Below are 72,089 nucleotides of genomic sequence, written 5' to 3' on the forward strand. Positions count from 1 at the left end.
TCACCCGAGCTGTCTTCAGATTCGTCTGGGGATCCAAGATGGAGCGGGTGAGACGGACCGCCATGCACAAGTCCCTGGACAACGGGGGCAAGAACGTCCCCAATGTCGCCCTCACCCTGATGGCCAGCTTCGTATGTGGCTGCATCAGGTTGTGTGTAGAGCCCAGGTATGTGGGCACCAAGTACCACTATGTGCCCAGGTTCTACTTGTCGCCCTGGCTACGAAGGATGGGTCTGGCCCCACTCCCGCGCAACGCCCCAGTCAGCTGGTCGTTGCCGGCATACCTAACCCACGTAGCAAAGTTCTTCCAGGAGAACGCCTTTGACCACAAGGCCATCAGGCAGTGGTCGGCACGAAGTGTCCTGCAGGCACTGCAGGAGAAGGACGTGATGGACACAGTGGGGTGGTTCCCTGAGCAGACTGTCCAGTTCATCTGGCAAAATGCCTCATCGCCAGATCTCACCAACAGGCACCAAGACCTCGCCTGGCTGGCGGTGAGAGGGGCCCTCCCAGTCAGAGCCCTCCTGTACGCCCGGAACGTCGTCTCCGCACCCCACTGCCCACGGGAGGACTGCAGTGAGGAGGAGTCTGTGACCCACCTCTTTGCACACTGCCAGTTCGCAAAGAGGGTGTGGAGGAGGATGGACGGGCTAGTGTCACGTTTCATCCCCAGCAGCTGCGTAACAGAGGACTCTCTGATCTACGGGCTGTTCCCGGGGACGCACACGGAGACCAGCATACGGTCCTGCTGGCAGATCATCAACTCGGTGAAAGACGCTCTTTGGTCGGCCCGAAACTTGATGATCTACCAGCACATGGAGATGTCCGTGGGAGAATGCTGCCGACTGGCACACTCTCGGCTGCAGGAGTACGTGCTGAGGGACGCACTGAAACTCGGTGCAGCCACCGCAAGGGCCCGGTGGGGAAGGACCACAGTATAGGTTTCTCCACCCGTGGGAGTGGGAGGGGTTGGTGGGCGAGGAGTATACCCCTCAACAATGAGATGGTAAGCTGAACTACTGGAGTGCCACGTGGGTGGCTATAAACACGGGTATTTTACTGAGTATAATGGAAACGTATGTAAAAGATGAAAAGTTATTGAATAGTTTATTGTATATATTTATTTTTGAATAAAGTATATTTTGAAATAAAAAAAATATATGCAGATAGTTTGAGAAGAGAAGGGAGTACACTTGAGCATCTCACAATAAGTGTGGCTGGGAAAGTGGTTAGCATGTCAGTGGGAAAGTACTTTGTTCCAGTTGGCATCTTTCAATCAATTTTAAAATAATTATGGAAAAAATGGACCAGTGCTGAATCTGCATTTACCTGGAAAGCCGAGAAGTCTCAGAATTCCTCTCTGTATCACACACACACACACACACACACACACACACACACACACACACACACACACACACACACACACACACACACACCATGCGAGCTCAGGCACTTATCTTTATCCAAGCCTTGTCTTCACTTACACCTAGACTCACCTGATCCTCCTTCAACCTTGGTCCGGGGAGCAACGGTAGCGTAGTGGTTAACACAACACTTTACACTCCCGGCGACCCAGGTTCAAATCCTGCTGCTGCCTGCAAGGAATTTGTATGTTCTCCCTGTTACTGTGTCGGTTTCCACCGAGCGACCACAACACCCGAAGATATAGGAGCAGAATTAGGCCATTTGGCCCATCATGTCTGCTCTACAATTTAATCATGGCTGATCCATTTTTCTTCTCAGCTCCAAACTTCTGCCTTCTCCCCGATAAGACCTCAGGTTTCCTCCTACTGACCAAAGACGTACCAGTTGGCAAGTTAATAGGACATTGCAAATTGTCCCATGGTTAGATGAGGATTAAATTGGGGGATTGCAGGGCAGCATGGTGCAAAGGGTCAGAAGGTCCGATTCTGTGTTATCTTAATAAATAAAATTTAAAACTCTCCGGTCATCTGCTTCTGGAATTCCCCTGCCCCTTACCTTCTGTGCGCCCTTTCCCAGATCTCATGCCTCCAATACTGGCCCTTTGCTGCACTTGTTCGCTACATGGTACCTTCCTGTGACCCCTGCATTGGCCTCTCCTTCCCACTCAAATGTGTCACATAATTTTTGCTCAGGTGACACGACTCCCCTGAGTGACGGATGGACTGAACGAGGATCTGGAACACTGCATGAAGGAGGGGCAGAAAGAAATCCACACTGTGAATACCTTTGACGCCTCACTTCCCGGTGGGGGAGGCACATTTGGGCTCACAGGGCTCGAGAGTGAGTGAGTGATTGGAAAGCAATGAGGCTGAGGATCACATGGAGAAGGGGTGAGAGAGGAAAGGGGTACACTTCCACGTGACCCTCAACTTCGGTCATCTGATGTTAATGCTCTGAATTCAGGACTCCTCCAGTCCACCTGAGTTTGGAAGTTCAGTTCATGGCAGTACCGCTTTCAACCAGACGATGGAGATAGCGAACGGCCCAAAGATCAGCTTCACGGCGAGGTTCGCCACCTGCTGTTGGTAACCGGTACAGCAGGAAAAGCCGGAACAGAAAGTACAGTACTGTGCTGTAACTCAGCTGGCACAGAATCAGGTTTAACATCACCCTTCACCAACAGAGGCGGCATTTCCCGCTGGCCACCCGTTTCAATTCCACTTCCCATTCCCATATGGCTTCCTCTACTGCTACGATACGAACACACTCGGGTCAGAGGAGAAACACCTAATATTCCGTCTGGGTTGCTACATCCTGATGACATGAACATATATTTTTCCAATTTACAGTAATTTATCACACTTCCCCCTCTCTTCTTGCATTCCCCATTCTGGTTCCACTGCCACCCCTTCTCCTCTCCGCACCGGTCTATCACCTCCCTCTGGAACCCTCATCCTTCCCTTTATCCTGGTGTCCATCTCCTCAAGCAACACACATCAAAGTTGCTGGTGAACGCAGCAGGCCAGGCAGCATCTGTAGGAAGAGGTGCAGTCGACGTTTCAGGCCGACACCCTTCGTCCGGACTAACTGAAGGAAGAGTGAGTAAGGGATTTGAAAGTTGGAGGGGGAGGGGGAGATCCAGAATGATAGGAGAAGACAGGAGGGGGAGGGATGGAGCCAAGAGCTGAACAGGTGATAGGCAAAAGGGGATACGAGAGGATCATGGGACAGGAGGTCCGGGAAGAAAGACAAGGGGGGGGGGGGACCCGGAGGATAGGCAAGAGGTATATTCAGAGGGACAGAGGGAGAAAAAGGAGAGTGAGAGAAAGAATGTGTGCATAAAAATAAGTAACAGATGGGGTACGAGGGGGCCTTAGCGGAAGTTAGAGAAGTCGATGTTCATGCCATCAGGTTGGAGGCTACCCAGACGGAATATAAGGTGTTGTTCCTCCAACCTGAGTGTGGCTTCATCTTTACAGTAGTGGAGGCCGTGGATAGACATGTCAGAATGGGAATGGGATGTGGAATTAAGATGTGTGGCCACTGGGAGATCCTGCTTTCTCTGGCGGACAGAGCGTAGATGTTCAGCAAAGCCGTCTCCCAGTCTGCGTCGGGTCTCGCCAATATATAAAAGGCCACATCGGGAGCACCGGACGCAGTATATCACCCCAGTTGACTCACGGGTGCCTTTCATATATTGGCGAGACCCGACGCAGACTGGGAGACCGCATTGCAATCCTTCCAGGTGAGGCAACACTTCACCTGTGAGTCGACTGGGGTGATATACTGCGTCCGGTGCTCCCGATGTGGCCTTTTATATATTGGCGAGACCCGACGCAGACTGGGAGACCGCTTTGCTGAACATCTACGCTCTGTCCGCCAGAGAAATCAGGATCTCCCAGTGGCCACACCTTTTAATTCCACATCCCATTCCCATTCTGACATGTCTATCCACGGCCTCCTCTACTGTAAAGATGAAGCCACACTCAGGTTGGAGGAACAACACCTTATATTCCGTCTGGGTAGCCTCCAACCTGATGGCATGAACATCGACTTCTCTAACTTCCGCTAAGGCCCCCTCGTACCCCATCTGTTACTTATTTTTATGCACACATTCTTTCTCTCACTCTCCTTTTTCTCCCTCTGTCCCTCTGAATATACCTCTTGCCTATCCTCTGGGTCCCCCCCCCCCCGTCTTGTCTTTCTTCCCGGACCTCCTGTCCCATGATCCTCTCGTATCCCCTTTTGCCTATCACCTGTTCAGCTCTTGGCTCCATCCCTCCCCCTCCTGTCTTCTCCTATCATTTTGGATCTCCCCCTCCCCCTCCAACTTTCAAATCCCTTACTCACTCTTCCTTCAGTTAGTCCTGACGAAGGGTGTCGGCCTGAAACGTCGACTGCACCTCTTCCTACAGATGCTGCCTGGCCTGCTGCGTTCACCAGCAACTTTGATGTGTGTTGCTTGAATTTCCAGCATCTGCAGAATTCCTGTTGTTTGTGTCCATCTCCTCAACATCAGATTGTCTTCAGCCCCTTCACCTTTACCACCTGTCACCTCTTAGCTTCTTCCCTCATGCTCCCTCACCGATCACATGCTATTTGTGCTCTCTCCCCTCCCCCATCTAATTTTGGCTCCTGCTGCTTTCCTTTGAGTCCCGTTGAAGCTTCTTGATACAAAATATCAACTGTTTATTCCTTTCATTTAATACTGCCTGATCTGCTGAGTTCCTCCAGTAGTTTGTTTGTGATTCCTGGGAATTGCAGCATTTGCAGAATGTCTTGTGACAGATAGACCACAAGACCGTAAGACAGAGGACCAGAATTAGGCGATTCAAACCATCAAGTCTGCTCCACCATTCCTTCATGGCTGATTCCGGATCCCACTCAACCCCAAACACCTGCCTTCTCACCATATCCCTTGGTGCCCTGACCCATCAAGAATCAATCAATTCTCACCTAAAATATACCCATGGACTGAGCCTCCACGCAGCCTGTACAGAGCAATCCACAGATTCACTGCTCTCTGGCTAAAGAAAGTCCTCCTTACCTCTGTTCTAAAAGGTCACCCCTCAATTTTAAGGCCGTGCCCTCTAGTTCTGGATACCCCCACTACAGGAAACATCCTCTCCACATCTATCCTATCTAGTCCTTTCAATATTCGGTAGCTTTCAATGAGATCCCCCTGCATTCTTCTAAGTTCCAGTGAGTACAGGCACAAAGCTGCTGAACGCTCCTCATATGTTAACCCCTTCATTCCTGGAATCATCCTTGTGAACCACCGCTGGACTCTCTCCAATGACAACACATCCTGAGATATGGGGCCCAAAGCTATTGGCAAAACTCCAAGTGTGGCCTGACTAGTGTCTGCCAAAGCCTCAGCATTATCTCCTTGTTTTTATATTCTGTTCCCCTTGAAATGAATGCCAACTTTATGTTCGCCTTCTTTACCAAAGACTCAACCTGTAAGTTAACCTTCTGGCAGTCTTGCATGAGGACCCCCAAGTCCCTCTGCACCTCTGATGTTTGAATGATCTCCACATTTTGGCCCACACTATTGTTCTTTTAACAAAAATGCATTTACATACATTTCCCAACACTTTATTTCACCTGCTGCTTTTTTGTCCATTACTCAAATTTGTCTAAGTCCTTCTACAATCACATTGCTTTCTCAGCACTACATACCCGTCAAACTATCTCCGTATCATCCACAAACTTTGCCACAAGGCCATCAATTCCATTATTTAAATCAACGAAAAACAATGTGACAAGTAGCAGTCCCAGTCCTGATCTCTGAGGACACCACTAGTCATGGGCAGCCAACCAGAAAATGCCCCCTTTATTCCCACGCTGCCTCGAGCCTATCAGCCATTCCTCTATCCGAGCCAGTATCTCTCCTGTAAGGAAAGATCCTTTTGTTGTTATTGTTGTTTCTTTGTTTGTTTGTTTGGATCAGAGGGTTAATAAACTAAAAATGTACAAAAATACTTGAAAACCACAGAGTGTCCGGCAGCATTTGAATGAATTCGAGAACATGTCATCCACGTGGATCTGTTTCTCTGTCTGTGGATCCTGACCAACCGGCTGCCCTTTTCCCTGCATTTCCCGGGGATAAAATGATTCCAAACAGAATAACTGATTCCATGTGGAAGCCGCTTGGGATCCCGGCTCGATTTGTCTCGTAAATTAGAGGAACAGCTCCTCACGCTCTGCCAGGGCAGCCTGCAAACTGGTTCAATGTCCAAAATTCAAAGTAAAATTTATTATCAGAGTACATACATGTCACTACATATACCCTGCGATTCCTTTTCTGCGAGTATACTTTGCAAATTACAGAACAGTAACTGTAAACTGTAAACATCAGGAACTGTAAACAGTAAACAAACTCGGGAAATATAAATAAATAGCAGTAAATAACGAGCATGAAATAACAATATAACAGAGTCTTTAAATGAGTGTAATTTTCTTCCTTTGTTCAAGAGTCTGGTGGTTGAGGGGTAGTAACTGTTCTTGAACAAGTCCTGAGGCGTGTGTACCTTCTACCTGATGGCAACAGTGAGAAAGGAGCATGGCCTGGGTGGGGAGGATCTTTGATGATGGATGCTGCTTTTCTATGGCAACGTTTCATGTAGATGTGCTCAGTGGTTGGGAGGGTTTTACCCGTGATGTACTGAGCTGAAGCCACTACCTTTTGTAGGATTTTCCACCCAGAGGCAGTGGTGTTCCCAAACCAGTCTGTAATGTGGCCAGTCAGCACTTCCCACCTCACATCTATAGAAGTTTGCCAAGGTTTTTGATGTCATGCCAAACCTCCACAGACTCTCGAGGATGTTAAGGCACTGTCCTGCTTTCTTCACAATAAAATTTATGTGATGGGTCCAGGACAAGTCCTCTGAGATAGTGACACCAGGGAATTTAAAGTTATCGACCCTCTCCACTCCTGATCCTCTGATGAGTACTGGCTCATGGACCTCCGGTGATGTGAACATGGAATTCTCAGACTTTCAGTAGCCGTTCCACCCGTCTTTTTTCCTTTTTAGTTTTCTTTCCCCTGATCCACCTGTCCCCATCACCCTATATCTTTACCCTCCTCCCTCACCCTCTCCATCTGCCCATCACCCACACACTCCTAATCACCTTCCTCCCTTTATTCCAGGGTCCACTTCCCTCTCCTACCAGATTTCATCATCTTTGTCTCTCCCACTTCTCACCTCTCAGTTTCTGACACATTTCCACACTCCACCCCTCCCTCTCTGGATCAGCTGCCAGCTCTCACTCCACCCTTCCTCCCTCCTTTCCATGCTGACTGTCTCCGCTCTTCCTTTCAGTCGAGATCAACGGCTTTGAGACAAAACGTCAACTATCTAGTTCCCTCCATCGACAGAGTCACAGAGAAGTACAGCACAGTAACAGGCACTTCAGCCCATCTAGTTCCTGCCAAAACCATTTAAACCACCTATTCCCATCAACCTGCACTGGGACCATAGCCCGCCATACTCCTCCATCCATGTAACAATCCAAACTTCTTTTAAACATTGAAATCAGGCTCGCATAGACCATGTGCTGGCAGCTCCTCCACACTCTCATGACCCTTTGAGTGAAGAAGTTTCCCTCGTGTTCCCCTTAAACTTTCCACCTTTCACCCTAACCCAGGATCTCTGATTGTAGGCCTACTCACCTCAGTGGAAAAAGCCTGCTTGCATTCACCCCATCGATTGGTGTTGGCATCCAACTGTCTCGAAGGACAATGGGCGATGATGATCATCATAACAAGCCTGGGCAGAAGGAATAGAGATCCTGAGATGCCCAGTCATCAAGATCCCCCTCTCACCCTCACTAGTGTGGTCCAAAGGAAAGCTTATGAAGCTTGTTTGGCACCAGCTTGGTTGTCGGATCCGCCGGAAGGATGTTCAATGATGTCCAGCTGCCTTAGGGGTTCCACTCTGGATTTGCTGTCTGGGTTTATTCCCGTAGCTTCCGTCTCTCCCGAGGCTGCCCACAAGGCAGTGGGGATATTTACCCATATCTGGGGCTCAGGTTCACGAGCACCAGGGCGTGTCGGGAGACTTACACACTCATCTCTCCTTTTCACAAAACTGCTAGCCAGTGGTGGATGCTGAAAGTGAGAGTGACAAGCACTCACAATGTTGTATACCCCTATCAGATCTCCTCTCAATTGTTCACATTCTACCGAGTACAGTCCTAACCTAATCTATCTTTCCTTATAACTCAGGTCCTCCAGACCCGGCAACATCCTTGTCATTTTTCCCTGTACCCTTTCAACCTTGTCTACATCTCTCCTGTAAGCAGGTAACCAAAACTGTACACAATACTCCAAATTAGGCCTCTCCATCGTCTTACACAGCTTCAACATGAGATTCCATCTCCTGTACTCAATACAGGATTTCGATAGGTCAGTGTGCCAAAAGCTTTCTTTATGACCCTACCTACCTGTGACATTACTTCTTACAAATTATGAGCCTATATTCCTTGATCACTTTGTTCCAGCACACTGCTCAATGTCCGACCATTCACTGGGTAAGACCGACCCCGGTTGTCCTACCCAACTGCAAATTGTCACAATTGTCGACATTAAATTCCATCTGCCATTGTTCAGCCCATTTCTCCAGCTGATGCAGAGCCCTCACTGTCCACTATAACCCCAGTCTTGGTGTCATTCACAAATTTACTGATCCAGTGACCATATTATCATCCAGATCAGTGATATTGATGACAAACATCAAGGGACCCAACACCAATCCCTGTGGCACACCACAAGTCACAGGTCTCCAGTTAGAGAGGCAACCATCTACTACCACTCTCTGGTTGCTCCCACAAAGCCAATGTCTAATCCAATTTACTAGCTCATCTTGAACGCTGAGCGACTGAACCTTCCTGACCAACCCCTCATGCAGGACCTTGTGAAGTGCCTTGCTAAAGTCTACGTAGTCAACATCCACTGCCTTGCCTTCATCCACTTTCCTGGTAACTTCATGAAAAAACTATAAGATTGGTTAGACATCATCGACCACACACAAAGTTATGCTCACTATCCTTAATCAGTCCATGTCTGTCCAAATTTATATATCCAGTCCCTTAGAATACCTTCCAATAACGTTCCCACAACTGACGTGAATAATACCGTGGTTTTTGTTTGCAGCCATTTTTAAACAGTGGAACAACATTGGCTCTCCTCCAATCCTCCGGCAACCAGTCAATATGTGGGATTCCCAGTCAATATGTAGAAAGTTAAAATCACTTACTTTAACAAACTTATGTTTGTTGCTACCGTCTGTGATCTCTTTATGAATTTGTTCCTCTAAATCCCCAGGATGGTTGGCTGGTCTGTAATGTAATCCCATTAACGTGGTCAGACCTTTCTTATTTCACAGCAGCAGTCGACCACGCCCCTCCCAGAGCACCACAATATCATAACTCCAGGTGTTGATCCATGTCCTGAGCTCATCCCCCTTTCCTACGGTACTTCTTTTATTGATATTTACACAGCTCAGATACTAGTTACACCATGCTCAACCTTTTGATTCCTGACTTGGTCGGAGGTCTTACCAATATCTGTCTCAACAACTTCTCCACTAACTGTTCCTGCACTCTGGTTCCCATCCCCCTGAAACTCCAGTTTAAACCTCACCATGCAGCATTAACAAACTTTCCCACAAGCATATGAATCCCCTTCCAGTTCAGGTGCAGACAGTCTCTGTGGTACAGGTCCCACCTCCCCTGGAAGAGAGAACAATGATCCAAAAATTTATACCCTCCTCCCTACACCAAATCCTCAGCCACGTGTTAAACTGTATAATCTTCCCAGTTCTCACTAGCACATGGCACAGGGAGCAATTCTGAGATCACAACCCTGAAGGTCCAGCCCTTTAACTCGGTACAGAACTCCCTGAGCAGAAGCTGTCACTCGCTCGACCCAGGTCACTGGTACCGACATGGACCACGGCTTCTGGCTGCTCACCCTCTCACTTGAGAATGCTGACGACTCGATCCGAGATGTCCTGGACCCTGACAGTCCGGCGTTTTGTACCACCGCTACATGTCCCGTCTTTCCAAGATTCATGCTGACCTCCCTCTTCCAGTCAGCACTACCACCGCTTGTCCCAGTTACCCGGTCAGTCCCGGTGGAGCCGGGGAGCTCAGGACTCGCCGCCCGCGGCTGCTGCTGAATCCGCAGTGTTTCTGTTTCGTTGACGGATGCGGTGAACGAGTTAAAATTAATGGATCGATAACTCTCTCATTGTGTTTATTTCACTCTCCGCACATTTATTATTTACACTGACTTACTCCTGACGCCGGTCCCGGACCTGACCCGTTTACAGACCCGGAGCGGAACCGGAGCAGATTCTCAGCCACTCGTTTTCACTCCCAATCCCAAAGATAGGATAAAGTTTCTCCGTGAATTTATTCCCAGTGAAGGTGTGGAGATGGGACTTTGTCTCCGCGTTGTAAAATGAAACTGTCCCGGACTCGTAACTGAGATAAACTCCCACCCTCCCGGGGATGGGACCGGCAGGGAGACGGGACACAGGGGAGGTGTAAACCCACATCTCGTCATTAAACCGCCCGACGATCCAGAATCCGGTCTCCGGACTCGCTGTGACCCATCCCTTCCTCTCCACAGACTCTGCGACGACTCCCAGACCCCACTCCCGATTCCCCGTCACCTCCACCTCCCAGTAATGTCTCCCCGATGTGAATCCCTCCGATCCCAGCACACAAAGCCGGTTTGTGAACCTCTTCCCGGTGTCAGGGAGATTCATCCAGGTCTCGGTCCGTCTCACACTCTTCCGATCCTCAGACACCTCGAGCTCCGGATTCGCCGTTTCCACATCCAGGGTGACAGAGACTGGGGGGAGAAGCAGAGAATTAGAGAGTCCCCGGGGATCGGGGGCAGACTCGGGCAGCGCGGCCCCGGGACCGGACCGGGGGAGAGTCTCAGGCGCAGGCGAGTGGCCGACAGAAATCTTTCCCGGGAGTTTGAGCGGATGGACAACTAATACGTTCCCGAGGTTTTTAGTCTGAGATGGCGAGCAGAGTTTACCGGCTCAAAACGCACAGAATCTGAAGAAACTCAATGGTTTAAGCAGCATATGTGGAGTGAGATGGACTGTGGATGTTTCCCATAAGAAGTGGGAGCAGGAGTAGACCACTCGGCCCATCGAGCCTGCCCCGCCCTTCAATAAGATCATGGCTGATCTGTCCGTAAACTACTTGCCTTTTCCTCATAACCCTTAATTTCCCTACTATGTAAAAATCTATCTAACTGTATCTTAAATGCCTTTAGTGAAGAAGCCTTAACTGTTTCCCTGGGTAGAGAATTCCACAGATTTACCATTCTCTGGGAAAAACAGTTTTCCTCATCTCCATCCTAAATCTTCTCCCCTGAATCCTGAGGCAATGTTCCGGAGTTCTAGTCTCACCTACCAATGGAAACCACTTTCCTACTTCGATCTTATCCATCCCTTTCAAAATTTTGTATGTTTCTATAAGATCCCCTCTCATTCTTCTGAATTCCAGAGAGTATGGTCCCAGGCGACACAATCTCTCCTCGTAGGTTAACCCCTTCATCTCTGGAATCAACCCGGTGAACCTCCTCTGCACTGCCTCCAAAGCCAGTATATCCTTCCTCAAGTATCGAGACCAGAACTGCACACAGTACTCCAGGTGCGGCCTCACCAGTACCCTGTATAGTTGCAGCATGACCCCCCTGCTCTTGAATTCAATCCCTCCAGCAAAGAAGGCCAACATTCTGTTTCCCTTCTTAATAACCTGTTGTACCTGCAAGTCAACTGAACAAGAGAAAGGAAAAAGGAAGATAACCAGTGGAAATGTTTATGAGGAAGGGGGGGGGGAGCAACACTGGAGTTAGATGAGGATGGGGTGAGTGAATACTGGAGGCATTTAACAATGAGGTAAGGCAGGCTGTTTGGCCGAATTCACTCATGCTGACCAACTTGTTTCAGTGAGCTAGTCCCATTTGCCCATCATTGCTTTAACCCTATCCTATCCACGAACCAGTTCAATTCTCTTTAAAAATATTTAACAGCACCCACTTCTGCACTTCCTCTGGCTGCCTCCTAAGCTCCAGGGAAAATTCCCAGCCTCTCCTTATAACCCAAACCCTCCAGTTCTCAATGTCCAACAATTTTAGAGTCCTCCACAAATCTATGAAATATGTCACCTACTCCCACTTCTAAATTATTCATATGAATGATGAAAAGCAGTGGACCTAGCACCAATCCCTGCAGCATACCACTGGACACAGGCCACAACCCAGGCAGTTCTGTATACAATTAGCCAGATTGTAGATAGCCCACGTGATCTAACTCTCTGGAATATTCTATCATAAACTACCTTGACAAATATCTCAATAAAGTCCATGTAGACAGTGTCTACTGCATTTCCATCATCCATTTTCTTCATCCATACAGAAAGCCAGGCTGGGTAACCCTGATTAGTCCTTGCCTGTCCAAATGATTGTAGATCCTGTCTCTCAGAATCCCCTCCATTAATGTATTCTCCACTGATATTACGCTCACCGGTCTGTACTTCCCAGGCTTTTCCCGACAGTCGATCTTAAATAAATGTTTACCAATAGCCACCTACAGTCTTCTGGCCCCTCACCCGTACCTACTGATGATACACATATTGTGACGAGAGTCCGAGGCGAGGACGGTAAGGACCCAGGTGCTGGAGTATCTGAGACGAGAATCGATACACGATACGAGACTGAGACGAGAATCCAGAGTCCAGCTGACAACTGAGCACCGAACCTTCTTCTTCCACTGACTTTTGTGCTAATGGCAGCTCGCACTGATCAGGAAGGTGCATTACTGCCACCTACTGGACTGGAGTATGATAGGAGCTGTCATGGGGATCAGGTGCTGCCCCCCAAACCTGTTTTAAATAAAAACTTTACCGGGGTCCTACATGACTTATACATCCCTGCTTCACGTGTCAGAATATCCTGCAGCCTTGGCACCACAGATCTGCCCAATAATTGATTAAACAGCTTCCTATGTTTACCAAATATCTGTGGCACATCATGATCTCATTTTCCACTGTCTCTGATCCCTTAAAAAAAATCACACGACTCAGTCCCATACTTACCAACAAGTGCCAAAGTGGAGTGCAGATCTGTGTATCCTAACCTCAATCTCGCCAATCACGCATCTTTCCTCTTATTCCATCCCAAATGGCCCCTCCCCTGAATTTATAGACAGCCATCAGTCCCAAGGGATTATGGGTTTGCGCCTTTGGTGGACCGTGTCCTCTCCAGGGTGCAAGTGTGGGTGGGAAGATTTGAAGAACCAGATGTTGTACATGCTGTGGGTTCCCCTTCTCCTCATCACTGATGTAGTCCAAGGGAAGGACAAGCACCGATAGAGCTTGGCACCAGTGTCGTCGCAGAGGTTACCAGGGTGAACTTGTAAACAACATCAATCTAATCATAATAGCCATAACTTCTGCTGTATAGACAGATAATCCACCTGTCAGTCTTTTCCCCAGCTCGGCATTAAACCAGGGGATAAATATCACAGAGCTACCCATTGCTGACTGGGTCTTTAGAACCATCTGTGAAAATAGGCAAAAAGGGCAAAATACTGCTGCCATAAATGACCAGACACCATCTCATCACCCACAAGACCCTGTCTATCCCCAGTAATGACAAATCTATTTCCACATCTGGAAATATCCAAATTTGAACTCCTGGCCAGGCCACTGTGGGGTTAATCTGCAAATCGACAAGACCATACTCCCACACCAATTCCCTAATTCTCCACCCAAAACATTAACAACTCTGTTAGTATATTCCCAGAAATCCATTGAAACCGGGGCACAGAGGGAGCAGATGGTTGAAATCTCCTTCCCACAGGAGGGGGATCAAATACAAGAGGTCACATGTCTGAGGTGGGAGGAAGGAGTTTAAGGTGAGTCTATTTGAACAGTGAGTGGTTGATGTTGAAACTTGCTGCCAGAGGAGATGATGGAATCAGGTACAATCACTGTGTTTAAGAGACTCAAACAGACACTGCAGTTCACAAGACACAGAATGACACTGACCAGCTAATGAGATGAGTATAGATGGGTAAATAGGTTAGCATGGAGTTGATGGGTGGAAGGGGCTGTTTCTGTGTGGTAAGAAAATGACTCTGTGACTTTAAATGAACTGAATGACTGAAACCCCACAGCCTCTGGTGCAGAGAATTCCAAAGCTACACCATCCTCTGAGGGTTCACCCCATCCTGAGACAGTGACCCCTGACCCTCAACTCCTCAGACAAGGGAAGCATCCTCCCTGCATCCTGTCTGCTGAACCCGGGAAGAATTTTGTGTTTCCCTGATATCTCCTCTCATTCATCTGAACAGAGAACATAGAACAGTACAGCACAGGAACAGGCCCTTCATTCAATGTGACAGTGACTGATGGATACCGGAACTAATTCCTCTTCTGTACCAGATCCTCAAAACCTCAATCACTCAATCTTTCAAAAGTTTTTCCAAATCCACCTTAAATATATCGAATTATCGAGCCTCACAGTATCTGCTGGAGGAATTCAGTGGGTCGAGCAGTATCTGTGGAAAAAGGGACTGTTGACGTTTCGGGTCAAACCCCTACGTCAGGTCTGAGGGTGGAGAGGGGAGACACAGAGGATAAAATGAGAGGGAGACGGAGCAGGGAGAGAATGTGAAGGTATCTTATCAGTGAAGGAGGTGATAATGGGAACCATTAGGAGAGAGATGAATGGCAGATGGAACCAGAACCGGATGGGCCAGTGGTGAGAAGCGTGTGGATGAACCATTAATGCAGATGGCAACAGAAGATCTTTGTCCCCTTTGCCACAAACCTACCTCCACCACCCATCACCCACATTCCACTCTCAGACCTGATCCAGGGTTTCAGCCCATTCAGGATCAATGTGGTCGTTGATATCTGGAGTCACAGGACGAGGGAGAGGCATTTCATGTACTTCCCATGGAGACAGGTATGGGAGACGGGGAATTAAGACAAATGAGTCGCTATGTCTTGGAATTCATCCATATTACAAAAGAGGAATGTAGATTGGATTCACAATTGGCTTGGCCACAGAAGACAGAGGGCTGTGGTGGAGGAGTGTTTTTCTGCCTGGAGGTCTGTGACGAGAGATATTTCAGAGTTCAGTGCTGGTAACTCTGTTGGTGAGTGATATATGTGGCCTGCACACCTGAATTGGCACAAATTTGGTGGGGTTGTGGATAGCAAGAAGATTGTTGAAGGATACAGTAAGACAAAGAGATACAGATACAGAGAGATAGCAGGCAACTGCAGGAAACAAAGTTGTGGTGGTAGGGGATTTTAATTTTCCATATATTGATTGGGTCTCCCATACTGTTAGGGGTCTAGATGGTTTAGAGTTTGTAAAATGTGTTCAGGAAAGTTTTCTAAATCAATATATAGAGGGACCAACTAGAGGGGATGCAATATTGGATCTCCTGTTAGGAAACGAGTTAGGACAAGTGACAGAAGTCTGTGTAGGGGAGCACTTTGGTCCCAGTGATCATAACACCATTAGTTTCAACTTGATCATGGACAAGGATAGATCTGGTCCTAGGGTTGAGGTTCTTAACTGGAAGAAGGCCAAATTTGAAGAAATGAGAAAGGATCAAAATAAGCGTGGATTGGGACAGGTTGTTCTCTGGCATGGATGTGATTGGTAGGTGGGAAGCCTTCAAAGGAGAAATTTTGAGAGTGCAGAATTTGTATGTTCCTGTCAGGATTAAAGGCAAGGTGAATAGGAATAAAGAACCTTGATACTCAAGGGATATTGCAACTCTGATAAAGAAGAAGAGGGAGTTGTATGACGTGTATAGGAAACAGGGAGTAAATAACGTGCTTGAGGAGTATAAGAAGTGGAAGAAAATACTTAAGAAAGAAATCAGGAGGGCTAAAAGAAGACATGAGGTTGCCTTGGCAGTCAAAGTGAAGGATAATTCAAAGAGCTTTTACAGGTATATTAAGAGCAAAAGGATTGTAAGGGATAAAATTGGTCCTCTTGAAGATCAGAGTGGTCGGCTATGTGCAGAACCAAAGGAAATAGGGGAGATCTTAAATAGGTTTTTTGCATCTGTATTTACTAAGGAAACTGGCATGAAGTCTATGGAATTAAGGGAAACAAGTAGTGAGATCATGGAAACTGTACAGATCGAAAAGGAGGAGGTCCTTGCTGTCTTGAGGAAAATTAAAGTGGATAAATCCCCGGGACCTGACAGGGTGTTCCCTCGGACCTTGAAGGAGACTAGTGTTGAAATTGCAGGGGCCCTGGCTGAAATATTTAAAACGTCGCCGTCTACAGGTGAGGTGCCGGAGGATTGGAGAGTGGCTCATGTTGTTCCGTTGTTTAAAAGAGGATCGAAAAGTAAGCCGGGAAATTACAGGCCAGTAAGTTTAACGTCGGTAGTAGGTAAGTTATTGGAGGGAGTACTAAGAGAGAGAATCTACAAGCATTTGGATAGACAGGGACTTATTAGGGAGAGTCAATATGGCTTTGTGCGTGGTAGGTCATGTTTGACCAATCTATTGGAGTTTTTCGTGGAGGTTACCAGGAAAGTGGATGAAGGGAAGGCAGTGGATATTATCTACATGGACTTCAGTAATGCCTTTGACAAGGTCCCGCATGGGAGGTTAGTTAGGAAAATTCAGTCGCTAGGTATACATGGAGAGGTGGTAAATTGGATTAGACATTGGTTCGATGGAAGAAGCCAGAGAGTGGTGGTTGAGAATTGCTTCTCTGAGTGGAGGCCTGTGACTAGTGGTGTGCCACAGGGATCAGTGCTGGGTCCATTGTTATTTGTCATCTATATCAATAATCTGGATGATAATGTGGTAAATTGGATCAGCAAGTTTGCTGATGATACAAAGATTGGAGGTGTAGTAGACAGTGAGGAAGGTTTCCAGAGCCTGCAGAGGGACTTGGACCAGCTGAAAAAATGGGCTGAAAAATGGCAGATGGAGATTAATACTGATAAGTGTGAGGTATTGAACGTCGGAAGGACAAACCAACGTAGAACATACAGGGTTAATGGTAAGGCACTGAGGAGTGCAGTGGAACAGAGGGACCTGGGAATACAGATACAAAATTCCCTAAAAGTGGCGTCACAGGTAGATAGGGTCATAAAGAGAGCTTTTGGTACATTGGCCTTTATTAATCGAAGTATTGAGTATAAGAGCTGGAATGTTATGATGAGGTTGTATAAGGCATTGGTGAGGCCGAATCTGGAGTATTGTGTTCAGTTTTGGTTGCCAAATTACAGGAAGGATATAAGTAAGGTTGAAAGAGTGCAGAGAAGGTTTACAAGGATGTTGCCGGGACTTGAGAAACTCAGTTACAGAGAAAGGTTGAATAGGTTAGGACTTTATTCCCTGGAGGGTAGAAGAATGAGGGGAGATTTGATAGAGGTATATAAAATTATGATGGGTATAGATAGAGTGAATGCAAGCAGGCTTTTTCCACTGAGGCAAGGGGAGAAAAAAAACAGAGGACATGGGTTAAGGGTGAGGGGGCAAAAGTTTAAAGGGAACATTAGGGGGGCTTCCTCACACAGAGAGTGGCAGGAGTATGGAATGAGCTGCTAGATGAGGTGGTAAATGCAGGTTCTTTTTTAACATTTAAGAATAAATTGGACAGATACATGGATGGGAGGTGTATGGAGGGATATGGCCCGTGTGCAGGTCAGTGGGACTAGGCAGAAAATGGTTCAGCACAGCCAAGAAGGGCCAAAAGGCATGTTTCTGTGCTGTAGTTTCTATGGTTTCTATGGACAAGGATCAGTTGGAGATCTGGATGGAGAAATGGCTGATGGAGTTTAACCTGGAGCAGTGAGGTCCAAGACCACGGCTCCCTCAAGTGGCAACAGAAGTTCAGAGTGTGGTCAGGAAGGTGGAGGACAAGCTTGTCTTCACCAGTCAGGGCATTGAACGTAGAAGTTGGCAAGTTCTGTTGCAGCTATCAAAACTTTGGTGAGGTCTCACTTGGTCTCTCAAGAGACCAGAGAGGCAGGACTCTGATGCAAGGTCTCCACCTGAAACTTTGACCATCTCTTTGTCTCTGCAAACTCTTCCTGACCTGCTGAGTTCCTCCAGCTGCTTGTTATTGGCTTTGGAGTAATAATAATAATAATAAATACATTATTATTTATTACTACTAATAATGTCTACAACTGGTATCATCCCAAAGTCACCACATTATAGCATTAAGAAATGAGGCCTATACAGGAATATTTTCAGAGTACTGAGGAAACAGATACAACAGCAATGTTTAGGAGGCAATTCAACAGAGAGATGAACAGGCCAGGAATGGAGGGATGTAAAACGTGGGCAGCCAGGTGGAATTAGTTTAATTTGGTCTCATGGTCACCACAGACCATGTGACCAGGGTACTGAGGACTGGCATATTGCTCATGTGGTTCTATTGTTTAAAAAGGGTTCTAAGAGTAAACCTGGCAATTATCGGCCTGTGAGTTTAACGTCAGTGGTGGGTAAATTGATGGAATATATTCTTAGAGATGATATATATAATTATCTGGATAGACAGGGTCTGATTAGGAACAGTTAACATGGATTTGTGCGTGGAAGGTCACGTTTGACAAATTTTATTGCATTTTTTGATGAGGTTACTAGGAAAGTTGACGAGGGTAAAGCGGTGGATGTTGTCTATATGGACTTCAGTAAGGCCTTTGACAAGGTGCACACGGAAGGTTAGTTAGGAAGGTTCAGTCGTTAGGCATTAATATGGAAGTAGTAAAATGGCTTCAGCAGTGGCTAGATGGGAGACACCAGAGAGTAGTGGTGGATAACTGTGTGTAAGATTGGAGGACAGTGTGTAGTGAGTGGCGTGCCTCAGGGATCTGTACTGGGTCCAATGTTGTTTGTCATAGATATTAATGATCTGGATGATGGGGTGGTAAATTGGATTAGTAAGTATACAGACAATACTAAGATAGGTGGTGTTGTGGATGATGAGGGAGGTTATCAAAGCTTGAAGAGAGATTTAGGACAGATAGAAGAGTGGGCTGAAAGATGGCAGATGGAGTTTAATGCCGAAAAATGTGAGGTGCTACATTTTGGTAGGACTAATCAAAATAGGACATACATGTTAAATGGTAGGGCATTGAAGAATGCTGTAGAACAGAGGGATCTAGGAATAATGGTGCATAGTTCCCTGAAGGTGGAATCTCAATTGGATAGGGTGGTGAAGAAAGCTTTTGCTATGCTGGTCCTTATTAATCAGAGCATTGAGTATAGGAGTTGGGATGTAATGTTGAAATTGTATAAGGCATTGGTGAGGCCAAATTTGGAGTATTGTGTACAGTTCTGGTCACCAAATTATAGGAAGGATGTCAATAAAATTGAGAGAGTACAGAGGAGGTTTACTAAAATGTTGCCTGGGTTTCATCTCCTAAGTTACAGAAAAAGGTTGAACAAGTTAGGTCTTTATTCTTTGGAGCATAGAAGGTTGAGGGGGGACTTGATAGAGGTGTTTAAAATTATGAGGGGGATTGATAGAGTTGACGTTGATGTGGATAGGCTTTTTTCCATTGACAGTGGGGAAGATGAGGACATGAGTTGAGAGTTAAAGGACAAAAGTTTAGGGGTAACATGAGGGGGAACTTCTTTACTCAGAGAGTGGTAGCTGTGTGCGATGAGCTTCCAGCAGAAGTGGTTGAGGCACATTCAATGTTGTCACTTAAAGTTAAATTGCATAGATATATGGAAAGGAAAGGAATGGAGGGTTACTCGGTGGGACTAGGTGAGAGTAAGAGTTCGACACGGACTAGAAGGGACGATTTCCGTGCTGTAATTGTTATATGGTTATATATGGAACTGAGAAAATACATCGTGGAGGCTCCGGTCACAAAGAGTGAACAAGGGAAGTTTGAACTCTGAGGAACGCCTGGTCACAGCTCTCTGACCTGAGGAGTTTCAGAGACAGAGGAGTGTACGGATGAGGGAAATTTAAGGGCAGAAAGTGAACATGTGATCACCCCACCACTGAGGTAAAGGGCAGTTTTAAGGGGCTCTATCTGTATATTAAATGAAAGAGTAACTCGTGAAAGAATTGGTCTCTTTAAGGAACAATCTGGAGCCACTGCGGAGGGAAGTGGTTTTATATGAATATTTCTCATCTGTGTATTTCCCAGGAATCCAAGGAATTGAGGAAAATAAGTTTTGGAAATGATATTTTGGAACATACCACATTATAAAATAGGAGGTGCTGGTGAAATCTTGACCGAGGTCAAAACTGGTTGGTGTGTCTGGGCTCAGACTTATAATGATTCAAAGTGGTGGTTTGATAACAACAGTGAGACTCGTGAGTCCAGCAGGGGGCAGACCTGAGTCTGCAATTACAGACAGGGTCAGCGGCGCCCGAGGGTCTCGTGTATATCTTTCTGATCTTTCCGTACACTACACTGATACAAGCTTTATTTTATTTTATTTAGAGATACAGTACGGAACAGGCCCTTCCAGCCTAAAGAGAGCTACGCTGAGCAGCAACCCACCTATTTGACTCGAGTCCAATCACAGGAGCACCCGGAGGAAACCCACGTGGTCAAGGGGGCAAGATACATATGGTGCTGGAGTTGAACTCGGAATCTGACACCCGGAGCTGGAATAACTTTGCACTAACCACTATGCTACAGTGCCTGCCCATTATTCCCTATAATGTCATTAAATGAATATTAATTCCCCTCCTTATGTGGTAGGATTCACATTTGTGTCCTGTATAGTCTGGATGGGACCAGTGTTTAATCTAACAGTCCTGTGTATTGTTGTATTGTGCCCCTGCGTCAGTGTGCTCAGGGGTCAGACATCTCCAGCTGACCATGTGACACTGATGTTTCCCAACACGTAGGATTGAAGCTGGAATAAAACTACACTTCCCTTTCAGTCCATTATTACAGATAATCTTTGCTTCTAATTCTAATGAATTGTATCTCATAAACAAGGACAAATGAATCAGTGTAAGTTTTACCTCGATTAATGTCATTAAGTGTTTCTCTCAACGCTGAGTTCAACAAATAAGGGTGATCAAATTTTTCAACTGGAAGAGCACCATCTGTCACTGACAATTGCTGGAGATCATCACTAATTCTGCAAATATAAAATTGCTGGTTATAAATTGTAATATTGAACTAGTTTACAAATCCATACGGAGATTCAGTATAAGAGCAGATCCTACCTCCTTTTCTGACGAGTTTCCTCCTGAAATAAATAAAACACAAATCAGAACAGACTGAGACTTACAGTCCTCATCCTGAATTTCATCCAAATCATTACAAGATGTTGTAAATTCACATTCCTACAGTCACATGCATGTACGAACAACACAGAACCGCATGGTAAATGACCAGGAGCATTTCTGAAAATGTAAAGAAACAGTGTAGGTTTCCCTTAATTCTCTAATCTAATGGAAAATGCATTTACCTATTGATGATAAATCTGATGTGTGGGTCACATTCTGGAATTGATCCTTTGCTCTCACCGATTGACAGAGAGACCTTCCCACCCACGGTACCAGACACACTCACAGTATGTGACTGGAACTGGATATTAATGTGAGTTTCAGGGATGTTTGATATGGGAATTGAGGAAACAATCACCAGTTCAGTGTTAGGTTCAGAGTAACTCATTCACAAGTAGATTGCAGACTATCCTGTGACAGACCGATATTGTGGAAGTCCAGTTTTGGAACAACAGTCCTGAACTTCCAAAATGTCTTTCTGTTCTAACTCAGTTTACAACTGTTGCATACCTCATGGGTATCTTGTGACTGTCTTATGACCATGATGTAATTGCGTATCTGATGACCATTACGTAATGGTCTTGCGATGGTGGGGTGATGTAATTTTCCCGCCAGTGGGAGGTCACGTGATGACATGTTCACAACAGGTATAAATGGGAGACCCCTGGTGTGACGCAGTTAGTTTTCTCTGTTGAGTTTTCAGTTTAGTTCGTCAGTTACTCCGTTATGCTGCGTATTCATCTCATGACGCAGCTTTGTTTTAAAAACAGAGTTTTACTTTCTATTGTAAGGTACAGAATTGTTGTGCCGGCAGTTTTGCCAATGGCTGCCAGCTTTGTTGGTGTATCTTTGATTCACCAAGTACCTATGCAATAGTTTTGGAGATGAAGATTGTTTAATGAAGGATCGACCTCATTGAGGATTCGTTCAGAATACGGTGAACTGTATCTGAGATAACTCCTGCAAGAGCAGGGAAGTTAGTGCAGGTTCATTCGCCAGGAAAAGGTCAGTTCCTTTAAGCCAATTTATTTTCAGTACACTGGATGAACTCAGCAGGCCGGGCAGCATCAGTCAGAAATGATGAGTCGATGCTTCGGGCCAGAACCCCTCGTCAGGACTGAAGAATGAAAGATGGGAAAGGATTTGAAGAATGCTTGTAGCGTCAGTTGAAAGACCAGTAATTTGAAAGACAAAGGGGTGGGGGAGGGGAAGCATTGACATCATAGCCCTGAAAACAATGGTGGTAGAAGAACAGGCGGAACCATGAGGGAGCTGGGGGAGGGGATAGAGTGAAATAGGGATAGAGGAAGGGAGGGGGAGGGAATTCCGGAAGTTGGAGAATTCTATGCTCATACCAAGGGGCTGGAGACTACCTAGACGGTATATGAGGTGTTGCTCCTCCAAGCTGAAGCGGGTTGGGACCCTCTCCAGATCGGGACCGGAGAGTCTGTTGGGGTCATCTATTGCATCCAGTGCTCCCGGTGCGGCCTCCTCTACATTGGTGAAACCCGACGCAGATTGGGGGACTGCTTCGTCGAGAACCTCCGCTCCGTCCGCCACAACAGACAGGATCTCCCGGTTGTCACCCACTTCAACTCTGCTTCCCATTCCCATTCAGATATGTCCATACATGGCCTCCTCTACTGCCATGATGAGGCTAAACTCAGGTTGGAGGTCTCAAGAACTGTTCCAGAGTTGCTGTATAGCAGTTAACTTCTGTTTAAGTTAGTCGTTTGAATACATTTTGCTATTTTTGAGAAGAGTTTAATAAATGTTTGTTTGTTTTTATAAAACCTGACTCAATTGATATATCCATTATTGCCAACCACATAACAAAAACCATTTGTAAATATCACAGTTACTTCAAATATACTGATCCAAATTTTGTCTACTCTTACAAAAGCAAAAAGAAATACAATCTCTCACCCTGAGAAATATCACACTCTCTTTTTGATCCATCTGTTCCTGTAACCTTGAGATCTCCTCCTGAATAGAATTTAGATTCTTTTGAATCTCGTGAAGATTTTTCTCCATTGATTTTAGAATCCTCTCCTCTTCTTCCCTGAGATCTCTGAGTATGCGCTGCTCTTTCTCAGTGAGAATCTGGTGCAGTTCAGCAAACTGTGATGTGACGTGGAACTGAAGGATGTGTGACTGTTTCTGTCAAGTGAAAGGTGAAGATTAATTTACTATATTGTTTTGTTATATTTCCTTCTGACATGGAAGGTGTGCATTCAAATCATGACATTTATATTGGTTCTCAGAGCAATCCCATCAATCCCATTTCCTCATGTTGTCCTGAACCCATTTCTCCTTCACGTGTCCATTAACTCCGACCTGAGTCATACACCCCATCTCAAGCTCAAAGTTCAATGCAAATTTATTATCAAAGTGCAGATGTGTCACCATGTACAACCCTGAGATTCCTTTTCTTGCAGGTAGTCACACTAAATACACGAAACGCAATTGAACGACTGCATCCTATATCAATGTGCAAAGAAAGGCAACAAATGTCCAAATACAAGAAGAAAGAAAAAAATCCATAATAATAATAAATACATAAACAATAAATAATGAGAACATGAGATGAAGAGTCTTTGATTGTGAGTGATTGTGAGTCGAGTTCAGTGGGTACAGTTCAGTGATGGGATGAGTGAAGTTATCCCCCCTGTTTCAAGAGCCTGATGGTTCAGTGGTAGTAACTGTTCCTGAACCTGGTGGCTGGATCTGAAGTTCCTGTACCGAGTTCCCGATGGCAGCCGCGAGAAGAGAGCATGGACTGGACGGTTTGGGTCCATGATGAAGGATGCTGTTTTCCTGTGACAACGCTCCAAGTAGATGTGCTCAATGGTGGGGAGGGCTTCACCCGTGATAGACTGGGTTATATCCATTACTTTTTGTAGGTTTTACTGTACAACACTGGTATTTACATACCAGGCCACGATGCAACCTGTTAATATAGTCTCAGCAACAGAGAAATTTGTCACGGTTCTAGATGTCATGCCAAATCTTCACAAACTTCTAAGAAAGTTGAGGTGCTGCCATACTTTCTCTGTAATAACATTTACATGCTGGACCCAGAACAGATCCTCTGAAAAAATGATAATATGTAGGAATGATAACACGTGTTATCATTGAGGAGGGAGGAAAAGATGGCGGCGCGCCGCGCGTGCACAGCTTTCCAGTGAAAATGATATCGTATCTGTTAAATAGGGGCCGCGGACAATTCTGATTTGATGGAGAATGGACGTGAAAGCACAGAGGAACATCTGGAGAAATTTCTGAAATGCCCGTTCACTGCTGTCGTTACAGTGTGGTCGTGAATCTTTTGGAGGGTAGGCCTCAAGATCTCCGGCCTTGCCTGCTTTTGGTGACCGAGAAGGTGGTCGAATCGTTCAGACAGAGATGGCACTCAGTACTCGGTGTCGGAGAGCTGATCAGAGCTCGAAGTTTTCGGATGACTCAGAGTCGGACCGTGGTCAGCAATGGCAGGGAGAGTTTTTCTTCCTTCTCCCGTCTGCGTGGGATGTGGGACATTTGAGAAACTTTGAACTTTACTGTGCGCACAGACTTCTTCATCAAGTTATGGTATTGTTACACTATTTGTAACTATATGTTATAATTATTTGGTTTTGTCAGTTTTTTCAGACCTGGTTTGTCCTGTGTTTTGTGATATCACACCAGAGCAAATAATGTATCATTTCTTAATGCATGCATTACTAAATGACAACAAAAGAGGACCACGTGTCTTCATAATCGTAAAATTTAATGTTGCTGACCCTCTCCTTCTCTGATATGCCAATGAAGACTGGCGTATGGACCTCCTGTTTCTTCCTGCTGAAATCAATAATCTTCTCCTTAGTCTTGCTGACATTGAGTGAGAGGTTGTTATGACACCAATCAGCCATATTTTCCATGTCTCCCTAATATCCTGATTTGTCAGCACCCTTCAGTTGGCCAATGACTCTGGTGTTATCAAGAAACTTAACTATGGCATTGGAGTTACGTTTCGCCTCCCGGTCATAATGTGAGTCGAGCAAGGGGCTAACACATAACATTGTGGTGTTCCTGTAGTGAGGAAAATGACAGAGATAGTTTTACTAAACTGAATTGACTGGGATCTGAAAATTGAGGATCTAGTTATATTGAGACCTAGGACATGAATTTTCTGTCAGAATGCTTGGGGGTTGTGAGTGAACAGCCCTTTTCAAGTCCAGCCACAAATTCTCATTTGGATTGAGGTCTGGACTCTGACTTGGCCACTCCAGGAAATTAACTTTGTTGTTTTTAATCCATTCCTGTGTAGCTTTAGCTTTGTGCTTGGGGTCACTTTCTTGCAGGAAAACAAATCTTCTCCCAAGTCACAGTTCTCTTGCAGACTGCATCAGATTTTCCTCCAGGAATTCCCTGCATTTTGCTGCAGTCATTTTACCCTCTACCTTCACAAGCCTTCCAGGGCCTGCTGCAGTGAAGCATCCCCACAGCATGATGCAGCCACCACCATGTTTCACAGTAGCGATGGTGTGTTTTTGATGATGGGTGGTGTTCAGCTTACACCAAACATAGCATATAGTCTGATGGCCAAAAAGCTCAATTTTTGTTTCATCAAACCATAGAACGTTCTTCCAGCTGACTTCAGAGCCTCCCACCTGCCTTCTGGCAAACTCAAGGGGAGATTTCATGTGAGTTTTATCCCCACAGTGGCTTTCACTTTGCCACTCTCCCATAAAGCTGCGACTGGTGAAGCACCCGGGCAACAGTTGTGTGTGCAGTCTCTCCCATCTCAGCCACTGAAGCTTGTAACTTGCCAGACCAGAATGTTACTGATCTGACTCATCCAGGTTTCTGGTTAAGGAAAATTTTGAATTATTTTGTGGGGACACTGTTTTCATAAAGTCTGTGATAACCGTGATTTATTCATTCAGACTGTCTGTTGAGTCTTTGAACACGGCCCAGTCTACCGACTTTAGCAAACCTGCACCCGCTCCTCAGCCTCCCACAACTACCTCAGTGTTGTCCTCATCTCTGGAGTCTTGCTCTTCACCCTCTGCCTGGACGCAGGTCGGAGCAGGGAGGCCAAGTGATCAGATTTCCTGAAATGCGGTCTAGACGTGGAATGGCAAGCTTTCCTAATCATAATGTGACCGTGGGCAAGAGTGTTGAGACCCCTGGGGCTGTAGGTGATGTGTTGTTGATAATTAGGCAGAGTCTTCTTCAAACAAGCCTGATTGAAGTCCCTGACAATTAGTTGAAAGTAGTCATGATAAGCCGTTGCCTGTTTGCTAATTGCGATCATTTGGGAGGCCGAAGAGTTGATAGGTAGGACACATCGAGAGGTAGTTACACCCAAGGTGCAGGACAGAGGTAAATAGCTGACAGTCAGGAAAGGGAAAGGTTTTAAGGAGTCAGTGCAGAATATCCCTGTGGCCATCCCCATCAACAACAGGTATATCACTTTGGATGCTGCTGGGAGTTGGGGGCATTTGACCTAACAGAGTAGTAGTTGGGTCTCTAGGCTCTGTGACTCAGAAGGGAAGGAGGGACATGAAGCACACTGTGGTGATAGGGGATTCATTAGATAGGGGAATGGACAGGACGTTCTGTGTGTGAGAATGACAATCCCACATAGTAAGTTGCCACCCGGGTGCCAGGGCCTGGGACATCTCAGATAGAGCCCTCAGAATTCTTGTGGGAGAGTGAACAGCCAGAAGTCGTGGTTCATGTCAGTACCAATGACATGGGCAGATGAATGTCGAGATTCTGCAAAGGGAGTTCAGAGAGTTAAGTGTTAAATTAAAGGGCGAGGCCTCCAGGGTTGTGACCTCAGGAATCCCATGCCAAATGTTAGTGAGCCCAGAAATTGTAAGATTATACAGTTTAACACATGGCTAAGAAGTTGGTGCAGGAGGGAGGGAATAAGATTTTTAGACATTGGGTTGTCTTCCAGGGAAGGTGGGACCTGTACAGAAGGGGTCATTTGCACCTGAACTAGAGAGAGACTAATATATTAGCAGGAATGTTTTTTTAATGCTGCATGGTAGGGTTCAAACTAGAGCTGCAGGGAGATTGGGACCAGAGTGCCAGAACAGTTAGTAGGGAGTTTGTGGAGGCAGATGTTAGTATGCTCTCAGACAAAGTCAGAAATCAAAATTTTGAACATTGTGTGACGAGTGTCTTGAGCTGTGTATATTTCGATGCAAGAAGGATCGTAGGAAAGGCGGATGAGCTCAGGGCATGGATCAACACCAGGAATTATGACTTTGTCACCATTAGTGAGATGGTTGCAGGAGGGACAGGACTGGCAGTTCGGTATTCCGGAGTTCTGTTGTTTTAGACATGACAGAGCAGGAGGGATTAAAGGAGGGGTGGCATTCCTAATCAGTGAACATGTCACGGCAGTGCTCCGTCAGGACAGACTAGGGAACTCAGCTAGTGAGGTGTTAGGGGTGGAACTGAGATATTAGAAAGGTATGACCGTGTCAATGGGGATATATTAAAGACCACCCAACAGTCTGAGGGAGGGATTTACAGGAACAAATTTGTAAAGAGATTTATTGCGAGAAACACAAGGTTGTTGTAGCAGGTAATTTTAACTTTCCACATATTGACTAGGAATCCCATACTGTAAAAGGATTAGATGGGACAGAGTCTGTCAAATGTATTCAAGTAAGTTTCTTTAATTAGTATGCAGAAGTCCTGACAAGAGCGTGCAATTCTGGATCTGCAGTTAGGGAATCAGACAGGGCAGGTGACAGAAGTTTGTGTAGGGTAACACTTTGGATCAAGTGACCACGAAGCCATTAGTTTCAAAGTAAATACGCAAAGAGATATGTCTGGTCTGCAGGTTCAGATTCAGAATTGGAAAAGGCCAGTTTTGATGTTATCAGAATGATCGGAAATGTGGATACAGACGCTCTGTTTTCCAGCAAAGCTGTACTTGGAAAGTGGGAGGCCTTCGAAAGGAAAACTTTTGAGAGTACAAAACCTGTATGCACCTGTCAGAACAAAATACAAAGATGACAAGTGTAGGGAACCTTGGTTTTTGAGGGACATTGAGGCCCTGGTTAAGAGAAAAGAGGTAGTGCTGTCATAATGGGGGAACATTGGGAACAGACCCAAATACAAGACACAGACACTGAAGTACTAGGAACAGGACTTGACTAGAGAACTAGAGTTAGGGACAGGACAGGAAGACTAGGAGTAGGGACAGGAACAGAGACTGGGCTAGGGGAGCAGGACCAGGACAAGGGACTGGGAACAAGGAACCTGGGTCTTGACTCGGGCTCGGGTCCCTGGAGGCCAGGCGGAGACCCGACTCGGGCTCGGGTCCCTGGAGGCCAGGCGGAGACCCGACTCGGGCTCGGGTCCCTGGAGGCCAGGCGGAGACCCGACTCGGGCTCGGGTCCCTGGAGGCAACTCCTGGGCAGGATGCAGGATTCCACCCCACAGAGGCAAGGACAGGGAGGGATAGATCCAACCGCAGAGTAATAGCAAACGGCCAGGCTTCCAGTACGGAGGCAAGAGACAGAACCAACCGCAGGGTAACAGCAAACAGCTAGGCTTACACAACAGAGACAAGGGACAGGAAGGGACAGAGCCAACCACAGGGTAACAGCAATCAGCCTGGCTTACCTGATGGATGCAAGGGACAGGAAGGGAGCTAGGTCCATGGTGGCTCCAAGCCTCAAGGCAGCCAGTAACCTTGGCAGGATATGGAACAGCAAAATCCATATCTCAATGATTGCACCAGCCTCCCACCAGTGGGTTGCTCCCAGGGGAGACTGGCAAGACAACCCAGCAACCACACCCAATTCCAGGTCACTTATATTCCCAGCCCCAAGATGAGCATCAGGTGCTTATGATTAAGTCCAACTGAAACAAGGACAGCCAGAAGTCCTGGAGTCCGGAGCCTGCAGACCGGACTGTGAACCAGAAAGCGGACTTCAGACCGGACCATGACAGGTGCATAGCAGCTATAAGCAAGTAGGAACAACTGAGGTGCTAATGGGGTGCAAGAAATGCAAGAGAACATTTAAAAAAATAAATCAGGAAGGCAAAAAGCTGGGATGAAATTGCTCTAGCAGACAAGGTGAAGGAGAACCCAAAGGGATTCTACAGGTATATTGAGAGCAAAAGGATTACCTGAGACAAAATTAATCCCCTGGAAGACCAGAATGGTGATCCGTGTGTGGGGCCAAAATGGATGGGAGCAATATTAGGAGCATTCTTTGTGTCTGTATTTACTCAGGAGATGGATACAGAGCCTATTCAAGTGAGGCAAAGCAGCATCAACTTCATGGACCCTGTTCAGATTACAGAGGAGTAGTTGTTTGCAACCCTGAGGCAAATCAAGGTGGATAAATCCCCAAGGCCTGACAAGGTGCTCCCTCGGACCCGACAGGAAGCAAATGCAGAAATTGCCAGGATCATAGCATAGGGGCTATTAAAACATCATTTGTGTCAGAAGAGGTATCAGAGTATTAGAGGAGAGCCAATGTTGTCCCACTATTTATAAACGGCTCTGAATAGAAACCAGGAAATTATAGGCCGGTGAGTCTGACATCAGTTGTGGAAAAGCATTTGGAACATTTTCTAATAAACCAGATAGAGTATTCGGATTGACGTGGACTCATAAAGGAGAGTGACATGGTTTTGTGTGTGGCAGGTCATGGCTAACCGAGCTTATAGAGTTTTTCTGGGAACTAACCAGTGTGGATGAAGGTGAGGCAGTGTCAGTTGTCGAAATGGATTTTAACGAGGCATTTGACATGGTCACGCATGGGAGGTTGATCAAGAAGGTTCAGTCACTCAGCATTCCGGATGAGGTAGTAAATTGGATTAAACATTTGCTTTGTGGGAGAAGCCAGAGTGTGGTAGTAGAGTGTTGCCTCTCTGACTGGAGGCCTGTGACCAGTGGTGTGCCACAGGGATTGGTGCTGGGTCTTTGGTTATTTGTGTTTCTCTTCTATATCAATGATCTGGATGATAATGTGGTTAACTGGATCAGCAAATTTGCAGATGACCCCAAGATTGGGGGTGCAATGGACGATGAGGACAACTATCATAGCTTGTAGAGGGGCCTGCATCAGCTGGGAAATGGGCTGAAAAATGGCAGATGGAATCTAAAGCAGACAAGTACAAGGTTTTGCACTTCAGTAGGACCAACCAGGGTAGGTCCAACATGGTGAACGTAGGACACTGAGGAGTGTGGTAGAACAAAGGGATCTGGGAATACAACCCCATAATTCGTTGAAAGTGGTCACAGGTAGATAAGAAGGAGGCTTTTTCCACTGAGGTTGGGTGGGAGTGCAACCAGAAGTCATGGCTTAAGTCTAAAAGTGAGAAATTTAACTTTCATCTACTTAAACGTGCCATAATTGCATGTTTGGCAGCTATGTCGGCAGAGTGCTTCAGAAGACAGAAAAACTGCAAATTAATTAAAACGTTTGAAAAGTGTGTTGCTTAAAAGGAAATTACAGACTACAGTTTGCAGTGAGAGGACATTTAGAAGAAATACATTTAGAAGTTTTGTCAGCAGCCCGCAGAACATTGCTGAGGTGCACCGGTGCCGTCTTTGAAGAAGTCAGTAGGGTTAATTACAGGAACCAATTAACCATTCAACCAACTTGTCCCTGGGATGTGACTGAAACTGTCGTGGTCACAGGGAGAACATGCAAACTCCACACAGACAGCACCAGATGTCAGATTGAGCCCAGATCACTGGAGCTGCAATATTCAGCTATTAGAAACCATAGAAACCATAGAAACTACAGCACAGAAACAGGCCTTTTGGCCCTTCTTGGCTGTGCCGAACCATTTTCTGCCTAGTCCCACTGACCTGCACACGCACCATATCCCTCCATAGGCCTCCCATCCATGTATCTGTCTAATTTATTCTTAAAAAGTTAAAAAAAGAACCCACATTTACCACCTCATCTGGCAGCTCATTCCATACTCCCACCACTCTCTGTGTGAAGAAGCCCCCCCCCAATGTTCCCTTTAAACTTTCCCCCCCTCACCCTTAACCCATGTCCTCTGTTTTTTTTCTCCCCTTGCCTCAGTGGAAAAAGCCTGCTTGCATTCACTCTATCTGTACCCATCATAATTTTATATACCTCTATCAAATCTCCCCTCATTCTTCTACCCTCCAGGGAATAAAGTCCTAACCTATTCAACCTTTCTCTGTAACTGAGTTTCTCAAGTCCTGGCAACATCCTTGTAAACCTTCTCTGCACTCTTTCAACCTTATTTATATCCTTCCTGTAATTTGGTGACCAAAACTGAACACAATACTCCAGATTCGGCCTCACCAATGCCTTATACAACCTCATCATAACATTCCAGCTCTTATACTCTATACTTTGATTAATAAAGGCCAATGCACCAAAAGCTCTCTTTACGACCCTATCTACCTGTGACACCACTTTTAGGGAGTTTTGTATCTGTATTCCCAGATCCCTCTGTTCCACTGCACTCCTCAGTGCCTAACCATAAACCCTGTATGTTCTACCTTGGTTTGTCCTTCCAATGTGCAATACCTCACACTTGTCTGTATTAAACTCCATCTGCCATTTTTCAGCCCATTTTTCCAGCTGGTCCAAGTCCCTCTGCAGGCTCTGAAAACCTTCCTCACTGTCTACTACACCTCCAATCTTTGTATCATCAGCAAGCTTGCTGATCCAATTTACCACATTATCATCCAGATCATTGATATAGATGACAAATAACAATGGACCCAGCACTGATCCCTGTGGCACACCACTAGTCACAGACCTCCACTCAGAGAAGCAATTCTCTACCACCACTCTTTGGCTTCTTCCATTGAGCCAATGTCTAGTCCAATTTACCACCTCTCCATGTATACCTAGCGACTGAATTTTCCTAACTAACCTCCCATGCGGGACCTTGTCAAAGGCCTTACTGAAATCTATGTAGACAATACTCACTGCCTTCCCTTCATCCACTTTCCTGGTAACCTCCTCGAAAAACTCCAATAGATTGGTCAAACATGACCTACCACGCACAAAGCCATGTTGACTCTCCCTAATAAGTCCCTGTCTAACCAAATGCTTGTAGATTCTGTCTCTTAGTACTCCCTCCAATAACTTACCTACTACCGACGTTAAACTCACCGGCCTATAATTTCCCGGATTACTTTTCGATCCTTTTTTAAACAACGGAACAACATGAGCCACTCTCAAATCCTCCGGCACCTCACCCGTAGACAGCGACATTTTAAATATTTCTGCCAGGGCCCCCGCAATTTCAACACTAGTCTCCTTCAAGGTCCGAGGGAAAACTCTGTCAGGTCCCGGGGATTTATCCACTTTAATTTTCCTCAAGACAGCAAGCACCTCCTCCTTTTCAATCTGTACAGTTTCCATGATCTCACTACTTGATACCCTCAATTCCATAGACTTCATGCCAGTTTCCTTAGTAAATACAGACGCAAAAAACCTATTTAAGATCTCCCCCATTTCCTTTGGTTCCGAACATAGCTGACCACTCTGATCTTCAAGAGGACCAAATTTATCCCTTACAATCCTTTTGCTCTTAATATACTTGTAAAAGCTCTTTGGATTATCCTTCACTTTGACTGCCAAGGCAACCTCATGTCTTCTTTTAGCCCTCTTGATTTCTTTCTTAAGTATTTTCTTGCACTTCTTATACTCCTCAAGCACCTGATTTACTCCGTTTCCTATACATTTCATACAACTCCCTCTTCTTCTTTATCAGAGTTGCAATATCCCTTGAGAACCAAGGTTCCTTATTCCTATTCAATTTGCCTTTAATCCTGACAGAAACATACAAACTCTGCACTGTCAAAATTTCCCCTTTGAAGGCTTCCCACCTACCAATCACATCTTTGCCAGAGAACAACCTGTCCCAATCCACGCTTTATAGATCCTTTCTCATTTCTTCAAATTTGGCCTTCTTCCAGTTCAGAACCTCAACCCTAGGACCAGATCTATCCTTGTCCATGATCAAATTGAAACTAATGGTGTTATAATCACTGGAACCAAAGTGCTCCCCTACACAGACTTCCATCACTTGCCCTAACTCGTTTCCTAACAGGAGATCCAATATTGCATTCCCTCTAGTTGGTCCTTCTGTATATTGATTTAGAATTTTCTACACTAAAGGGAACAAATCTACACAACAATATCAGAAATTCTACTCAGAAAGCCTCACCCGAATTCCTGAAATCTTCTCTTTCTGTTGCTGCTCCATTTCCTCAAAGTCTGCTTTGTTCTTCGTGAGAGAGTCGAAGGAAGATTTAACCCGATCCTGGGAATTAAAGAGAGAATGCATTAGACACAATACATGGCACAACAGAAAAGATCGAAAGTGATTTGTTTTTACCTTGTAGACTTGAACGGCTTCTTTAACCGGCATGAAGTTGTGGGACTTGTGTTCCCGCGCAGTCACACAGATCACGCAGATCAGTGTCTTGTCCGTCTCACAAAACAGCTTCAGTTCTTCCTCATGTTCCTCGCAGTAAAGTTTACTTTCCTTCTCTTTCGGATTCAGGTTTAGTTTTCGAGATTTCGCAGACAGATTTGCCAAGGCCCGATTGACATTGAGGGTGCGGTCTGCAATCTCCTCTCTACATTCCGGACAGGAGTTTCTCTGCTGCCTTTCCCAACACTGTGTGATACAGGGGCGACAGTAGTTGTGTCCACAATCCAGAGTGACAGGTTCGGTGAAGAAATCCAGGCAGATGGGACAAATTACCTCCTCGGTTAAACTCTCGGCCTGTCGTTTCGAAGCCATGTTAACTCCCGGTACTTCCTGATTCAGAATCCTTACAGTTTCGGGGAGCTGCTGAGTCCCTGCAGTACCGAGACTGTCCAGTAAACGCGCCATTCTCAGTGATGAACGGTCCTGCTGTAGCGGTTCGGCCCGAAACTTCGACTGTACTCGTCTCTACAGATGCTCCCTGGCCTGCTGAATTCCTCCAGCATTTTGTGTGTGTTGAACGAATATGATATTTCTGCAAGTGTTCAAGGTGAAGGAACCGCAGCCATTTCTACATCAGGGTGGGACAAGAAACGCGGTCCTGTCTTGTCTTGTCCTCACTTCTGTGGGGTAAGTTAGGCTGTTTTGCCGTTGCCCTGCGGGAGGACATGTCTTGTCTTGTCCTTGCCTCTGTTGGGTAAGTCCGGCCGTTCTGCTGTTACCTGACGGAGAACCTGTCCCACCTTGGTGTGGAGAAGTTGAGTCCTGGCTTGTCTTAGGATAAGTCCCGGCTCTATGACTATGATCTGTCCTGTCTCATGTTAGTGTCATATTAAAGATGAGTCCCGGCTTATCGAAGGATAAGTCCGGGCTCTATGTTGATGTTCGGTTCCCAGTCTGTCTCTGAGCTCCAGGAGCCCGAGCCTCGACGCTGCCGCAGCCAAGCTCCAGGAACCCGAGCCTCGACGGTGCCGCAGCCAAGCTCCAGATCCAAGACCCCAGCCTGAAGGCATGTCATGTCCTTGCCTGGTTCTGGGTCCGAGCCCGAGGCAAGACCCAGGTTCTGGGTCCTTCTCCAGTCTCGGGCTTGGAGTTGCGGCCTTGCCTCCTAGTCCATGGTTTCTTGTCCTGGTCCCGCTTTCCCTAGCCCAAGTTTGCGTTCTTGTCCCTGCTCCTGGTCTGAATCCTGTCACGTCCCTACTCTAGTCAAGTTCTGTTCCTTGTACTTCATTGTCTGTGTCTTGCATTTGGGTCCGTTCCCAGCACCCCATGCGGCAGCCGGTGGCGATGACCGGGATGTGACTGCAGGAGAAAGCACAGGACTGGACATTGTACATCACAGGGTGGAAAACATTCAGTGTTTCGGTGAAATCCTGATTTCTAGGGCGCTCCATGTGAAGACATTTCCTGCGTTCACCAATGTATGGCCCGGCTCCAATGAAGGGTCCGGTCTGATCGAGACGGTGCTGATGCGTGGAAATCGTTTCCCTCGGCCTGTCCTGTGAACCCTTTCAGATCCAGCGAGCAGGTTTCCCCAATTACCGCCTAGTCTCACTCTGATCATCAGGCGGCTTCCACAGCAGCGTGTCCTTCCACGGCGAGTGGGGGCTGAGTGTTGTGGCGCCCGGTCTCCTGCTTATTTTTTTAATTATTAAGAGAAGATGATTTATTCGTAATAAGATCATTTACAAGGTCAAACCACTCCATGCCTTTCCATTCCGTACAGACATGGTCAATGCTGCCCATACTGTTCTGGAACTGCTGTCATTCATGTGGCACTTTGCGGTTTTATATTAAATACTACAACCATTGAGGGGCTTCCACCCCCACCCGACCTCTCCCTCTCCAGTAGGAGAAGAACCCGACAACGTGGTCCTTCCCCACCGAGCCCTCGCGATGGCTGCACCGAGCTTCAGTGCGACCCTCGGCACGTACTCCTGTGGCCTGGAATGTGCCAGTTGTCAGAATTCTTCCACGGAAATATCGATATTCTGGGATACCAACAAGTTTTCGGATGACCAAACAGCGTCTTTCGCTGAGTTGATGATCTGTCAGCAGCACTTGATGTTTGTCTCCGTGTGCGTCCCCGGGAACAGCCGCAGATCAGAGAGTCCTCTGTCACGCAGCGACACGGGCCCTTTCATATTCCGCCAGACCATTTTCGCAAGCCCATAGTCTGTAAAGAGGTGGGTTACTGATTTCCACTGCCCTTCATGTGAAGCAGTTTCCTGACTTCAGCCACGTATGGTCTGGCTCCAATGAAGGGTCCGGTCTTCTTCGAGATTGTGCTCACGCGTGGAAATCGTTTCCTTCGGTTTGTCCTGTGAACCTTTTCAGATCCAGAGAGCAGGCTTCCCCATTTTCCGCCCAGCCCCACATTGATCATCAGGCGGCTTCCACAGCAGCGTGTCCTACCACGGCGAGTGGGAGCTGAGTGTTGTGGGGCCCGGTCTCCCGCTTATTTTTTTTATTATTAACAGACGATAACTTATTCGTGATAAGATCATTTACAAGGACAAACTATGCCATGCCTTTCCATTCCGTACAGGCATGGTCAATGCTTCCCATACTGTTCTGGAACTGCTGTCATTCATTTGACACTTTGTGTTTTATATTAAATACTACAACCATTGAGGGGCTTCCACCCCCACCCGACCCCTCCCTCTCCAGTAGGAGAAGAACCCGACAACGTGGTCCTTCCCCACCGAGACCTCAGGATGGTTGCACCGAGCTACAGTCCACACTTAGCCGGATAATTTTGAAAACGAAGCTTTTTTCTTCGTTTTAACCGCCCGTCCACACTGAGCCGGCGTTTTCAGCCCCCGAAAACAGAGATTTTCAGAAACGGTCTCCAGAGTGAATAAATCTGAAAACGCCGAATATCTGTTGTAGTGGGTACGGGGTAACCGGAGAGATTTAAAAACGCTGTCATGACAACACCTCAACAACAACGCTTTTCTGCGTCTGCTTGGTACTGCGCAAGCTGTTATAACGCGCAGTCGGTGTAAACGGCGTGAGAGTTAAATTGTAAAGTGAGCTTTTTTGACTATTTAAAAACGCTGTCATGACTTGTCGGAACGGATTGCCGCGGCGCGGCATTTCGTTGTTTTCTTGAACGAAACCCCCCACATAACGTAACAAGACGGCAACGAGACTGAAGCCAGAAGAGTTAGAAATGTACTCACCAAATACTTTGACCCACAGCTTACTGAATAAATAAGTATACTCACTTTGCCCCGTTTTCTGTCCTTGCTTGTATGAAGGTGCTTCACCTATTTATGCAAGTACTTCTCTGGCAATAGATGTGTAGCAGCCTAATGTAACATTGTATGGAAATACAAGATAACACTGATGCAGACATTTAACAAGGTGCTTTATTAATGCAACAGAGTTAGTCAGTATTTCAATGTTCGTCGTCAGCCTGGTCATACTGTCCGTGAACTCCCTGTCGGTTGCCTCCATACGCTCCAGTATTTGTTTTTTTTTAGTTTTAAGTCCTCCTGCGCGAGCTCCAAGAAAATTCCTTTTAAGTTTTTCTACTCTGTAACTGGACAAACGCACACCAAGTATATCGTTTTCTCTTCGCTTGTTTTCTCTGTGTGTCCTGCGCATGCCCAGTAGGAGGACATTCGCCCAAAAATCCGACTAATGTGGACGGAAATATTTTGAAAAACGCTTAGTGTGGACGCCTGAGTTTGAGTACAGAGAGGAAATTAAGAACCTGGTGGTATGGTGCGAAGACAATAACCTATCCCTCAACGTCAGCAAGACGAAGAAATTGGTTGTTGACTTCAGAAGGAGTAGCGGACGGCACGACCCAATTTACATCGGTGGTGCGCAAGTGGAACAGGTCAAAAGCTTTAAGTTGCTCGGGGTCAATATCGCAAATGACCTGACTTGGTCCAACCAAGCACAGTTCACTGCCAAGAAGGCCCACCAGCGCCTTTACTTCCTAAGAGAAATAAAGAAATTTGTCCTGTCCCCTAAAACCTTCACTAATTTTTATAGATGCACTGTAGAAAGCATTCTTCTAGGGTGCATCACAACCTAGTATGGAAGTTGTCCTGTCCAAGACGAAAGAAGCTGCAGAAGATCGTGAACACGGCGCAGCACATCATGCAAACCAATCTTCCGTCCTTGGGCTCACTTTATACCGCACGCTGTCGGAGCAGTGCTGCGAGGATAATCAAGAACACGACCCACCCAGCCAACACACTTTTCGTCCCTCTTCCCACCGGGAGAATGTTCAGGAGCTTGAAGACTCGTACGGCCAGATTTGGGAACAGCTTCTTTCCAACTGTGATAAGACTGCTGAACGGATCCTGACCCGGATCTGGGCCGTACCCTCCAAATATCCGGACCTGCCTCTCGGTTTTTTTGCACTACTTACTTTCCATTTTCTATTTTCTACTTACGATTTATAATTTAAATTTTTATACTTACTAATTTTTACTATTTTTAATATTTAATATTTGTAATCCAGGGAGCGGGAAGCGCAGAATCAAATATCGCTTCGATGATTGTACGTTCTAGTACCAATTGTTTGGCGACAATAAAGTATAAAGTATTATATTGTATATTGAATAGTTACATTAAAGTAAGTAGTGGGAAAAAAACAGAAATGAACAATGTAGTGAGGCAGTGTTCATGGGTTCAATGTCCATTTAGACATTGGATGGGAAAGGGGAAGAAGCTGTTCCTGAATCGCTGAGTGTGAACCTTCAGCCTTCCTTGCTGGTGATAACAATGAGAAGAGGGCATGTCCTCGGTGGTGGGGTCCTGACTGATGGAGTGCAAACATCGGGCCTTTAGCATTGTTAATGATCCTCCCATCCGTCCAGTAATCTCTTTCACCAGCAAGCTAGAGGTACCGTAACATTAGGACAAGCACTGTTAGGATGGGAAACAGTTCCTGCCCCCAGGAGATAAGACTATTGATCACTGCCAGCACCCAGGTCTCACCACGTATAAAGCGCCGAGAGTGTTACACTGTTCAATTTTCAACTTGTGTCGTAAATGCGCCGTATTTGTTAATTTATTCCGTGTGTGTGTGTGTGTGTGTGTGTGTGTGTGTGTGTCTGTGTGTGTGAGAGAGAGAGAGTGTGTGTGAGTGAGCGGTGAGAGAGAGAGGGACAGTTAGTCAGAAAGATAGAGAGGGTTTGGAGAAAGAGAGAGGGAGAGAGAAAGAGAGAAACAGACAGCAAGAGGGAGAGAGAGATGGGGAGAGGAATAGAGACACCGAGGAGGGGGAGAGGAGAGAGGAGGGCGAGGGGGAAACAGACGAGGAGAGCAAGTGATGTACAGAGTGATGAGGAGAGAGAGAGATGGGGAGGCTGAAAGAGAGAACTGGCGGGATGCAGGGAGAGAGACAGGAAGAGAGAGAAATAGAGATGGAGATGGACGAAGAGACTGGAATCGCGAGAAAGACAGATAAGAGACGGAGACGGATTCGACAGAAGCATTTAACATCCGGACGGATTTTGCCAAGTTTAATGATTCTCTTGTGAGAATATAGAGCGGAAGAACTGTGGTTAATGAGAAGTTTTTCCTGAGGTTTTAGTTTTTGAAACCTCTCTACAAAGGGCGCTGGAAGGAGAGTCCTTCAATATTTCTAAAACAAAGGAAGATTACTGATAAGCGGGCTGAGGCCGGGGTTTGAAAGATTACTTCACGAAGAGCAAAAATGCAGAGTTGAGATTTCAATTGGATCAGCCCTGCCTTGATGGAAAGCCGGATATAGAAGAGGTGAATGGCCTCTCTCGAATTCGTGTGACCAAAGAACATGCTGCAGTGAAATCTTTGAGAAACAGCTGGGAGAAATCCCCTGACGACCTTCAATCGCCGCATAACAGGTGGCTGTTTCAGAGGGCAAACACGTAAACAGTGGGCCGAAGGTCCACGCGAGAATGCTTGAATTAGAATGTGCGTTCTGCTCCCCCATCCCCGAACCCCAACATGCACCGTTAAATAAGAAAATGTCGCCACTCACTCGCATTTCTGCTCCCCAGGAGGTGTCACGGAAAGAACAGTGTAACGCGCAGCTGGAGAAGGAGAACCCGACGCTGATCGGACAGCTGCTGGATGGCAGATTCCAGTACTAGGCTCAGCCAGCAATTTCCACCTAATGAACCATCGCTCGGCTGAGTCCGGGTGGGGGTGGGAGCTTTGCCAACTGCTCTTGGCCACTGGAAACCGAGAAATCGAGGGAGAAGGGATTAAAATTAAACTCAGGACGTGCATTGCGCAGGAACTAGGATGACGAGCTCGGTTGATGAGGAAGTGGGTTTTAGCGCAAGCGTAAACGGGGGTAAGTGATTCTTCGATCCCTTAAGGAATGGGCTGCACTCGTCGCCGTGGCTATCGCTCGAGGTCGAGGATGATGGTCTTCGTTCTGAAGAAGTGGCCCACAGAGCGAAGATACCTGTGCGTGTATTTGTTTAACGTGTACTTGATGTTGCACTCCAAGAAGCACACGATACTTCACAAATCAACCAACTGATTCCAATGGCACGGAAACCACGACGATTGGTTTCCAATGGCACGGAAACCACGACGATTGGAGCTGATGGATTTGTTGCAGTCTTCATCCGCCTTCACAGCCGTTGAGTTCGAAGTAACTTCGTCCGCCTGTTCCACCGCTGAGGTCTTGGTTGGATTGTTCTTTGTCAGGGACCTCACCCTCGACCTTACCGCCATGGGTGACCCTACCAGGAGCATAGCTCCAGACGGCATCGCTCTCGGGATCACAGGACCACATAAGCGTCTCCACCACGACAAGGTGACAATCCACGGAGAAGTAAGATACACAGGATAAGAGGTCAGGTCTGAAAGAAGGGTAAAGTAGAGAGAAAATTTGAGCGGTGGGAAATTTGCCGAGTTCAGGAGACATGCACAGCACTATCGGCTGTGGAGAGGGTCCGGCAGGTTTTAAAACAAACACTGCATGTGCTGAAAGTCTGGAATAAAGCGGGAAACGTGGTGGGGACGTCGAGGGGAGCGTGGGAACTCAGGGACTGTCGGGAGCTGATTGGTCAGTCAACTGTTGTTTTCAAGCTGCACTTTAGCCGTTTGTGATGACTTTGAGACGCCACCCATTCACAACGGCCGATCACTGGTTCCCCCCGTCCCCCGCCCCATTCAAAAAACCACAATGTGGAACTTCACGTCGTCGAAATTCCAGAGTACAAAACCTCAATTGAAGATGTATTGAACATACATTAATAGGCATTTACGCACAGGTAGAAGAACACCAACTAGCCCAGGGAGGCCCCACCGCCCTGTACAGTACATTATAGCCTCGACTGTGCAGACATGCATTTGGACAGATACATGGATAGTCAGAACAATACAGCCGCTGTGAATGGCCGAGTCCATTCCAACCACGGTCCCCACCCAGTTCGTCCCAATTCCCTGCTTTTGGACCTTTATCCCAAGAAGCCCTGTTCCTCCATGTTCGACACAATTACTTATTAAATGATAGTATTGCACCTGCCTCAGCCACTTCCTCTGGCAGCTCGGTCCATATATTCACCACCCTCTGGGTGAAAGAGATGACCCTTTTAAATATGTCCCCTTCCACTCCTAAATCTATGCGAGAAATACAATTCTATTGTACTCTGGAGAATTCAATTGTATTTCTATGTTTTTCTGTCAATGCCTGTAAAAAACGAATCTCAAGGTTGCCTATGGTAACCTTTACGAACTTGGATAATAAATTTAAACATAGAAACATAGAAAGCCTGCAGCACAATACAGGCCCTTCAGCCCACAAAGCTGTGCCGAAGATGTCCTTACTATAGGGTTACCCATAGCGCTCCATTTTTCAAAGCTCCGTATACCTATCCAGGGGTCTTTTAAAAGACCCTATCGTATCTGCCTCCGCCACTGCTGCCGGCAGCCCATTCCACGCACTCACCACTCTCTGCGTAAAATACTTACCCCTGACATCTCCTCTGTATCTCCTTCCGAGCACCTTAAAATTATGCCCTCTCATGTTAGCCATCTCAGTCCTGGGAAAAAGTCTCTGACTACCCACACGATCAATGCCTCTCATCATCTTATACTCCTCTCATTCTCCGTCGCTCCAAGGAGAAAAGGCCGAGTTCACTCAACCTATTCTCATAAGACAAGCTCCCAGATCCAAGGCAGCATCCTTGTAAATCTCCTCTGCACCCTTTCTATGGTTTCCACATCCTTCCTGAGTGTCACAACCACGGATTCGGCAGCGCAGTAGATACGGCAATTGCGCTTGTGCATTTGCACGTGTCAGGTAATTATTATTTTATCTTGATAGTATTTAACTCCATTCTTGTCGTCGTCGTGTTTGTCGAGACTTGGACACAGAGGAGCAACGTTTTAGCTGCTGTTTTGTATTCGGCCTTCCCTGAGTTAGTGGACTTCCAAATCAACTGGCTCTAGCGGTATTCCTTTAATGTTTTGATGTTCTTTTCCGCCGCAGTATAGGCTTCGTTTTCCTTTGAGAGTTTTAGTTAACGGCTCTGTTTGGCCTAGCGTTTATTGTTTTATTTTCCCTTTGACACTGTGCGAATTAAAGTCTGTGAACGATCGACCTGCTTCAGTGTCTCTCAATCTGCACTTGGACCATATCTGAACCTGTGGTGACACACAGAACTCCAAGTGGGGTCTGACCAGGATCCTATCCAACTTCAACATTACCTCCTGGCTCCTAAGCTCAATCGCACGATTGATGAAGGCCAAGGCACCATTAATAAATTTTCTTTGAGGACATTCATTTCTCTCGCTCAAGTCTCAGTCCCTTTTTCTGGAAGATTGGATTCACTGATCATTGCAATAGGTCTTCCACCTCCCAGCAATTAGTACATAAATAAAAAACACACATGTCTCGCCCTGGTCCTTCTGCCAGCACTCTTAAATCTCCCTTAAAACACTCACCTCCCAAAGCCGCCAAATCAGTTTAAACACTTGCACAAAAATAACATTTCTGCCTCAAACAAAAGGCTAAAAATACTCGGCAGGGTCAAACGGCAGCTGTGAGGAGAGAATCTGTTTCACATCACAAGGTGATTGGATGGACTAGAATATAAAAGCAAGCATGCCAAGACTTTACAAAGTACTGGTGATGCCTCCCCTGGACGATTGTGAGCAGCTTTGGGCCACTTATCTGAGAAAAGATGTGCTGAAACAGGAGAGGGTTCACGAACATGATTCCAGCATTAAACGGCTTGTCACTTGAAGAGCGTTTGATGACTTTGGGCCAGTATTCACTGGAATTCAGAAGAATAAGGATTGACCTCAGTGAAAACTATCGAATGGTGAAAGCCTTGAATGGCTGGATGTGAAGGAGATGCTTTTTATGATCGGAGAGTCTAAGACCAAATGACACTGCTTCAGAACAGAGAGGCATCCTTTTAGAACAGAGATGAGGAGGAATTTCTTTAACCAGAGAGTGGTGAATCTGTGGAATTTGTTGCTACAGGCAGCTGTGGAGCCCAAGTCTTCATGTATATTTAAGGCAGAAGGTGATAGATTCTTCATTGATCAGGGCATGGAGGGATATGGGGACAAGGCAGGAGATTGGTGCTGAGAGGAAAATGGGATCAGCCATGAAGAAATGGCAAAGCAGCCTCAATAGCCCAAATGGCCTAATTCTGCTCCTATATATTAGTCTTATGGTCTTCAGAGAGCATGCAGAGTTCCATAGATCTCAGAGTTGAAGGTGTATGATGTGTTGGTCTGTTTCATATTTTTACTGTTACGCTATATGTATTTCATTTTGGCACTCTGTTCTGTTTTCATGCTTGTTTGGGTTACTGTTGTACATAAGAGATGAGGAGTAATGTGTGGCATCCAATTAGGATGGTTGAATCAGGGGGAGGTTTCTCTGGTGAGAGACACTGAGGTTGGGCTTGGGGCTACTGTTTGAGAGAAGATGAAGAGAGAAGACGCTGGGGAGAACCAGTTGTAGCATTAGATCTGGTGGGAGAACATAGAACATAGAATAGTACAGCGCAGTACAGGCCCTTCAGCCCACAATGTTGTGCTGACCCTCAAACCGTGCCTCCCATATAAGCCCCCACCTTAGATTCCTCCATATACCTGTCTAGTAGTCTTTTAAACTTCACTAGTGTATCTGCCTCCACAACTGACTCAGGCAGTGCATTCCACGCACCAACCACTCTCTGAGTAAAAATCCTTCCTCTAATATCCCCCTTGAACTCCCCACCCCTTACCTTAAAGCCATGTCCTCTTGTATTGAGCAGTGGTGCCCTGGGGAAGAGGCGCTGGCTATCCACTCTATCTATTCCTCTTATTATCTTGTACACCTCTATCATGTCTCCTCTTATCCTCCTTCTCTCCAAAGAGTAAAGCCCTAGCTCCCTTAATCTCTGATCATAATGCATACTTTCTAAACCAGGCAGCATCCTGGTAAATCTCCTCTGTACCCTTTCCAATGCTTCCACATCCTTCCTATAGTGAGGCGACCAGAACTGGACACAATACTCCAAGTGTGGCCTAACCAGAGTTTTATAGAGCTGCATCATTACATCGCGACTCTTAAACTCTATCCCTAGACTTATGAAAGCTAACACCCCATAAGCTTTCTTAACTACCCTATCCACCTGTGAGGCAACTTTCAGGGATCTGTGGACATGTACCCCGAGATCCCTCTGCACCTACACACTACCAAGTATCCTGCCATTTACTTTGTAGAGTTGGAGAGAGGACCTATTTGATCAAGATGGATGGTGAGCGACAGTCGGAAGGTGGTGTGTGCTTTTACGTTGGCCGAGGGTGACAGAGAAGTTGAAGATGAGCTCCAACTTGTGCACATTTGACTGTTTAACTAGAACGGGCCCTTTTCTTTTTGTTATTCTGAACTAACGCTTCAGTTAAGATTTATAAATATAATTCCTTTAATCATATGCAGTGTACTGTTATTTTGTGTCATTACTTGGTAACAGGGTAGCAAATGACACAGCAAACACACAAACCAGGGTTTGGGGTGGGATTGAGTGCACCTCAATCTCATGAGTTTGACGGGGCCAGAACTTGTCTTCCCCAGACTTACGCAGCCGAGGAAACCAGGGTGTTTCAGTCTTCATTACTCAGGGGACCAGTTCCAGAGCCACAGACGAGTTTGCAGTTCTATAAAATTCCGGTTGGGTGACACATGGACGGTTGTGTTCACGTCTGGTCACCGGATTACAGGGAGGATGTGGAAACTTCAGAGAGGGTGCAGAAAACATTTACCAGAATGCTGCCTGGATCAGGGAGCATTTCTTATGAGGACTGGTTAAGGGAGCTGGGGCTTTTCTCTTTGGAGAGAAGGAGTCTGAGAATTGACTTGATAGAGTTGTATAGGGTAATTAAGGGGCATTGATAGAGTGGACAGCCAGAGACTTTTTCCCAGGGCGGAAATGGCTAGTAAGAGGGCATAATTTTAGGGTGATTGTGGTAATGTGAGGAGGCTGACACATGGGCAGACACCAAACGATCTTTGACAGATAAGGGTCAGGGCCCTGTGCCATGGAATGTAAGTCAACTCAGGATACTCTACTGCTGTCAACTTCCTCCACTGTGATGTGTCATCATCTTCCACCTGCTCCACTGCTGAACTCTTGTTTCGGTCACTTCTTGTCTGGAACCTTCCCCTCTGACCGCACCACCATGGGTGGCCCTTCCAGGAGCTGAGCTCCACAAGTCATCACTGTCGAGATCTCCGGAACTCACAGGTCTCTCCACCATGACAAGGTGAAGATTCTCAGAGAAGAAAATTACTTGCATTTCTGTGTACCTTTGAATTCCTTCCCACTCCCCCCACCTCATCTCACTCTTCATTACTTCACATTAACATCACCCTTTAAAAAAGAATTATTTTATCTTTGGTTACATTAAGGCAATTACAAATTATATTTTAACCACTTGTTATTTCATGAGACAATGTGATTCACACTGTTGAACTGGCAGAGGTCAGCAATATCAGCAACATCTGGTCAAGCAACACACACAAAATGCTGGAGGAAATCAGCAGGCAAGGCAACATCTATGGAAAAATTTAGTTGACATTTCGAGCCGAGACCCTTCAACAGGACTGCACCCAAAATGTTGACAGTACTTTTTTCCACAGATGCTGCCTGGCCTGCCTACCTGCTCCAGCATTTTGTGTGTGTTGCTTGGATTTCCAGCATCTGCAGGTTCTCTCTTCTTTGTGATCATCTGGTCAAACCCATTTTTGCAACAAATGTTCTCAGTTAATAACTCTGCAAATTAATAAAATAATTCACTCCAGCAGAGCCAATTCACAGCCTCAAGTTTATAGTATCATTTGGTCACAGATTGAAAACACAAAACGTTCTTACAACAAAACAACAGTTTTTCATTTGAACTCATGCCAGCTCTAAGGAGAGGGGTGGGGTGGGGAAATGGCCAATGTGTGCCAGTGCACAATGGGAGAAGGCTGAATGAATGCTGAGAGGGAGCAAGTAAACAGGACGGTGGGTGGGGAGAAAAAAGATCAGGGGTTGGCGGTGGGGGGAGTCAAGATGGGAATAACTGCATCAATTTCCCAAACAACCAGAACAACGTGGAGATTGTCACAGACTGATGTGTCTGGAACTGACTACATTACTGGGCAGTCAGCTTATGATGCCAAGACAGATCAAAGTGAGGGAGTCCTTCATTAAATATTCAGTTTTTTTTCTTCTTGGCACTGCCTTGTGACATGCAGCTGAATGCAAATACTTTCCCAACTCCACAGCGTTGGAGATCCCAAAACCTGGACTTAATGCCGGTACTGGAAGTGGATTCCGGCTTGTCAGTGCGAGGCGAGAGAACCTGCACAAGGTTTTCTGTAAACTCCCAGGGGAACAGATGGCGGCTGGGGGATGTTCACAGCCTTGAACCACAAGCCATCATCTGGATATTCTGAAGAGGGGAAGGGGGGGGGCTGAAATCCAAGCCCAACCCCTCTGAAAAATCCCTGGTGGTTCAGTGACACACTCCCTGCTGCACTCAGCAGCTCAGATCATCTTCTCAAAGTTCCTCATGACCTCTTCCACCTTCTGCAGTTCAGTTTCACTTTGCTTCAACTGTGGAAGGAAAGGAGAAAATCAAATCCAGCTCAGGATGCACAGCACAATAACGTTCAGGTGAGGTGGAGAGACTGCAGGAAGCTCAGCCCCTCGACCACATTCCATCATTCAAAGAGGACCATGGCTGACTTACAGTCCAAACCACCCTCATCTCTGGATCCCTTCATATCTCAGGTGAGTGGAGATATAGTAGTCCTGAATTTAAAACAGGTTAAACACAATCCCAGCAGAGGGTCGATACAGAAGACATTTCCCCCTGCACTGCTCTATCACACATTTCCAGCATAGGTACACAGCTCAAAGCTCTCTCCTCACACTACCAAGGTAGGTTCACTGTGCAAAGCTCTCTCCACACACTCCCAGCACAGGTTAGATTCAGAGTAAGACTTTCTCTCCAGTCGCATCACATGCTCCCAGGGAGTGGTTCAACACAGGTCAGATTTAGATCTATTTTGACAAAGACCACAAGCACAGAACTCACATTCTTAATTTTCAGATTCAGGTATGTTTCAAACTGTGGGAGGGGTTTCTGTCTCTGGAACCATACATCCAGTGACTGCCTTCAGCTGACGGACACGTCCCATGAATCACATAGACTGAGTGGGACCACCCACAGGGTCCAGTGTGAGAGATGGCCACACCTCCCTCGATCACTGCAGACCAGATCAACAAGGGTAACCTGCGTGTGAACCCTCCAACTGACCCTGGGCACAAACTACTTTCAGATTCACCCTCCTCACCTTCTCCACCGCCATGTCCTGGATTCTCTGAGGCACCTTGGTGCTGTAGTCAGCTTTTGACATTTTCTCCGAGTTTTGCAATCTTCTTCAACTTCTCCCTTCTTGGTTCTGAGTTTTGTGACCTCCTTTCACTGTACATGTGACAGTAATAAATAGCAGTGTCTGTATAACAGTGTGGCAGCTGGATGCTGGGGTGAACATGTCCCTGTCCCCACCATTATTTATTTCATCTCACCACCCATTTCATCCATTCTCCCCAAAAATGAAAAACTTCTGAATTTCCTGGTGTTAGAAGCAGCGATGGGCCAGTGATGCAGTGGGTAGAGTGGCTGCCTTACAACACCGATATCCCAGGTGTGATCCCGAGTCCCAGTGCTGCCTGTATGGAGTTTCCACCTTCTTGATGTGGACTCATTGCCCCTTCCCCAAATGCTCCGGATCCCTTCATGACCCCATCGTAAAGGCGAGCTGGAAGTTACCTCGAGTGGAGGCAAGCTGAAGGAGAGAAGGGGATCGGTAAAGTGGGGGAGAAAGTACATTGCTTTTCCAGTCTACGAGGTACTATAGATGTAAATAATTTATCATCCAAAGAGAAAGTACTTTGCAGGGGAAATGAGAGTGGGAATGAATGGTGGTTTAGGCCGGAGGGGCTGAATGGCCTATTTCAGCCTCTATTCTATATTTCCACCCAGTCACTGGTTCAAAATGAGTTTGAATTCTAACACATTGAACTTATTGGTTGATTGGCTTTCAAGATTCAAATTTATTTATCTCACAGACATACAGTGAAATGTGTCATCTGTGTTAACAACCAACACACTTGATGGTGTGCGGGTGGCAATCTGTAACTGTCTCTGCACATTCCAGCGAAAAGATTGCCTGCCCACAATGTTCAGCAAAACAACACAAGCAACAACAACAGTAACAAAACAAGACAACAACAAAACTAACTCCTTTTCCACCCACCGACCCAACCAGTCACACAGACAGGAGTATAAACCCAGGACAGGTTATAGTCCTAGTCATAGTCATTGTCATACTTTATTAATCCCAGGTGAAATTGGTTTTCGTTACAGTTGCTCCATAAATAATAAATAGTAATAGAACTATAAATAGTTAAATAGTAATATGTAAATTATGAAATAAGTCCAGGACCAGCCTATTGGCTCAGGGTGTCTGACCCTCCAAGGGAGGAGTTGAAAAGTTTGATGGCCACAGGCAGGAATGACTTCCTATGACGCTCAGTGCCGCATCTCGGTGGAATGAGTCTCTGGCTGAATGTATTCCTGTGCCCAATCAGTACATTATGTAGTGGATGGGAGACATTGACCAAGATGGCATGCAACTTAGACAGCATTCTCTTTTCAGACACCACCGTGAGAGAGTCCAGTTCCATCCCCACAACATCACTGGCCTTACGAATGAGTTTGTTGATTCTGTTGCATCTGAACCGACAGTCCTTGGCCCCAGACTCCCCGATATCCCTCCAATTAGAGATTTTGCCCGAGGCCTCACCAACTGCAGTCTTTAATCTGCGTGTGATTGGATAACACTCCCATTCCAGGAATGAGTTCAGAAAATCTCCTCTGAACCACCTCCAGTTCCAGGATCTCCTTTCGCAGGGGAAACAGGTTCTACTTGTTTCCTTTGACCTGGCCTCCCTTAATTATGCAAATTTTAATCACTTCTCCTTCACTGAGAGAAAACACACTCAGTTTGAACACGCCATTCTCAAAGTTGTAATGTTGCTGCCCTCCATTCATCTCCTGTGTGCTGTCATGTTCTCGCTCTGACACAAGATCAGAACTGTATGCACCCTGTGGTTTAACCTGAGTTGGAAACAGTTCCAAAGAGGCTTCGATGTTTCTCCTTCCTTGCCTCAGAAGACACATGGTCCAGCCACACTAAGTATGAGAGTTGTTCCTCCAGGACTGATGTGCCAACCTGGGGTTCACGGACCCCTTGGTTAATGGTACGGGTCCATGGCATAAAAAAGTTTGGGAACCCCCAGCTCTAGCACTGTGTGAAAATACACAAAGTAAGAGAGGAATTCAGCAGGTCAAGAGGTATCAATGAAAAGGGATAAAAAGTTGACATTTCTTGCTGACAACCTTCATCAGGATTGGCCTTGGCCTGAAATTTAGATTAGATTAGATTAAATTATGAGGACACGCAGTTCTCTTTTATTGTTATTTAGTAATGCATGCATTGAGAAATGATACAATGTACCACCAGAAAGATATCACAGAAACACAAGACAAACCAAGACTAAAAAAAATGACAAAACCACATAATTATAACGTATAGTTACAACAGTGCAAAGCAATACCGTAATTTGATAAAGAACAGACCATGGGCATGGTAAAAAAAAGTCTCAAAATCTCTCAAAAGTCCCATCATCTCACGCAGACAGTAGAAGGAAGAGAAACTCTCTTCCTGCCATGAACCTCCAGCGCCGCAAACTTGCTGATCCAGCACCCTGGAAGCACCGGACCACAGCTGACCCTTGAGTCCGTCTGAAAACTTCGAGCCTCCAACCAGCCCTCCGACACCGAGCACTGAGCACCATCGCTGCCAAGCGCTTTGACCCCGGCCCCGGCAACAGGCAATAGGCAAAGTCAAGGACTTGAGCCTTCCCCTCTGGAGATTCTCGACTGCACAGTAGCAACGGCAGCGAAGCAGGCATTTGGGAAGTTTCTGCAGGTGTTCCTCCGTGCTTCTCACGTCTTTGTTCCTTTCCATAGATGCTGCCTGACCTGTTGAGTTCCTCAAACATTTTCAGTGTGTTCTTCTGGATGTCTAGCATCTGCAGAATCATGTGTCTTCATCTGCTCAATGTTTTATTCACTTCTGGCACTATTTATTTATTTCTTTGATAAGACCAGCATTTATCGCCAACCCGCTGCATCTCCTTGACAAGACTGGAGAGGGTTATTGAGCTGCCTTTCAGATCCACGATAGTCCTGGCAAAAGTGTTTCCATAATGGGGATGCCATGGTAATGTACCAGTTTGTGTAACGCAATTACAGAGCCCGTGTTCAACATTCAGGGTTCAATTCCCACCGCTGTCTACAAGAAGCTTGTACCTTCTCCCTGTGACTGCGTGGGTTTCCTCCCACCTTCCAAAAATGTGTTTACATGAATGTGAGGACAATGGAAGATAGGGACATTGTGCAGGTGGAAGAGATTAGTTTAGTTGGCAACACACATAAAATGCCAGCGAAACTCAGCAGGCCAGGCAGCATCTGCGAGAAAGAGTAAATAGTCGACATTTCGAACAAAGATCCTTCATCAGGTCTGGAGAAAAGAAGATGAGAAGTCAGAGGAACAAGGTGGGGGAGTGTGGAAGAAATACAAGGTGGTAGGTGATAGGTGGAACTGGTAAGTGGGGAGGGGTGAAGTAAAGAGCTGGTGAGTCAATTGGTGAAAGAGATAAGGGCTGGAGAAGGGGGAATCTGAAAGGAGAGGACAGAAGGCCATGGAAGAAAGGAAAGGGGGAGGAGCACCAGGGGGAGGTGATGAGAACATAAGGGAACATAAGGAGATACGGTGAGAGAGGGAAACTCGAATGGGGAATGGTGAAGCAGAGGTGTGGGGTTGGGGGAAGTGGACATTATGAGAAGTTCAAGAGTACGATATTCATACCATCAGGTTGGAGGCCACCCAGGCAGTGTATAAGTTGTTGCTCCTTCAACCTGAGTGTGGCCTTATCACAGCAGTGGAGGAAGTAATCGACAGACATGTCGGAATGGGAATGGGAAGTGGAATTAAAATGGGTGGCCACTGGAATATCCTGCTTCTGATGGATGGAGCATAGGTGCTGGCAAAGTGGTCTCCCAATCTGCGTCAGATCTCACTGATATACAGGAGGCTACACCACAAGCGCCAGATACATTACGTGACCCCAAAAGACTCATAGTTGAAGTGTCACCTCATCTGGAAGGACTGTTTGGGGCCCTGAATGGTAGTGAGGGAGATGGTGTAGGGGCAAGCGTGGCACTTGTTCCACTTGCAACTTGTAAGTGTCAGGAAGGAGATCAGTGGGGAGGGACGAATGGATAAGGGAGTCGCATAGGGAGCGATCCCTGCGGAAAGCAGAAAGTGGGGGAGAGGAAAAGATGTGCTTGGTGGTGGGATCCTGTTGGAGATGGAAGAAGTTACAGAGAACTCCGTGCTTGACTCAGAGGCTGATGGTCTTGTCGGTGAGGACAGAGGAACCCTATCCGTGGTGAGGCGCGGGAGGGAGGGGTGAGGGTGCTAACCTTTTATATCATGAGGCATGGGAGCAGAATTAGACCATTCAGCCCATCAAGTCTGCTCTGTCATCCCACCATGGTCAATTTATTATCCCTCTCAACCCAATTCTCCTGCATTCTCCCTGTAACCTTTGACACCCTGATCAAGAAACAATCAACCTCCACTTGAAATATACTGAATGACTTGGCCTCTGTAGCCTTCCACAGCAATGAATTCCACAGATACACCACCCTCTGGCTAAAGAAATTGCTCCTCATCTCTGTTCTAAATGGACGTCCATCCATTCTGAGGCTGTTCCCTCTGGTTCTACACTTACCCACTGCAGGAAACATCCACTCTATCCAGGCCTTTTCAGTATTGGATAGGTTTCAATGAGATTCCCCCCTCATCTTTTGAATTCCAATGAGTACAAACCCAGAGCCATGAAACACTCCTCATTAACCCTTTCATTCCCAAAACCATTCTTGTAAACATCCTCTGCACACTCTCCAAATGTCGGATAAGTGGCTCAAAACAGCTCACAATACTCCAAGTATGGTCTGACATTATAAAGCTTCAGCATTACATCTTTGTTCTTATACTATTCCTCTCAAAAGCAATGTCAATATTACATTTGTCTTCCTGAGCACTGACTCAACCTGCAAGTTAACCTTTAGGGAACCCTGCAAAAGGACTCCCAAAACCATTTGTACCTCTGATTTTGGAATTTTCTCCCCATTAAGAAAACAGTCTACGCCTATATTTCCTCAACCAAAGTGTTTGACCATACACCTCCATCTGCCACTTCACTACCCATTCTCTCCATCTGTCCAAATCCTCTGTATACTCCCTGCTTCTTCAACAGTACCGGCCCCTTCACAGATCTTCACATCAGCTGCAAACCCAACCACAACGCTATCCATTTCATCATTGAAATATTGACATATAATGTGAAAAGATGCAGTCCCAACATCGACTCCTGTGGAACACACCGTCAACAGCAGACAACTAGAATAAGCCCACTTGCTTCCCAGCTATTGCCTCCTACCAGTCAGCCAATTTTCTATCTATGCTTCTATTTTCCCTCTAATACCACGGGCTGTTGTTTGGCTGACTCATTTGTGGCATCTTGTCATAGGTATTCTGAAAATCCAAGTAATTCCCTTTACTCCACTGTCATACTGATATATCTGGCTTCATCTTCCCCCTCTCAAAAGACAGGGGGAATTCTAACATATTATGATCACTGGCTCCTAAGGGTTCCTTTACCTTAACCTCCCTAATCACATCTGGTTCATTACACAACACCCGATCCAGAATTGCCTTTCCCCTACTGTTCTCAACCTCAAGCTGCTCTAAAACCCCATCTCACAGGCATTCTACAAATTCCTCTCTTGGCATCCAGCACCAGCCTGATCTTTCCAAACTACCTGCGTACTGAAATCCCCATGACTATCGTACCATTGTCCTGTTTTTACATGCTTTTCCTATCTCCCATTTCAATTTATATCCCATATCTTGGCTACTGTTCAGAGGCCTGTATGTAACTTCCAACGGGGTCTTTTTACCCTTGCAGTCTCATAAATTTACCCACAGTGATTGACATCAATCTTATTTTATCTCTTTCTAAGGATTTGATTTCATTCTTTTTACCAACAGAGCTATTCCAAACCCTCTGTCTACCTGCCTGCCCTGTCGATACAAACTTTTAAAACTTTTCTAAGATCAATCTAACCCTCAAGTCTCCTCTCATCCACCTCGGCTCCTAAAAGCAAAGCCACTTGCTCCCTTAATCTATCATCATAAGACATACTCCCAGATCGAGGCAGCATTCTGATATATCTCCTCTGCACCCTCTCTAAATCTTCCACATCCTTCCTACAATGGTACAGGGACAACTCCATCACTGCACCATGGTCTGGGACGTCAGTCTCCTGCACCTCCTCTCCAGTGGTAGCTGTGAGGAGATCTTCCATGTCAAGGGAGGGAGGTTCGTTCAGACAAGCATGGGGTACAGGTAGGACAGAGAGCAAGAATCATTTCCCCATCTCACACCAGATAGTATACTTCTCCAAACTTCTCTTCAATGTTACAATCAAACTCGCATCCACCACTTCCACTGGCAGCTCATTCCACACTCTCACCACCCTCTGAGTGAAGGAGTTCCCCCTCAGCTCCCCCAACTTGTACTGGTCTATTATTGGTTTTGGTGTATTATTGTCACAAGTACTGAGATACAGTGAAAAGCTAGTCTTGCAGACTGTTCATACAGATCAGATCATGACACAGTGCATTGAGGTAGATCAAGGTAAAACAATAACAATGCAGAATAAAGTGTAACAGCTACACAGAAAGTGCAGTGCAGGGAAACAATAACGTGCAAAATCATAATGAAGTCGATTGTGTGCCAAGAGTCCATATTATTGTACAAGAGATCTGTTCAATGGTCTATAACAGTGTGATAGAAGCTGTCTTTGAGGCTGGTGGTACATGTTTTCAGGCTTTTGTATTTTCTGCCTGATGGGAAGGGGAGAAGGGAGACTGTCCAGATTGGGTGGGTCTTTGATTATATGGGCTGCTTGACTGAGACAGTGAGAAGCATCGACAAGAGATCATAGGGTAGATGCTGCTTCCTATAATGTGACAATCATAATCATAAAACAATGTCAATATTAAAACTGATAACCCACTTGGCTGTGAAACCCCAGAGATCCACATGAGGGAGGGGAGCAGGGTTCACCATTCAACATTTCTCTCAAGGACAGCATCTCCCCCAGCGCTGACATTCCTCTGTGCTGCACCAGAAATTGTCAGCTGAGATCCGGGTGACCATCCACACCAACCATGGTGAGTGAACCGTCACTCAGCTCTGGGAACAGCGCCACACAGAGGCAAGCGTGGGAAGCGCAGCCGGGGAACGTCAAGTGAACCGCACAGGGCAGTGGAGTGCAAATGCGGACTCACAGTCAGCCTTGGTCATGGGGAGAATGTAGTTGGAACGCAGAGACCGGACAGGCTGGATGATGCACAAGAAAAACTCCCTCTTACAGTCGAGTTCCTTGTCCCTCCAGTTGTACTACAGGATGAGAGAAAAAGGAGGAGAACCGAGGCATGGCAGCACTAGTTATGTTCACAGACATTACACCATAAGACATAGGAGCAGAATTAGGCCATTCAGCCCATCAATTCCACTGTGCCATTCCATTATGGCTGATCCCTGATCCCACTCAACCCCATACCCCAGCTTTCTCCTTTGATGCCCTGATCGATCAGGAAGCGAGCAACTTCTGCCTTAAATATACCCCTGGACTTAGCCTCCACTGCAATCTGTGGCAGAGCATTCCACAGGTTTACTACTCTTTGGCTTAATAAAAAATTCCTCCTTACATCTGTTCTAAAGTGTCGCCCCTCAGTTTTGAGGCTGATCCCTCCAGTTCTCAATACCCCAACCATAGGAAGCATTTTCTCCATATCCACCCTATCTGGTTCTTTCAACATTTGGTAGGTTTCAATGAGATCCTCCTGCATTCTTCTAAATTCCAGTGAATACAAGCCCAAAGCTGCCAAGTGTTCCTCATATGTTAACCCCTTCATTCCCAGATTCATCCTTGTGACCCTCCTCTGAACTCTCTCCAATAACAACACATCCTTTCTGAGATATGGGGCCCAAAACTATTGGCAATACTCCAAGTGCAGCCTGACTAGTGTCTTATAAAGGCTCAACATTATCTCCGTATTTTTACATTCGATTCCTCTTGAAATAAATGCCAACAATGCATTTGCCTTCTCTACTACTGACTCAACCTATAAATTAATCTGTTGGGAGTCTGGCAGGAGGACTCGTAAATCTCAGTGCACCTCTGACGTTTGAACCTTCTCCCCATTTAGATAATAGATCGCACTATTGTTCCATTTAGCAAAATACATTATCGTACATTATACTTCTGAACAATGTGTTCCATCTACCACTTCTTTGCCCATTCTCCAAATCTATCTGTCCTTCTGTAGACTCTCCACTTTCTGAAAACTACCTGCCCCTTCATCTATCGTCCATAAAAACTTTGCAACAAAGCCATCAGTTCTGTCATCTCCCAAGCCATTGACATTTAAGGTAAAAAGAAGCAGTCCCAACACAGACCGTTGAGGAACATCACTAGTCACTGGCAGTCAACCAGAAATGGCTCCATTCATTCCCATTCTTTGCCCCTGCCAATCAGCCACTGCTTTATCCTTGCTAGTATCTTTCCCGTAATACCTTGGGCTCTGAACTTGTGAAGCAGCCTCATGGGTGGCACCTTCTCAATTTTTGAAAAATTGCTGCCCATTACACCCCTTGTATTTAGAGCAGCAAGGAAGGTCCTCCTTTATAGAACGGAGCTTTATTGCAGTTTCTGTAACAATTGTTTAGTGATCTAAATTAATTACAAACATAAAACACAAAATAATTGAGTGCACAACAATTCAACCCTTCAAGTCAGTATTTACTAGATTCACCTTTGGCAGCAAATACAGACTTGAGTCTGTGTGGGTTGGTCTCTATCAGCTTTGCACATCTGGATACTGCAGGTTTCCTGCATTCTCCTTTACAAAACTGCTCAAACTCTGTCAGATTGCATGGGGATCATGACTGAACAGCCCTTTTTAAGTCCATCCACAACTTTTCAATTGGATTGAGGTCTGCACTCTGATTTGACCACACCAGGATATTAACATTGTTGGTTTTAAGCCATTCCAGTATTGCTTTTGCCTTGTGCTTGGGGTCATTGTCTTGCTGGAAAACAAATCTTCTCCCAAGTCACAGTACTCTTGCAGACTGCATCAGGATTTCCTCCAAGATTTTTCTGTATTTTGCTGCATTCATTTTACCCTTTAACTTCAGAAGCCTTCCAGGGCCTGCTTCAGTAAAGCATCCCCACAGAATGATGCATCCACCACCATGTTTCACAGTAGGGATGGTGTGCTTTTGATGATGTCTGGTGTTTGGCTTACACCAAACATAGCGTAGAGTCTGATGGCCAAAAAGCTCAATTTTGATTTCATCAGACCATAGAACCTTCTTCCAGCTGACTTCAGAGTCTCCCACATGTTTTCTTGCAAACTCTGGCTGAGATTTCATGTGAGTTTTTTTTTGACAGTGGCATTTTGTTTGCAACTGTCCCATAAAGCTGCAACTGATGAAGAACTTGGGCAACAGGTCTGTGTGCAGTCCTTCCCCTTTCAGCCACTGAAGCTTGTAACTCCTCCAGAGCTGTCACATACCTTTTGGTGGCCTCCCTTATAGTGGTTAGCACAAGACCTTACACTACCAGCAACCCAGGTTCAATTCCTGATGCTGCCTACAAGGTATTTGTATGTTCTCCCCATGACTGGGTCGGTTTCCGCCAAGTGACCACAAGATCAGAAGATACAGGAGCAGAATTAGGCTATTTGGCCCATCAAGTCTGCTCTGCCATTTAATCATGGCTGATCCATTTTCCTTCTCAGCTCCAATCTTCTGCCTCCTCCCCGTTAAGAGCTCAGGTTTCCTCCTACAGCCCAAAGACGTACCAGTTGGCAAGTTAATAGGTAATTTTAAATTGTCCCATGATATCACTAGGATTAAATTGGGGGATTGCAGGGTGGCATGTTGCAAAGAGCAAGAAGGGCCTATTCTTGCTATCTTAATAATAAAATAAAATGAAAATCACTCACGTCCTCTCCTTCAGGATTTCCCCTGCCCCTTACCTTCCGTGCACCCTTTCTCAGATCTCATGCCTCCAATACTTACCTTTTCTGCACCCATTTGCTACATAGTATGTTCCTGTGACCCCTGCATTGGCCTCTCCTTCCCACCCAAGTGAGTCACACAATCCTTCCTCAGATGACACGTGTCCCCAATGATCATGTGAGTGAGGCTGAGTGATGGATGGAGCGAACGAGCCTCTGGAACACTGAGTGAAGGAGTGACAGAAAGAAACCCACACAGGGAAACAGTGTGTGAAGACCTTTGAAGCCTCACTCCCTGGTGGGGGGCCTTTTGGCTCACAGTGCGGTTCACAGGGCTCGAGAGTGAGTGGGCGGAAAACAATGAAGTTGAGAATCACATGGAGGAGGGGAGAGAGAACAAAGGGGTACACCTCCATGTGACCCTCAACCTCGGCCATCCGTCGTTAGTTGTCTGAATTCAGAGCTCCTCCAGTCAAACTGATAAATATTTGGAAGGTCAGTTCATGGCAGTACCGCTTTCAACCAGACGATGGAGATAGTGAGCGGTCCAAAGGTCAACCTGCTGTTGGTAACCAGTACAGCAGGAAGAGCTGCAGGAAAATACAGTACTCCAACTCTTCTGGAACAGAATCTGGTTTAACATCGCCATCCACCACAAAAGGCAGGGATTCCTGCTAGCCACCCATTTCAATGCCACTTCCCATTCCATTTCCGATGTGTCAGTCCATGGCTTCCTCTACTGCTTCGATAAGGACACACCCAGGGGAGAAACAGCTAAAGTTCTCTCTGGATTGCTCCAACCTGATGACATGAACATAAGAGTCGGACAATAAAGAAGCTCAACAAATATTAGAGGACATTACACATACACTTCACACATACTATACTCTCAAGCCCTCTGGACGCTGCTGCTGACCACTGCCCCTCAGTACCAAAAGAGCCATATCCAAAAAATAAATACTCTGCAGATGCTGGGGTCAAAGCAAAACTCACAACACCCTCCCCCCACCTTCTTTATAGGGCCTCTGCCCCTTCCACCTACAGTCCTGACGAAGGGTTCCGTCCCGAAACGTTGACTGATCGTTTCCACGGATGCTGCCTGACCTGCTAAGTTCCTCCAGTGTGTTGTGAAGAGCCTTATTCATCCTCAACACCACCAAATTTTGAATATAAAGTATACATAGCACCTTTGACAGTAGAAAAACAGTTCTACAGTAAAATCACTTTTATTATGTGTATTTGTGTTTTACATTACATGCATTAATTTTTTAGTATTATTATCTATTGTGAATATATTATGTTGTCTTTAAATATATGTAGTGCGGTGTCATAAGACCATAGGATATAGGAGCAGAAGTAGGCTATTCGGCCCATCGAGTCTATTCTGCCATTCAATCACGGGCTGATCCAATTCTTCCAGTCATCCCCACTCCCCTGCTTTCATCCCATACCCTTCGATGGCCTGGATAATCAACAACCTATCTATCTCTCCCTTAAACACACCCAACAACTTGGCCTCCACAGCTGCTCTTGGCAACAAATTCCATCCTCTGACTAAAGTATTGTCTCCCCATCTTAAGCTCTGTGATGATGTCCTTACCACTGCACAAATGAAGTCCCTCATGGAAAATAAAGTGAATTGAATTGAATTGATTTTCTTCATTAGTCGTATAGTCACCAGTGGTGCAAATTCCAAAACCTGGACTTGGTCCCTGGGAGAACACCAGCACTGGAAGTGGAGTGTGGTTTGTCACTGCAAAGGTGAGAGGCCTGCAAAAGCTTTTCTCCAAATTCCCAGGGAATCAGATGGTGGCTGGAGGATGTTTGCGGTCTTGGGCCACAAGCCGTTGTCTGGATAAAATGAAGGGGTGAGGGAGGGGGGCTGAAATCCAAACTTACCCCTCTGAAAATCACCTGGTGGTTCAGAAGCACAGCAGGTGGAGTCGCTACATCATAGTCAGAGTCATAGTCATAGTCATACTTTATTGATCCCGGGGGAAATTGGTTTTCACTACAGTTGCACCAGAAATAATAAATAGTAATGGAACCATAAATATTTAAATAGTAATATGTAAATTAAGCCAGTAAATTATGTCACCGACTGTGACCAAAACAAAGGGGACCATTCTTCTGTGGTGGAGCTATCAACACTGAAGAGTTGAGAGGGATATTCCTGGGGGAATGTGCAATTTGGCTACGTTGGCAAACACTGGAACAATTTTCACCACAGTGCCTGGGAGTGCATCCAGTGAGACTATATTGATTGAAGTTATAAATAACAGGGGGATAATCACTTTATTACCGTTTAATAATAGGAACCCAACAGTCAGTGGGAATTATGAGAGCCCTAATGCAGGGAAATTGCAGATATTGGTTCGAATATTAAAATTGCAATAAGAGGTGGTTTCTACAATGTTAGTGTTGACTGGGATAGTCATCGTGCTGAGGGATTTGACAGGGCAGAGTTTGTAAAATGTGTTCCTGATTGTTCTGTCAAGATATATGCAGATAGTCTGACAGAAGAACGGTGTAAATTTAACTACCTCACAACAAGTGTGACTGGGAAAGTGGTTAACATGTGAGTGCAGAATTACTTTGTCCCAGTGAGCATCTTTCAATTAGTTTTTTAAAAATTATGTAAAAAATGGATCAGTGCTGAATCTATATCTATCTGGAAAGCTGAGAAGTCTCAAAACTTCTCTCTCTGTCTCTGATACACACACACACACCCCATGCAAACTCAGGCATTTACCTTTATCCAAGCTTTGTCTTCACTCAAACCCAGACTCACCTGATCCTCCCTCAGCCTTGGTCCAGGGTGCCATGGTAGCGTACTGGTTGGCACAACACTCTACACTCCCAGCGGCCCAGGTTCAATTCCTGCTGCTGCCTGTGAGAAGTTTGTATCTTCTCCCCATGACTGTGTCGGTTTCCTCCAAGAGACCACAAGGCTATCAGATACAGGAGCAGAATTAGGCCACTTGGTCTGTCAAGTCTGCTCTACCATTTAATCATGGCTGATCCATTTTCCTTCTCAGCTCCAATCTTCTGCCTTCTCCCAGATAAGACCTCAGGTTTCCTCCTACTGACCAAAGATGTACCAGTTGGCAAAGTAAGAGGTCATTGTAAATTGTCCCATGATTTGATGAGGATTAAATTGGGTGGCATGGTGCAAAGGGCCAGAAGGGCCTATTCTGTGTTTTCTTAATAAATAAATAAAATCCCTCACGTCCTCTCTTCCAGGAATTCCCCTGCCCTTTACCTCCTGTGCGCCCTTTCTCAGATCTCATGCCTCCAACACTTGCCCACCACTCCCTTTGCTATGTGGTAGCTCCCTGTGACCCCTGCATTGGCCTCTCCTTCCCACCCAAGTGTCTCACTCAACCCTTGCTCAGGTGACTCGTGTCCCAAATGATCATGTGAGTGAGGCTGAGTGACAGATGGAGTGAACGAGACTCTGGAACACCGCGTGAAGGAGGGGCAGAAAGAAACCCACACCGGGGAACAGTGTGTGAAGACCTTTGACCCCTCACTCCCTGGTGGGGGGCCTTTCTGCTCACAGGACTCGAGTGTGAGTGGGTGGAAAGCAATGAAGTTGAGGATCACATCGAGGGGGGGGTGAGAGGAGAAAGGGGTACACCACTCCGTGACCCTCAACCTCAGTCATCCGTCGTTAACGCTCTGAATTCAGGAGCACACCAATCCACCGGATAAATGTTTGGAAGTTCTGTTCATTGCAGTACCGCTTTCAACCAGACGATGGAGGCAAACAACAGGAATTCTGCAGATGCTGGAAATTCAAGCAACACACATCAAAGTTGCTGGTGAACGGCAGCAGGCCAGGCAGCATCTCTAGGAAGAGGTACAGTCGACGTTTCAGGCCGAGACCCTTCGTCAGTACTAACTGAAGGAAGAGTTAGTAAGAGATTTGAAAGTGGGAGGGGGAGGGGGAGATACAAAATAATAGGAGAAGACAGGAGGGGGAGGGATGGAGCCAAGAGCTGGACAGGTGATTGGCAAAGGGGATATGAGAGGATCATGGGACAGGAGGCCCGGGGAGAAAGACAAGGTGGGGGGGAACCAGATGATAGGCAAGGGGTATAGTCAGAGGGACAGAGGGAGAAAAAGGAGAGTGAGAGAAAGAATGTGTGTATAAAAATAAATAACAGATGGGGTACGAGGGGGAGGTGGGGCCTTAGCGGAAGTTAGAGAAGTCGATGTTCATGCCATCAGGTTGGAGGCTACCCAGACGGAATATAAAGTGTTGTTCCTCCAACCTGACTGTGGCTTCATCTTTACAGTAGAGGAGGCCGTGGATAGACATGTCAGAATGGGAATTGGATGTGGAATTAAAATGTGTGGCCACTGGGAGATCCTGCTTTCTCTGGCGGACAGAGCGTAGGTGTTCGGTAAAGCGGTCTCCCAGTCTGCGTCGGGTCTCGCCAATATATAGAAGGCCACATCGGGAGCACCGGACGTAGTATATCACCCCAGCCGACTCACAGGTGAAGTGTCGCCTCACCTGGAAGGACTGTTTGGGGCCCTGAATGGTGGTAAGGGAGGAAGTGTAAGGGCATGTGTAGCACTTGTTCCGCTTACACGGTTAAGTGCCAGGAGGGAGATCAGTGGGGAGGAATGGGGGGGACGAATGGACTAGGGAGTCACGTAGGGAGCGATCCCTGCGGAAAGCAGAGAGAGGAGGGGAGGGAAAGATGTGCTTAGTGGTGGGATCCCGTTGGAGGTGGCGGAAGTTACGGAGAATAATATGTTGGACCCGGAGGCTGGTGGGGTGGTAGGTGAACCCTATTCCTAGTGGGGTGGCGGGAGGATGGAGTGAGACCAGATGTACCTGAAATGGGGGAGATGCGTTTGACAGCAGAGTTGATAGTGGAGGAAGGGAAGCCCCTTTCTTTAAAAAAGGAGGACATCTCCCTCGTCCTGGAATGAAAAGCCTCATCCTGAGAGCAGATGCGGCGGAGACGGAGGAATTGCGAGAAGGGGATGGCATTTTTGCAAGAAACAGGGTGAGAAGAGGAATAGTCCAGATAGCTGTGAGAGTCAGTAGGCTTATAGTAGACATCAGTGGATAAGCTGTCTCCAGAGACAGAGACAGAAAGATCTAGAAAGGGGAGGGAGGTGTCGGAAATGGACCAGGTAAACTTGGAGGCAGCGAGCGGCCAGAACATCAGCTCATGGCGAGGGTTGCCACCTGCTGTTGGTAACCGGTACTGCAGGAAAATACTCCAACTCACCTGGAACAGAATCAGGTTTAACATCACCATCCGCCACAAAGGACAGGATTTCACGCTGGACACCCATTTCAATTCCTCTTCCCATTCCCATTCCGATATGTCAGCGTTTCCTCTACTGCCACGATGAGGACACACTCAAGTCAGAGGAGAAACACCTGATATTCCGTCTGGGTTGCTCCAACCTTATGACATAAACATTTATTTTTCCAATTTCTAGTAATTTCTCCCTCTCCCCCTCTCTTCTTGCATTCTCCATTCTGGTTCCACTGCCACCCCGTCTCTTCTCCGCACCAGTCTATCACCTCCCTCTGGAACCCTCATCCTTCCCTTTACTCTGGGGTCCACTCTTCTCAACATCAGATTCTCTTCAGCTCTTCACCTTTATCACCGGTCACCTCCCAGCTTCTTCCTTCATGCTCCCTCCCCCACCTCACCGATCACATGCTATTTGTACTCCTTACCCTCCCCCAACTAATTTTGGCTTCTGCTGCTTTCTTTCGAGTCCCGATGAAGGTTCTCAGCGCAAAATATCAACTGTTTATTCATTTCATTTAATGCTGCCTGACCCACTGAGTTCCGCCAGCACTTTGTTTGTGATTCTTGGGATTTCCAGCATCTGCAGAATCTATTGTGACAGATAAACCACAAGACCATAAGACAGAGGAGCAGAATTAGGCAATTCAAACCATCGAGTCTGCTCCACCATTCCTTCATGTGCAAATTTAAATTTGCCGGACCAAATAATCACACCACGCACAAGTCTTTACTGCAACTTTTCACCTGCTTATTTGTTTGAACTCAGCCAGCGAGACACACTCGGAGCCTGAACACCAGAAAGACAGAATTTCTGTCAATTTCTGTCTGTCTGGCGGCTCAAAACGAGCTTTCTATCTAACTCTCAGAAACATGACATTTTATAGAACCGGCGAAACAAAGAACAGCCAGTTTCATGGATATTCCCACCAAATCAGTTAAAGCAAAACTTAATTACTTAGATAAGAGAGTACACAAAATCACGGGTTTTAATTACAGACAAATTCTTGCCTTATCAGTAAAACTTGAATAGACAAAGGTGGGAACATAGATCAATATGTGAATTCATAAGATATGATGTATGCAGCATGTGTGAATACAGCCCACAGATCGTTCTCAAAGAGACAGCTGTGAGTTGTTAAAAAAAACTGAAAGCAGTTTTTTTTTCAGTCAAGGACAGTCTCTCCTACTTTTCACAGAACAGAGCAGACACAAGCTGGCACCTAATTTTAACCTGCTATTTACCAGAATGAGAGAATCATTTCTTACTTCCCCAACACCCTTAAACTTCATCACATGGCTGATTCTGGATCCCACTCAACCCCATACTCCCGCCTTCTCACCATATCCCTTGACGCCCTGACTGATCAAGAAACGATCAATTTTCACCTTAAATATACCCATGGACTGGGCCTCCATACAGTCTGTGTGGAGCAATCCAGATTGGCTCTGGCTAAAAACAATCCTCCTTACCTCTGTTCTAAAAGGTCGCCCCTCAATTTTGAGTCTGTGCCCTCCAATTCTGGATACCCCCACCACAGGAAACATCCTCTTCACATCCACCTTATCTAGTCCTTTCAACATTCGGTAAGTTTCAATGAGATCCCCCTGCATTCTTCTAAATTCCAGTGAGTACAGGCACAAAGCTGCTGAAAGCTCCTCATATGTTAACCGTTTCATTCCTGGAATCATCCTTGTGAACCATCTCTGCACTCTCTCCAATGACAACACATCCTTTCTGAGATATGGGGCCCAAAGCTATTGGCAAAACTCCAAGTGTGGTCTGACTAGTGTCTTATAAAGCCTCAGCATTATCTCCTGTTTTTATATTCTATTCCCCTTGAAATGAATGCAACTTTGTATTCGCCTTCTTTACCAAAGACTCAACCTGTAAATTAACCTTCTGGCCGTTTTGCATGAGGACTCCCAAGTCCCCCTGTACCTCTGATGTTTGAATCATCTCCACATTTTGGTCCACACTATTGTTCTTTTAACAAAAATGCATTTCCATATGTTTCCCAACACTTTATTTCACCTACCACTTTTTTGCCAATTCTTCAAATTTCTCTAAGTCCTTCTGCAATCACATTGCTTCCTCAGCACTACCTACCCCTCAACCTATCTTCGTATCATCCGCAAACTTTGTCAGAAGGCCATCAATTCCATTATCTAAATCAATGACAAACAATGTGACAAGTATCAGTCCCAGTACTGATCCCTGAGGACACCACTAGTCACTGGCAGCCAACCAAAAAATGCCCCCTTTATTCCCACGCTGCCTCCTGCCTGTCAGCCATTCCTCTATCCGAGCCAGTATCTCTCCTGTAAGGAAAGATCCTTTTGTTGTTGTTGTTGTTTATTTGTTTAATTGTTTGGATCCTGACCAACCGGCTGTTCATTGCCCTGCATTTCCTGGGGATGAAACGTATCCAAAATAGAATAACTGATTCCATGCGGAAACCGGTTGTGATCCCGGCTCGATTTGTCTCGTAAATTAGAGGAACAGCTCTTCATGCTCCACAGGGCAGCCTGCAAACTGGTTCAATGTTCAAAATTCAAAGTAAAATTTATTATCAGAGTACATACATGTCACCACATACAACCCTGAGATTCCTTTTCTGCGGGTATGTTTAGCAAATTACAGAACAGTAACTGTAAACATCAGGAACTGTAAACAGTAAACAAACTCTGGAAATATAAATAAATAGCAATAAATAATGAGCATGAAATAACAATATAACAGAGTCTTTAAGTGAGTGTAGTTATCTTCTTTTGTTCAAGAGTCCGATGGTGGAGGGGTAGTAACTGTTCTTGAACAAGTCCTGAGGCATTTGTACCTTCAACCTGATGGCCACACTCCACCCCTCCCTCTCTGGATCAGCTGCCAGCTCTCACTCCACCCTTCCTCCCTCCTTTCCATGCTGACTGTCTCCGCTCTTCCTTTCAGTCCGGATGAGGGGCTTCGAGACAGAACGTCAACTATCTACTTCCCTCCATAGACAGAGACACAGAGAAGTACAGCACAGCAACAGTCTCTTCAGCCCATCTAGTTCCTGCCAAAACCATTTAAACTGCCTATTCCCATCGACCTGCACCGGGACCATAGCCCGCCATACCCCTCCATCCATGTAACAATCCAAACTTCTCTTAAACATTGAAATCAGGCTCAAATAGACCATGTGCTGGCAGCTCCTTCCACACTCTCATGACCCTCTGAGTGAAGAAGTTTCCCTCGTGTTCCCCTTAAACTTTTCACCTTTCACCCTAACCCAGGATCTCTGGTTGTAGTCCCACTCACCTCAGTGGAAAAAGCCTGCTTGCATTCACCCCATCCAACTGTCTCGAAGGACAATGGGTGATGATGATCATCATAACAAGCCGAGGCAGAAGGTATGGAGACCCTGAGATGCCCAGTCATCAAGATCCCCCTCTCACCCTCACTAGTGTGGTCCAAAGGAAAGCTTATGAAGCTTGTTTCGCACCAGCTTGGCTGCAGGAACTGCCGGAAGGATGTTCAATGATGTCCAGCTGCCTTAGGGGTTCCACTCTGGATTTGCTGTCTGGGTTTATTCCCGTAGCTTCCGTCTCTCCCGAGGCTGCCCACAAGGCAGTGGGGATATTTACCCATATCTGGGGCTCTGGTTCACGAGCACCAGGGCATGTCGGGAGACTTACACACTCAGCTCTCCTTTTCACAAAACTGCTAGCCAGTGGTGGAAGCTGAAAGTGAGAGTGACAAGCACTCACAATGTTGTATACCCCTATCAAATCTCCTCTCAATTGTTCACATTCTGCAGAGTACAGTCCTAACCTAATCTATCTTTCCTTATAACTCAGGTCCTCCAGACCCGGCAACATCCTTGTCATTTTTCCCTGTACCCTTTCAACCTTGTTTACATCCCTCCTGTAAGCAGGTAACCAAAACTGTACACAATACTCCAGATTAGGCCTCTCCATCGTCTTACACAGCTTCAACATCAGATCCCATCTCCCGTACTCAATACAGGATTTCGATAGGTCAATGTGCCAAAAGCTTTCTTTATGACCCTATCTGCCTGTGACGTTACTTTTTACAAATTATGGGCCTATATTCCCAGATCACTTTGTTCTATCTGTGATGGAATCCTAAGGATTATTCATTATGGACTGTGCCTTTAAACAGAGAGAGAGTGTGTCGCTGTTTCAGAGAGAGAGAGAGAGAGAGAGAGAGAGAGAGATCGAGCAACTCGTGAGTTGCTATTGTGACAGAAGGGAGGAGCTACATGATGGACAGCTGGTGTTTCGTGCAGCAGTATTTAAACCAGCGTAATTGTCTCTTTAGTAGACACACGTAGACACACGGGAGAATAGACGCAGATGCTACTGAATTTTTAAGTGCCCACAAAGGTGTGGCTGAGGATCGATTAAGAAGAGTCAATCCGTGACTATCAGTGTGTGTAAGGGGGTGACTGGTGGAAAGCTATCTGTGTTTAACCCTTGCCTGGGCGGATCGCTTTACCACGTGAAGACGGTCCCTTTAGTGTGGTCACAGTTGGTGACCTTAAAGGAGTCGGAGGACCACGGAAGGGTCGATGGCATCGGCACACTTGTGTACCACAGCACCCCTCTCTCTCTCCCCAATTCGACTCAACTCAATATCACAAACTGAACTGACTTCATTTACCTCCCATCGAAAGACTGTATCAAATACCATCCTAAGTTTGAAGAAGTTTGGGGTTTGATATTTACAGACCTATAAATGTATAACTTTTGTTAACCTGCTTGATTTATCTGGTTTTATGTTACTTTATTACGTAGTTACTAATAAATAGCACTTGTTAACAGCAAAACCAGACTCCAGTTGTGTTCCATTTCTGCTGGTTGTTTTAACCCATTACGGGGTACGTAACATACCACACTGCTCAGTGTCCGACCATCCACTGTGTAAGAGCTACCCCGGTTGTCCTCACACTTGTCGACATTAAATTCCATCTGCCATTGTTCAGCCCATTTCTCCAGCTGGTGCAGAGCCCTCACTGTCCACTACACCCCCAATCTCAGTGTCATTCACAAATTTACTGATCCAGTGACCATATTATCATCCAGATCATTGATATCGATGACAAACATCAAGGGACCCAACACCAATCCCTGCAGCACACCACTAGTCACAGGTCTCCAGTTAGAGAGGCAACCATCTAACCATCTACTACCACTCTCTGGCTTCTCCCACAAAGCCAATGTCTAATCCAATTTACTACCCCATCTTGAACGCTGAGCGACTGAACCTTCTTGACCAACCTCTCATGCAGGACCTTGTGAAATGCCTTGCTAAAGCCTATGTAGTCAACATCAACTGCCTTGCCTTCATCCACTTTCCTGGTAACTTCATTAAAAAACTGTAAGATTGGTTAGACATGATCGACCACACACAAAGTTATGCTGACTATCCTTAATCAGTCCATGTCTCTCAAAATTTATACATCCAGTCCCTTAGAATACCTTCCAATAACTTTCCCACAACTGACGTCAATAATTTCCTAGTTTTTGTTTGGAGCCTTTTTTAAACAGTGGAACAACATTGGCTCTCCTCCAATCATCTGGTAACCAGTCAATATGTGGGATTCCCAGTCAATATGTAGAAAGTTAAAATCACTTACTTTAACAATCTTATGTTTGTTGCTACAGTCTGTGATCTCTTTACAAATTTGTTCCTCTAAATCCCCAGGATGGTTGGCTGGTCTGTAATATAATCCCATTAATGTGGTCAGACCTTTCTTATTTCACAGCAGCAGTCGACCACACCCCTCCCAGAGCACCACAATATCATCATTCCAGGTGTTGATCCATGTCCTGAGCTCATCCCCTTTTCCTATGGTACTTCTTTTATTGATATTTGCACAGCTCAGATACTAGTTACACCATGCTCAACATTTTGATTCCTGACTTGCTCTGAGGTCTTACCAATATCTGTCTCAACAACTTCTCCACTAACTGTTCTGGCACTCTGGTTCCCATCCCCCTGAAACTCCAGTTTAAACCTCACCATGCAGCATTAACAAACTTTCCCACAAGCATATGAATCCCCTTCCAGTTCAGGTGCAGACAGTCTCTGTGGTACAGGTCCCACCTCCCCTGGAAGAGAGACCAATGATCCAAAAATTTATACCCTCCTCCCTACACCAAATCCTCAGCCACGTGTTAAACTGTATAATCTTCCCAGTTCTCACTAGCACATGGCACAGGGAGCAATTCTGAGATCACAACCCTGAAGGTCCAGCCCTTTAACTCGGTACAGAACTCCCTGAGCAGAAGCTGTCACTCGCCCGACCCAGGTCACTGGTACCGACATGGACCACGGCTTCTGGCTAATGCGGTGAACGAGTTAAAATGAATGGATCGATAATTCTCACATCGTGTTTATTTCACTCTCCGCACATTTATATTTACACTGACTGACTCTTGACGCCGGTCCCGGACCCGACCCGTTTACAGAGCCGGAGCGGAACCGGAGCAGATTCTCAGCCACTCGTTTTCATATCCAATCCAGAAAAAAGGATACAGTTTCTCCGTGAATTTATTCCCAGTGAAGGTGTGGAGATGGAACTTGGTCTCCGCGTTGTAAAATGAAACTGTCCTGGACTCGTAACTGAGATAAACTCCCACCCTCTCGGGGATGGGACCGGCAGGGAGACGGGACACAGGGGAGGTGAGAACCTTCATCTCGTTATCAAACCGCCTGATGGTCCAGCATCCGGTCTCCGGACTCAGTGTGACCCGTCCCTTCCTCTCCATAGACTCTGCGGCGACTCCCAGCTCCCACCACCGATTCCCCGTCACCTCCACCTCCCAGTAATGTCTCCCCGATGTGAATCCCTCCGATCCCAGCACACAAGCCCGGACGGTGAACCTCTTCCCGGTGTCAGGGAGATCCCTCCGGGTCCCGGTCAGTCTCACACTCTTCCGATCCTCAGACACCTCGAGCCACGGATTCGCCGTTTCCACATCCAGGGTGACAGAGACTGGGGGGAGAAGCAGAGAATTAGAGAGTCCCCGGGGATCGGGGGAGACTCGGGCAGCGCGGCCCCGGGACCGGACCGGGGGAGAGGCCGCTGGGCCTCAGGCACAGTCGAGTGGCCGACAGGAATCTTTCCGGGGTTTTACAGCGGGTGGACAACTAAAATGTTCCCGAGGATTTTCCTCTGGGATGGAGACCCGCTCAAAACACAAAATCTGAAGGAACTCAGTGGTTTAAGCAGCATATGTGGAGGGAGATGGACTGTGGATGTTTCACATAAGAAGTGGGAGCCGGAGTAGGCCATTCGGCCCATCGAGCCTGTCCGCCATTGAATAAGATCATGGCTGATCTTTCCGTAAACTACCCGCCTTTCCCCCATAACCCCTAATTCCCCTACTATGTAAAAATCTATCTAACTGTATCTTAAATATATTTAGTGAAAAAGCCTGAACTGCTTCCCTGGGTAGAGAATTCCACAGATTTACCACTCTCTGGGAAAAACAGTTTCTCCTCATCCCCATCCTCACTCTTCTCCCCTGAATCTTGAGGCAATGTCCCGGAGTTCTGGTCTCACCTACCAATGGAAACAACTTTCCTACTTCTATCTTATCTGTCCTTTTCAAAATTTTGTATGTTTCCATAAGATCCCCTCTCATTCTTCTGAATTCCAGAGAGTATGGTCCCAGGCGACTCAATCTCTCCTCATAGGTTAACTCCTTCATCTCTGGAATCAACCTGGTGAACCTCCTCTGCACTGCCTCCAAAGCCAGTATATCCTTCCTCAAGTATAGAGACCAGAACCGCACACAGTACTCCAGGTGTGGTCTCACCAGTACCCCGTATATTTGCAACATGGCCTCCCTGCTCTTGAATTCAATCCCTCCAGCAATGAAGGCCAACATTCTGTTTCCCTTCTTAATAACCTGTTGTAACTGCAAGCCAACTCAACAAGAGAAAGGAAAAAGGAAGATAACCAGTGGAAATGTTTATGAGAAAGGGGGGGAGCAACACTGGAGTTAGATGAGGAGGGGGTGAGTGAATACTGGAGGCATTTAACAATGAGGTAAGGCAGGCTGTTCGGCCGAATTCACTCATGCTGACCAACTTGTTTCAGTGAGCTAGTCCCATTTGCCCATCATTGCTTTAACCCTTTCCTATCCATGAACCAGTTCAATTCTATTTAAGAATATATAACAGCACCCACTTCTGCACTTCCTCTGGCTGCCTCCTAAGCTCCAGGGAAAATTCCCAGCCTATCCAGCCTCTCCTTATAACCCAAGGACTTCAACCACTGCACAGAGTCTTGTCATCTTCAGAAGTTTTCCGGTGACTCTGCCATAGTTGGATGCATCAGCAAGGGAGATGAGGTTGAGTACAGGACTACGGTAGGAAACTTTGTCACATGGTGTGAGCAGAATTATCTGCAGCCTAATGTGAAAAAGACTAAGGAGCTGGTGGTTGACCTGAGGAGAGCTAAGGTACCGGTGACCCCTGTTTCCATCCAGGAGGTCAGTGTTGACATGGTGGAGGATTACAAATACCTGGGGATACGAATTGACAATAAACTGGACTGGTCTAAGAACACTGAGGCTGTCTACAAGAAGGGTCAGAGCCGTCTCTATTTTCTGAGGAGACTGAGGTCCTATAACATCTGCCAGACGATGCTGAGGATGTTCTACGAGTCTGTGGTGGCCAGTGCTCTCATGTTTGCTGTTGTGTGCTGGGGCAGCAGGCTGAGGGTAGCAGACAGCAACAGAATCAACAAACTCATTCATAAGGCCAGTGATGTTGTAGGGATGGAACTGGACTCTCTCACGGTGGTATCTGAAAAGAGGATGCTGTCTAAGTTGCATGCCATCTTGGACAATGTCTCCCATCCACTACATAATGTACTGGATGGGCACAGGAGTACATTCAGCCAGAGACTCATTCCTCCGACATGCAGCACAGAGCGTCATAGGAAGTCATTCCTGCCTGTGGCCATCAAACTTTACAACTCCTCCCTTGGCGGGTCAGACACCCTGAGCCGATAGGCTGATCCTGGACTTATTTCATAATTTACTGGCATAATTTACATATTACTATTTATTACTATTTTCTATTACTATTCTATTACTATTTATTATTTCCAAGACTATTATTATTTACTAATAGTAATATTACTATTACTATTTCTATTACTATTTATTATTTATGGTGCAACTGTAACGAAAACCAATTTCCCCCGGGATTAATAAAGTATGACTATGACTATGACTATGAAGTCCTCCAGTCCTCAGTGTCCAACAATTTTAGAGTCCTCCACAAACATACAGAACATGTCACGTACTCCCACTTCCAAATCATTCATATGAATGATGAAAACAG

At 46.2% G+C, this 72,089-nt stretch overlaps 2 protein-coding genes across 3 annotated transcripts in view; both read right to left on the reverse strand.

Annotated features, from left to right (window-relative positions):
- Window positions 1-10,207: 10,207 nt before the first annotated feature.
- LOC140198216 (zinc-binding protein A33-like) lies at window positions 10,208-34,015 on the reverse strand. Of its 2 annotated transcripts, XM_072259259.1 has the most exons (6): window positions 33,590-34,015; window positions 33,419-33,514; window positions 23,153-23,386; window positions 21,164-21,186; window positions 20,957-21,075; window positions 10,208-10,792 (listed from the first exon to the last, which is right to left on the reverse strand). In XM_072259259.1, the coding sequence occupies exons 1-6, from the start codon at window positions 33,998-34,000 to the stop codon at window positions 10,260-10,262; spliced, it is 1,416 nt and encodes a 471-aa protein (XP_072115360.1). In that variant the 5' UTR covers window positions 34,001-34,015; the 3' UTR covers window positions 10,208-10,259. The 2 variants fall into 2 exon arrangements, with proteins under 2 accessions (XP_072115360.1, XP_072115358.1); XM_072259257.1 differs by having other exon boundaries at window positions 33,419-34,000.
- Window positions 34,016-65,272: 31,257 nt separating this feature from the next.
- LOC140198221 (E3 ubiquitin-protein ligase TRIM39-like) overlaps window positions 65,273-72,089 on the reverse strand; it is an 18,864-nt gene continuing 12,047 nt past the window's right edge. The window contains exon 6 of the mRNA XM_072259263.1: window positions 65,273-69,726. Within this exon, the coding sequence (XP_072115364.1) occupies window positions 69,194-69,726 (533 nt within the window). The 3' untranslated portion in view covers window positions 65,273-69,193. The remainder of the gene's footprint in view (window positions 69,727-72,089) is intronic.

The sequence above is a fragment of the Mobula birostris genome, chromosome 5 (assembly GCF_030028105.1).
Source record: "Mobula birostris isolate sMobBir1 chromosome 5, sMobBir1.hap1, whole genome shotgun sequence".
Taxonomy (NCBI): Eukaryota; Metazoa; Chordata; class Chondrichthyes; order Myliobatiformes; family Myliobatidae; genus Mobula; species Mobula birostris.

What these genes read in the sequence shown, in the direction of transcription:
- LOC140198216 (XM_072259257.1), bottom strand. Translation starts at nt 34,000, where the DNA reads ATGGCTTCGAAACGACAGGCCGAGAGTTTAACCGAGGAGGTAATTTGT. An exon ending in AGAAGATTTCAGGAATTCGG is followed by an intron (nt 23,387 to 33,418) that starts GTGAGGCTTTCT and finishes TTCACTTGACAG; the next exon opens with AAACAGTCACACATCCTTCA. An exon ending in ACTTAATGACATTAATCGAG is followed by an intron (nt 10,793 to 20,956) that starts GTAAAACTTACA and finishes TTCTCCCCCCAG; the next exon opens with TCTCTGTCACCCTGGATGTG.